We start from the raw sequence: 72,089 nt of genomic DNA, 5'->3' as shown, positions 1-72,089 counted from the left end.
TCTGGGAAGCAGGACATTCTCCATCTATTCCCCCTTTAGGAGGTTTTTAATTTACATGTTGATTATGTTTCTATTTTCATTTTAATGCTGTTTGCAGCATTAATGCTGTAAATATCAGATCTCTAAAATATTCAGCTGCTCATCGAGGACTGAGGTTCAGTTCAGTTTATATCATCCTGTCTGAGATTATAATTTAGAACAAAACTAGACTGAGTAACTTTATTTCATTGCTTCTCTACAAACACAGTGAGATAAGGAGGAGAAACTCATCATCTGTTCCTAGAAATATAAAAAAATGAATTCACTCATAATTTATTGATTCATCATTATTTCACTTTTGCACTTGAGTAAAATGTAAAACCTGTACTTTCTTTTTTTAATATAGTAGTTAAATCAGTAGTTTTAACAGCTCTGATTGCTGATCGAGCTCTGCACTGGAGGCAGCATGATGCTGCCATTACTGATCAAGCTCTGCACTGGAGGCAGCATGATGCTGCCATTATTGATCAAGCTCTGCACTGGAGGCAGCATGATGCTGCCATTACTGATCAAGCTCTGCACTGGAGGCAGCATGATGCTGCCATTATTGATCAAGCTCTGCACTGGAGGCAGCATGATGCTGCAGCTTCCCTCTCATCAGAGAACGTTCCTGGAGCTGGTTGGACATCCTGAAGCTTCTTTCCTGCAGCTGAACTTCTCAGGTTAAAGTTCAGTCTGACTTAGTTTCCATCTATCAGAGGTTAATGATGTTTAATCATGATTAAAGCAGCTAGTAACAGATGATTCACCCTGGATCTGCTGCTCCAGGATCTTTACTGAAGCCTCCAGGAAGATCTTTGGGACAGCTGGAGGATGGAGACTCTGCTCTGTTCTCCTCTGTGTTCATAACTATAACTGATGGTCTCTGCAGACATGAAGTCAATCTGAGAGGAAAGCAGAGACACTCAGTTAACATGTGGCTCAGTCCCAGTGTTCCCAGTTAGCTGCTTTCTGATCTGTCCTGTAGAGCAGGAAGCTAATTCTATTCTCAGTTTATATTCAATCTTCTGTAGAGACGAGATAAACAGGAGACACTGTGGATGCAGAGCAGGACTGAAGTGGAAAGAGAGAAGGAGGAAGGCAGCAGCATTCTGGATCAGCTGGATATACCAGCCAATAGGCAAGAAAATATTAATCAACATACTAAAGCCTTGATTGATCCTTCAATGTAGTATATAAAGTCTAAAATCTGTCCTATGAAATTTTGATGGATCCAAAATATCCATCCATCCATCCATTTTCTAGCACGCTTGTCCCGAGTGGGGTCGTGAGGGGTGCTGGTGCCTATCTCCAGCAGTCAATGGGCGACAGGTGGGGTACACCCTGGACAGGTCGCCAGTCCATCGCAGAAATCCAAAATATATAAACATTTCTCCCTGGTTATGATGTCAACGTCAACATAAAAGGATTCTGCTCCAATAAAAATATTAGTTTGAAGCCTCATCAAATGGAGCTCAGGTGTTGCCAGATCCTAGTAGCTCCATCATAGAGCTGAGAAATGGCTGCTTCTGGATGCTGCATTTCTAAGATTCAAGCGATATGAAAACAGTGAGGATGAACATCAGTCAAGCTTCTGAACGTTGATGACAACTTCAGGAAGCAAAGGAGGTAAGAGGCTTTGCAGAGGTTGCTGCTTTCCTTCCCAGCAGGTTAGTTAAGTGCTGCATTGTCAGACCTGGAAACCAGCTGGAAACCAGTACAGTTGAAGGTTGGAACGAGAGCGGGCGAGTGGGAGAGAACAACTAACTGGGCTGGAGGAGTTAAACATGTGGCTGTCTGCTTTAAGTTGGGAATCTAATAAAAATCTGATTCAAAGTTTTGGTGAAATCCTGCCTGAAAATGTAAATCTTTAAATAAATGGTTTGTCTTTCTGTACTGAAGCACAAATGAAAGAGCTTTAGAAATGTGCAGTTTAAGCCCAGCCTTCATGACTGCTACCTTCTGAGTTCTAGAGGAGGATGAAGGACCTAAAAGTTGTTCTCAATCAGAGCAGCGTCACTCAGACACAGTTTCACCCAAATCACAGGAAAAAGGAATAATCTAAGAAATGAATAAAGAGGAAAAAAGTGTTTGATCAGAAGTAACTAAGTGATCAGAACATTTGATTTAGTATTTGCTACATGAAATATTTAAATGTTCCTGTTATAAACAGTGGAATTTATCCAGCTGATTTCTTTAATATTTTAAATTCTGCAGTAGAATTTTTACAGATTTTTTTTGTTGTTTTTTATTTTTTTAGTTTAAAGTAAAATCATTCAAATACATATTTGCACTGATTAAAAATTCTGGGTTTTTAAAAAAGGTCTGATTCTAATGAGTCGTTTTCTCTTCCATACATGAAAGACTTCAGTATTTGCTACTATGTTTGTTCAGGAATGTTTCTGTCATGATTCCTTTAACCCTTTCCTAGAATCTACCGTTTAGCTTAAATATTCATTATTATGCTGATAGACATGCTTCTGCAAACAGATTTATTTTACCTGAAGTAGCAACTAACTACATGAAAATAACATCCATTTATAGTGGAATATATGAGTGGAATATATTTCCCACATTTGCCTTTTAGATTTAGAAAGGAAGAAGTTTATTCTTCAGAAAGGCCAGAGATTGGGTTCAGTTGATGGTTTTGAGCTGAAATATAATTTGCTGATCCAGAAAATTTGTCAGTAGATCACGTACCAATAAATGTGTTTTATTTTGCTCCTCTATGATGTGTGTTTATTTATGGTTAAATTAATAAGGATATATTGCTGAGAGTAGGGAATCCATTTACCATCTTGGTTTTTTAATTTGGAATTATCATACAGTGAATTGTGACTTAAAACGACCATCTTGGTCAGCTGTAAATTCATTATTCTATATTTTTATTATTTAATTTTATTCTTTTTATTGAATGTAACTTTATATGCATTACATTTTACAAGACTCTGGCATTGGCTGTGGATAATGGAGCTTCTAATGAATGAAATAAACAGAACCAGTGTTGATGGAAAAGATATGTCTTAAAAAGACGCTGCACATCCTCCGTGGGAGGTTGTGCAGCAATTCCAGTCCTGGTAAGTAAGCCAATAAATGTAAGTAAAACAAAGCAGATTTAAACTTTGACAATTGTACCGTATTTCCGAGGGAACAAACTGGAAGACGAGACCTTGACGAGCCTGGAGAGCTACCTTGACGAGTGTTTTGACAACATCGTAATGGGGAAGCCGAAGAATCCCACATCCACAAACACACCGTCTACCAAACAATGTCGGTCTAGTTCAGCCAGTGCTGCTTCTACATCTACTTTGTCTCCAGACAGGAGCTACGGCGACGTCCTGGAATCCATCGACAAAAAGCTAACTAGCTTGGACGCCCGCCTGGCCCTGGTAGAAGTCCTGCATAAGGAGTTTCAAGCTATGAGAGAGTCGCTGGAATTCAGCCAAGCTCTGCTGGCCTCCGTCAGCGCCGAGAATGAAGCGCTGAAGGGGGAAGTCACCAAACACGCCGAGGGGATGATCCAGCTGTCCGGCGAAAATAGAAAGATGAAGGAATCCATTCTGTAAATTCAGTCGAGGAGCATGAGAGACAATCTTGTCTTCGCTGGAATCGCTGAACAGCAGGACGAGGACCCTGAGACGACAGTACGTGAGTTCCTCCAGAAGAAGCTGAAAATCCCGGCGGACCAGGTAAAAAACATCACCTTCCATCGCGTTCACCGGCTCGGAGGTAAGAAGCCTGATAAATCCCGTCCTAGACCAATTGTAGCTAAGTTTGAGCATTACAAGCAGAAAGAGCAGGTCAGGAGTCAGGGCAGAGAGCTGAGAGGAACAGATTTCAGCGTTAATGACCAGTATCCAAAGGAAATACTAGATAGCAGGCGAGCGTTATTCCCAATCAGGAAGAAATACATCAGTGAAGGTGTCAGAGCTACAGTAGCAGTTGGCAAACTTTATATTAATGGTCAGTTGTTCAGGGATCAGAAGATCACTCCTTGGCTTTATTAGATGCACAACAGGCAGCTTTAAAAGCATGTGACACCTGATCAAAGTGTATAGAACATCTCACGGTGATAAATGAAATATATGCACAGCTCTAGAGCACGTTTGCACGGTATTACTGCTAGTTGAAGCTGGGTACAGAATGCATGGGCTGGGGTTCTTTTTCTTTCACCTTTTCTCACTCATTGCACTCTCTTAATTTTCTGTCTTCCTTTTCCTTATTCGTCTGCTTCCTCCCTGTGGTCCACACAATCACAAGCACACGGTTGGATGCTACCTGGGTCTAGGTATAACTATTTATTCAGAGGCATGTACTTTTCATCTTCTCACTCACACCTATGGTGAATGTAAGGTTTGTGACATGGAATGTGCATGGAGCTGGCACCAGAGAGAAACAGCTTAAGATTTTTAACCAGCTTAAAAGATTAAATGCAGATGTTGTCTTATTGCAGGAAACCCATAAATCAGCAGCAACTATAAGTGATCTTAACTCCCCTGAGTTCCCTGATGTGTTTGCAGCCTGCTATAACTCTAGACAGAGAGGGGTAGCAATTTTAATCCACAAAAACCTCAGTTTCACTTTATTAGACAAAATTATAGATCCTGAAGGCAGATTCATCATAATTAAAATATCTATTTATAACCAAAGGTTATGTATTGTCAGCATATATGGTCCAAATGTTGACGACCCCTCATTCTTCCACAAAGTTTTTCATGAACTTTCAAAGCACGGGGATTGTTCTCTAATTATTGGGGGTGACCTCAACTTTGGTCTAAATGGAGAAATGGACAGGTTGAATACAACAGGGACTCAGCGCAGTTGGCAATCATTAAACGTAGTCAAACAATACATGAGTGATTTTGGTCTTTGCGATGCATGGCGATCTCTTCATCCTAACAGTAAGGAATACACTTTCTTTTCCAATGTCCATCATTCCTACTCTCGTTTGGACTATTTCCTAATCAGCAGCTCGCTGCTGTCTGATGTCTCAGATGCTGTAATCCATCCTATTGCTGTCAGTGATCATGCTCCTGTTACTTTAACCCTAATAAATAAAAAAAATAGCCCCACAAAACAAGAGCTGGAGATTAAATATATCACTGCTTAAAGATGAAGAGTTTCTCAAATTTTTCAAGGAAGAGTGGGCATCATACTTGGTGTGTAAAGATTTACCTGGAACATCAGCATGTTCAATTGGTAATATATTACAGGATCCGGAGGATATTAATAAAGCCTTCCCAGATTTCAATAAACCTTTATACACATCACAGTTAAATCCATCAGAAAATGATATCAAGCGATTTCTGGATAAAACAACTCTTCCTAAAGTATCAGAGAGTCAAAGAGCGACCTTGGACTCACCGCTGTCTACAGCTGAAGTTCAGGAAGCATTAAAAAGCATGCCAAATAATAAAGCACCAGGTCCAAACGGGTTCCCTACTGAGTTCTATAAAGAGTTCTGGGACATTCTGGCCCCAACGTTCCACAGAATGCTGCAGGAAACTCTAGATAATGGCAAATTTCCAGTTAATATGAATTCTGCCACCATTAGTCTCCTGCTTAAACCAGGCAAAGATCCTATGTTTCCGACCAGCTATCGTCCCATATCCTTAATTAATGTGGATATTAAAATAATCTGTAAAGCTTTAGCAAAACGATTAGATAAAATCACTCCTCTCATAATCCACCCTGATCAAACTGGTTTCATTAAAGGAAGGCAGTCAGCTGCTAACACACGCAGACTGCTGAATTTAATAGATTATTCCTACAGCAAATATATTAAATGCTATATATTGGCTTTAGATGCAGAAAAAGCATTCGATAGACTAAACTTTTTTATTTGCTACTCTACATAAATTTGGTTTTGGCAATTCCTTTATAAATTGGTTTACTAGAATCTTTCTCAAAAGTCTCAGAATACTCTATAAATTGGTCTAAATCTATAATACTACCAATTAATTTCTCTCTACAGACAGTGGCGCAAAAAGCGGGTATGCAGCGCATGCAACGCATAGGGGCGCTGCACTCGAGGGGGCGTCAAAAAACCCCTCTAGAAAATACATTTTTCTAGTTGTAATTTTCTATATTTAACAGCATAAACCGATCAATAACAGAGAGACAGCACTGATTATGCGCCCCCTTCACCTCCCCTCCTGTCGCTCTCCCTTCCCACACAGGTGGCTTGCGCACGCGCCCCTAAGAGGCGCACTCAGGCGTGTTTTTATTTATTTATTTTTTTTATCTTTGACTACCATTTGTAGTGCGCACTTAACAGCAAGATGGAGCGCCAGAAAAAAAAAAATATATATATATATATATATATCCGGCGCGCAAAACAGAAAAAGAAAAAGGGAGAAGGATAAAGTTGTTGGCGGGATGGAAAAAAGCCTTTCAATGTGGTTGAAAGACAGTAGGTAAGTTCCGTCAGTGTATCGATAACAGGACAGGAGGGTTGTAAATATTCAGGTCAGATAAAGCTAGTCTGATACGGAGTCGCCCCATATTTGGCTGTTAAATGTTGCGCCCCCTATTGAAGCGATAAGGAACGCGATTTGTTCCGTATTTCTAGGAATATCTGATACATACGCCTGTAACACACACATATCCACACACTAAGTGTAAGAATGACCGAAATAAAACTTGTGAAATATTAACACAGGAAAGCTAAAATGTCGTGGCCAGTGCCCAGCTATGGTCCAACGCTTAGCCCTCTAGGCTGCCATTTATTCACTCATATGTACATTTCTAATTATTGATTTTTTTTAAATTAAAGATGAGTTGTACAAGTTTATGTGAGTATCAGACACAGTAATCCAGTGTCATTATAGCCCTTAGACTCGGTGACCCATGTTACCAACCTTTTTGGCAGGGGGACACTGCAGTTTAAATGTTTTATTCAGTATCACTACAGTGGTTTTGTGATGTATCTGATAAGTCAGATCAGATGCAGTGTCCAGTCAGTAGCTGTTTTCCAACAAGAAGATCATTCAAATTTAAAGATTAATTTTTATTGTAGTTTGACTGCTGTATTTTTTAACCCTACTTAACATAAAATTAATTTAATTCAGCTGTGAGGATGGACAGAAAGAAGAGAAGATGACAGAGGAAGAATCAGGACAGACAGGGGAAAGCAACAGGTTGGTCTAATATTAGGTGGAAGTGAGGGAACAGCTACTTAATCCCAATCCATAATGTTTAAACATTATTTTTAAAAACTGTATTGAGATCTGTAATTTTTACAGCTAATTTATAATGCTTTTTGACCATATGACTTAGTGGAGAACGCCACAGACAAGGGGTGAAGGAGACAGACATGAGGTCGGTGATAGAAGAGACAAGTGAGGACATCAGGTAGGAATAAATACATTAGGGAGGCAGCAAAAACATATATACCATAATGGTTTACATTTCTGATGACCATCTTTCATAGTGTTCTTTTGGTTACTGTATGGGGGGGCGCCGATCATATTATAAATATTTGGGAATTACTGTGTCATCTAAACTAGCTGAGTTACCAAAACTCAACAACATCCCTCTTTTAAAAAAAATAGAAGAGGACCTTGAAAGATGGAAATCGTTTCCGATCTCCCTTATGGGTCGGCTAGCCTCAATTAAAATGATGGTCTTACCCAGAATTAACTACCTATTTTCAATGATCCCAAATAAACCATCATCTGACTGGTTTAATTCTTCCATCTCTAAATTTCTTTGGAAGGACAAACCCCCTCGTATCAGCTTAAAGACACTACAGAAAACTAAAGACAGAGGGGGACTAGATTTACCTAACTTCCAACACTACTACTTAGCAAATAGATTACAATACATCTCTAAATGGATAAAACATAATCCCTTAGATGAGCCCTGGATAGACACAGAACAGGATATATGCAGTAATATAATATCATAATTTCAGATTTGCCGTTTATTAGCTCTAAGATCAAACGGCACCCATGTTTTAAAGATATTAACATCAGCTCTTCCACAACGGTTAACACTCAGGCATCCTCCTTGCTGTCTGAGTCCAGCTCTTATAGTCCTGCCGCACGCCGTTCAATTAGCCACAGGTGTAGGTGCCCCACCCCTCTGTCAAACAGTCACCTGCAGAGTGAGTGGATAAGGCCTAGCAGCAGAGCTGCCGAATCTTGACAACAGGATGGTGGGAATTTCTATCACATTTGCTAGATTAAATTTGCAATTTGGCATTAACAAAAATAAATTCTTGAGCAAATTAAAGCTATAATTAGAAATAAATTTAAGCATATTGATGGAGGTTTAATAATTCCAACTAATATATCACAGTTCCTAAAGTTAAACTGTCTGAATTATACAGGACACTGACTAAACTGGATGATCCAATATCTCTTCCTATTACTAAATGGGAGGAGGATTTATCAGTCAGCTTTGAACAATGCATCTGGGCTCAGATTGTCTAAGAACTTTTAACATGATTAGAAACCCCAATTTACAATTAATACAATACAAAATCCTCCACAGAGTGCACTATACAGGTCAAAGATTATTCAAGATGGGTTTGCGTAATCTAACATCTGTCCACAGTGCACAGGCAATCAACTTGATAATTATTTTCACGCGTTATGGTTATGCACGCCAGTCCAGAGGTTCTGGGTACAGGTATGTAAGGATCTATCACTGTGCCTGGGTTGTAAAATCCCAATTTCCCCTTCCGTTTGCTTGCTGGGTGACTTTGAGGGAAGTTCTATGAAAAAAAATCAGTTTGCATGGCTTTCACTGCATTATGTATCGCAAAGAAAACGATCCTCATGAATTGGAAAAGTAAAGATAAACTCAGCATCAATCAGTACAGAGATCTGTTGTTGGATCATATTAATCTTGAGACAGCATCTGCATCCCCATCAGACCGATCTCTCTGGGATCCCTTGATTGGCTCTATCACTTAGTGTAGTGGGGGGCTGTGGGGTGCGTCTTATGGGGCGCAGGGGCTAGTTTGGGGGTCCTGGGGGCTCGGGGGGGCGCTCAGTGCGGGGTACCTGTCGGGTCTATCCTGGGGGTCTGTTGCCCCCATCGGGCGGGGTCTGGGGCACCTCAGGGGGGTCCTACGGCAGCCGCGTGCGGACGTGGGCCACTGGCCTGGTAACTGTGCTGCTGCTGGGTGGGGCTGGGCGCCGGGCATCAGTTCTTTTGTGGTGCTGGCCGGGGTGCTTCTGTTCTGCGGGGCGTCGGGGAGTGCCTCGTCTTTCGGTGCCGTGTTTCGGCGGTTGGTCGTGGTGCTTGGCATGGTTGCGTCGTCCGGGGAGGTGCATGGGTGGTCGCGCCTATGGCCGGGGCTCATGTGTGTCTGTTGTGGGCTGGTTGCGGGCGTCGGGCGGTCCCTTTGGGATGCCCCCCGGGTCGGGGGTGTGGATTGGCTTTGTTGAAACGGGTGCCGGTGGTGCGCGGTGCCGTGCATCGTGCGCGGGGTCGGATTGGGAGTGGAAGGTTGCTTGGTGTTTGGCAGCAGGGGGGGCGGGCCGCGGCCGGCGCGGCTGTCCCCCTCTCAGCGGCCTGTCTCGCGTCTGCTGCTTTCTTTTTGCTGCTGGTGCCGGCTTCTGGCGCGCGGCTGGGGCAGCTTTGCTGTTCTGGCTCTCTGGCGCGCACCGGGCGGGGCTGCTCTATCCTTTGTTGTGCCTTGCGGCTGTGTTTGCTGTGATCGGTGTGTTTGCTGTGATCGGTGGGAGTGGACTGGTTTCGTTGTGTTTTTGGGTGGGGGAATCCGTCTGGGGGCTTGGTTGGTGCCGTCGGTTCGTCCATATCAGCCTTCCGGTGTTGTTTCTGTCGGGGCCGCTCGGGCCCCCGCGTGCCAGCGGTGCACTGTCGGTGGGGTTCCCGTTTGGCAGGCTTGGTTGTCTCCTGGGAGGGCAGGCATGTTGAGTTTTCTGGGGAGGAGCGTCTGGGTGGAGGGGTCCTCGCGGTGTGGCGGTGGGTGTTGGACACTGACTTGTTTGCGGCCGTTCTTCTTCAATGAGGGGGAAATTATTTTTTTTGTGTGGGAGGGGGGGTGTGAGCGGGGGAATCGGAGCTTGGAATGGGGCTCGGGATTTGTGCTTTGCTGTGTTGTGTGGCTTTCTAAAATAAAATAAAAAATAAATAAATAAAAAATTATATGGCCCTTATTGCATGGTAATGTAAAGTCAGTTAGAAATTGGAAACTGAGACATGGCAGACTGCAAGGAACGAAACAACCTTTTAATTTAAACACTTGCAAGAGGACATCACAGTTACACAGAATCTGTCAGTGAGCTCTGACCGGGGTGGCTCATTCTATTACATATGGATTCAGTAAAAGTAAAAAAAGAAAGAAAATCCACTGGACTTGGTTTCCAAGATCTCAAGACGTTTCGCCACCTCTCCAGGAAGCTTTCTCAATTCAAATGTCTGGATCCGCAGTGAGTTTGAGTCTTATATGGACAAGGCCTTGTATTGCTTGGAAACATACAAATGAAAACCGATGAATGGGTCGTTTGGTTCCATCGTTAGCCTGTAATATCTGAACTCTATGATTCTGAAGGTCGGTCGTTTAAGGGGGGGATTGTCTCCTGTAATACCTGAAACCTGTCTATGATTGTTAAGGGTCAGTCGTTAAGGAGGTATTGTTCACCTGCTAGAGTGGGTAGGTCCCTCGTTCCTCTGTGATGGGGTGGGGGGTTTGATGATATCTGGAAGGGATCATCTCTATAACTGAATTATAAGTTTTTGGAAGCAGGAATCTGAGTCCACCACCTCTGTTTAAAGTTGTTTTTTTTCTCTTAACATAGATGGTTTCCTTCCTCTCAAACCACCTATTTTCTTTATCCCGAATATGAACATTCTGTTCCTCAAAAGAATGTCCTTTGTCCATAAGGTGTCGATGTACTGCAGTGTCTTTTCTAGAGGAGGGCGCTCTTCTGTGTTGGGCCATGCGTCTGTGGAGAGGTTGTTTGGTTTCTCCAATATAAAGATCAGAGCATTCCTCGCTGCACTGAACAGCATATACCACTCCGCTCATATTCGGTCTGGGGGTTTTATCTTTAGGATGAACTAGCCTCTGTTTAAGGGTTTGGTTTGGCTTGAAATGTACTGGGATTGCAATACAAGGCCTTGTCTCTATAAAGACTCAAACTCACTGTGAATTCAGACATTTGAATTGAGAAAGCTTCCTGGAGAGGTGGCAAAACATCTTCAAATCTTGGAAATCAAGTCCAGTGGATATTTGTTGAACTTTTACGGAATGACTATGAACTGGATGACTGAGAATCTTCATCAGCATATTACATCTGGATCACTTTCGCGAGGCAAAGACAAAAACAAGGTTAGAACTCAGACAAACAAAGACTCAGTTAGACTCAGCTAAACTCTGCTTGGCTAGAGTACCTAAAATTGGCTAACACTCTGGCGTCGAGGTAGTGGCAGTGCACCACTTAAGAGTCCTCAGATAATGAGCCAACCAGCCGCAGGTGTGTGGAAGAGCCAACGAGAACAGGGCGCCACCTGATAGTGGAAGGAGAAAACACAAACAAAAACACAACCCACACAGAACTGGATTCCTAACAACCATTCCCTGTTCTGCACAGATGTTTATCTGATTAAGAAACTCAGAAGTTTCTGCAAGGTCATCTTACACCCTTGTGACCTTCAACAAATAGACTGCTTTTAAAAAAAGAAAGATATAAGTTGAACACACAATTTTAACTTCACAACTCATCTCTTTTGTTCCCTAACGGAACAATCAAACAAAGGTAAAACAAAGTGAAACTGTAAATAGAACAAAGTACATAAAAATATAAATGTGTAGTAAGAGTAGTAACATAATAGCACAAACATATAAAAAAAAATGAGGACGAACCTCAATGCTTCCATTCCTATCCATCACTATTCAGTAGTTTAAGACAGAAACTTCATTAAGACTCATCACTGTCTTTCAGTTATCCATAAGCAAAGAAAAAATGTGTTTCATTTAAAATTAAAATGTAAAAGTAAATAAAACTGTTATTTTAATGCAACACAAACAGGTTTGCAGCAAATGTATCCTCCAACAGGTTTAGTAGAATCAGATTGTTGATTGTACATTAGGGTGTGCAGATCTAGCTGCAATGGGGTTAGGGCTGCAATTATTAATCTTTGAACCAAAGCTCTTATGCAGGGAATTCAATAACAACCATAAGGGGTTAATATGGCAGCAAAAACAGTAATAGATAAAAGGACAGATGATAACAGATTTTTATACTTTCCAAACATAGACATCCAATCGTCCCACATCGAAGTGTCTACACCTGAATGTTCTTTCATTTTGTTGGACAATGCACAGGGGCCGTCAACTACCATCAGCACCTGTATTGTTGGGAATAAAAACACAACACTGTGAGCCAAAAATAGCACAAACACCTCCTTTTTCAGTGAGTAACATGTCTACTGCAATTCTATTTTGAAAAGTAGTAAGAGAAGTTGCAGACAGTTGTTCATGTACTGCAGCCAACCCTGAAGTAATATAATTTGACAATCTTTGAACATTGCAATGGATATAATTTATGCGGTCCACATTCTTATTAGAGGTAATCCAAAGGAATATTGACTTATATTCACCAGGAACTCCCTGTGGGACCTCTATGGCATCAATTTAAGTAGGATCAGGCCCCGGAATAAAATAATGTTTGCTTCTGTAGTTGATCCAGTCTGCAGGGACAACAGAATTCATAACATGATCACTATCTTGTATTGGGTACAAAAAGATAGGCAGAAGAATTTAACTTATAGCACACAAAACAGAAGAATTTTTAGGCAACCTGTCATAATTTCTCATCACCACACCACCACTAGATGTCACTCCTGGATAGTGGACTAAATCCCGCTGCTACCTTCACAGTTGTGGAACAGTTATGTGAAGACAATTTTCCCAACTTAACACGTCCAGTTAGCTCTATACATGTACAATTATTTGGCTACCTTACCAGAAATAAGAGGTTTCTGTAGATCTGCCTTGGTAAGAGGGTAAACAAAATCCCATTCTTTACATGGCCCTGTTAAAGATGATTCAGTCATTAGATTAATAGTACAGTTTTTAATAATGGAGCTGGATCAGTTGTTAGTATCAGTCTGGGTCCCTTACAAACTACACTACAGTTTTTGTGTTATTTGCTCCTCATTCTGCCAGGAGTAGCCATTTATTATTTTGTTGTGAAACTCCCGTAGTAACTTTAAACCATTCATCAGTGAAGAGATTTTCCCTCTGCGGCACAAACCCCAGAATGCGAGGGTACAATAGCAACTTTATCTTCTTCACACAAAACAAAGGGAAGACTTGAGTTCATCCCTGATGAGTAAGGCCAAAAGAAGAACCCCCAACAGGTGAAATTTTCTGAGTTTACATAAGTAGGTGAAATAACAGAACCTCTAGTAGTAATAATCAAAGGTTTCAGTCCTAATGAAGTTCTATTAAGATTAAACAATTGTTGATGGTTTCTAGCCCATTCATCAGTTCCCTATCTGGGGTACATTTTTTTCCTTCATCTGCTACATGAGTAGACTATTGTGTCTTTAGGATGTTATCTGTCATATACCAAGTATAATATTTGTAGTCATATCCAGTCACGCTATGTCCCGGACTCTTCAGTTTTGTCCATGGTATGAAAATGGTTGTTGACAAATTAAATAATACACACTTGGATAGCTGTTTTTGCAGTATGGCAATATGTACAAGAAGAGTTTGAAGGTCAAATTACTCACAGGAGGTTGTTCTTTAATCTGGGATGTACTAACATACCAGAAAAGCAGTGTGAGTAGCATGAACCTCAGGAGGAAAATCCAGCACATTATAGCAGTTTTTAGCCACTGTGGTATCTGCAGGTATTTTTCAGGAATGGTTCTTAATGCTGTCTCAGGTAGGATCGCTCCTACTTAGAAGGTCGATATAGGTGGCAGCTAAGGTGCGGAATGAAGGTTCCTAATGGAAGTGTTTGATGTAGCTCCTCTGTTGAGCTATGTTCATCTGCTTCGTTAGCCTGGTGTGTTCCGTAAACGTAAAAAAACCCCACTGGACTTGGTTTCCAAGATTTGAAGACATTTCGCCACCTCTCCAGGAAGCTTTCTCAATTAAAATGTCTGGTGTGTTACTCAGCCAGTGAACTTCTTGCAGTGGGAGGCATGGACCCAGGTGGCTATCTCGGGCAACCTTTACTACTGTGTGGGTGATCAGCAACACCTGGAATGGACCCATCCAACTGCAGGATTTCTAATCTCCCTCCTGAAATTTGTAATAAAGACAAAATCCATGGTTTTAAATCATGCAATGGTTTAGTAGCTGGTGCAGGGAGACCTCCCTGTGTCTGCTACCTCACAGCCTTCAGCTGGGCTGTAAGAGAAATGCAGTAATTAAAAATGTTATTATCACAAGAGAAGGTAGGGGAGGATGGTGCTGCTGGAGGCCCGGATCCCATATTTGGTGGACCTGCAAACAGCTTGAATGGACCTCTGCGGCCCCCATTTTCAGCCAAGGCCTCCAAAGCATTCACAGGAACTCCCACATAGGTGTAACTTGCCAGCCCCCGTCTCTGTGAGGACAGGACAAAACCACAGAGAAAACTTGATTCTTGCTCTTTGCCTTCTGCTCTCTTTGCCTCCTCTCCCTTTTCCATGAAGCTGGGCTCCATCTCTGGCAAGATGGAGATCCTGCCGAAGCAGAAAGACCCAGATCTCAGGAATCCTCAAGGATAAGTCAGAACCTTTCAGAACCAAACTGCTGCAAAGCAGACCTTTGCAACACATTTCTCTTGAGTTTCAGAACTTATAGAGCCAGACTGGATGAGAACCATGCCCTGGGTGTGAGCCTGAGACAAAGAGGACCCTTGCTGTGAGCCTGGAAACCCTTGCCTTGCTGCCCTGACTGATGAGGTGCAGCTGGATGAAACTCAAGCTTTCCAAATGGAAATTGAAAAAAAAAAGGCTTGCAGGTCTGGCATAATTAGGGATAGAACAAACAATATGTCTCTTAATGATGTTGATCTGATGCTATACAGAAACATGTTGAGCTGTGGCTGAAGCTTGGACAAGCTTTATGTCACTAAGAATTTAACACTGATATAACATTAGTGTTCATGTGTTCCTCAGATTCTCATTACATTTCCATTAGCAAGTCTGACCAAGAGTCATTTAGTGGAATCCTGATGTCTATTCGCTGCTAGCTATTTCAAAGAGGGTAAAGAATCATTTAACAAAAGGTTATTGGTTCTTGATTAAGCAAATCGTTCAATAAAACATTATTTGGTCAAATAATGTTTTATTCACCTCATGAATTTGCATTGTGAATTGGTCTGCAAACATTCCAGTTTTCTGTAATTTGATCTGATCCCAAATTCTTCCAGATAAACTTTGGTTTTCAAACTCAAATTCCATCTTATACTGTAATATAGTTTTCAACCATGTTTCCCTTCCTCTTTGTACATAAGAGTTTAGTTTAGTTTCACTAGTTTTAGTTGAGCGTTAAACTGAAATATGTTTGACTTGGAGCTGAATGATTTTTGTTAATAAACTCTAATATTTTGAACAGAAGTTGTGGTGAATTCATTCCATGTATGTGCAGAATGAACTGTTTGACCATTGATTAGTGCTTGAATCACTCTTTCATCTATTGTTCTAACACACAGTTAGTAGGACTGTGTGTCATAAACAGTATATAACAGCCGAAATAATATCTGATTAAATTAGATATTTTACCACCCCTACCGGGGAGGGCAATAAGCATCTTAAAGTATCAGAAATATAAACTCCCAGCTGGCTGGGAATAGCATAGAATATAAAATCCCAACATTAATGTGACATCCTACCTGGATGGGCATTGAATAGAACCTAATATCACCACATCAATTGGCGTCGAAGGTTGTTCAGCCCATTGAATACAACACCATCAGCAAATTACTTCTCAGAGGAGAAGTAGCCTGTAAAGGCTGTTGTATTCTTTACTAGAAAAGCTTCGATCCATTTTGAAAACATGTCAATTATCACCAAACAATATTTCTTTACTTCACATGAAGTTAGTTCAGTAAAATCTATCATAAGATTTTGAAATGGAGTCTCAACTGTTTTGTGGGCTCCCTGGCCCATGATTTTCTGTCCTCTAGAAATGTTGTGACTTGCACAAATTAGGCAATCTTCACAAAACGTTGTTGCTGTTTGAGAAAAATTAACATCCATCTTCCTCTTATCCGGAGTCGGGTCACGGGGGTAGCAGCTTCAGTAGGGAGGCCCAGACATCCTTCTCTAACCCTACTTGGGCCAGCTCTCCCAAGGTGCTCCCAGGCCAACCGAGAAACATAGTCCCTCCAGCGTGTCCTGGGTCTCCTCCTGGGCCTCCTACCTGTGGGATGTGCCTGGAACACCTCACCAGGGAGACTTCCAGGAGGCAAACGAACCAGATGCCCGAGCCACCTCAACTGGCTCCTCACGCAGCGGCTCTATTCTAGGTGCTCCCCGGATGACTGAGCTCCTCCCCCTATCTCTAAGAGCCCAGACACACTGCGGAGAAAACTCATTTCAGCCGCTTGTATCCAGGATCTCATTCTTTCGGTCATGACCCAAAGCTCATGACCCTAGATGAGGGTAGGAACGTAGATCGACTGGTAAATCGAGAGCTTTGCATTTTGGCTCAGCTCTCTCTTCACCACAACAGACTGGTACACTACACGCTTCACAGCAGACGCCGCACCAATCTCCCACTCCAAGAAAAGAGTGCTATTTTCAGAGGGCCCCAAAATCATGAACAATACCGAAAGCATAGCGAGAATCAGTGTAGATAGTAACCCTTTTCCTTTTGGACAGATGGCAGCCTTGTGAGGGCAATAAGTTCACAAGCCTGAGCGGATAACCCAGGAAGTGCGTCCGCTTCAAGGATAGCATTTGCAGTAACTACAGCATAACCACTAAGAATCTGTCCTGTAATCAGTGTTGGGCAAGCTACTTGTCCGTGTAGTGAGCTAAGCTATCAGTTACTCAACAATAAATTAAGCTTCACTACACCAAAGCTACCACCTAAAGAATTATAGCAAGCTAAGTTACACTAATGTGCTAACAGTAGCTTAAATACATCAGAAGCTACTTAACGTTGTACCAACCTAATATCAATTCAAAATGAGTCTGATATACTGGTTAAAATATTTATTAAAGATCAGCCAATGATATAACAGTGTTAACATTGCTTTATGATCAGCATAATAAAATGAAAACTGAAATAAATACTAGTAGACAAACTAGTAAACAATCTGTAAACAAGTAAACAACCAAACCCTACAAAAGGCATCTTATTTCTTTAGGGTCTGTCTTTGAGAAAACTTCTTCAGACCTCAAATAAACAAGTCGATTCAAATAACAAATGAAACTGCTTACAAAAAAATATAACTAACCTTACATTTAAGACAATGATTAATAAGCATGGCTCAGAGAGTGATCACTGGAACAAGAGTAAATGAACTAAACCGAATGACAGTCAAATTTCTGTGAAGTCCAATCAAAGTTTTAGTAAATAAGGAATAGAACGGGGTGGGGCTGGGGGGCTAACGGTGTATGAATCAGCCCTTATTGTTCTTACAAGAGGTGTTTGTTCACACGGCACAAAAGAAGCTTTTCAAAAGTTGCATCAGAAAGGCGGTTCCTCTTTGGTCTGGAAATGTCTTTCCCTACGCTAAAGAGTCTTTCACAGGCTGCACTTGCTGGGACTCCTCTATTGTACTTAAGAAAGAGTTTTTGCAGTGATGAAGCCGGCACTCCCTCTTCATCTCTTTCATCCTTTCAAGTAGAATTGAGATGGTTGGCACCAACACTCCCGAGAAGCCCATTCGGTCAGACTGTAAAACGTCAAGAGCCTTGGCCAAAGGCGTCATAACCTTGGAAAACAGTCATAGAAAAATATTAATTCACATAAATCACACATTGTTTAATTATTTAAGTAATAAAATTGAGTTGTTATTATTATGTCAATATTACCTCTGCCAAGGTGGTTATGTTTTTTATTTTTGTCTGTCTGCTTGTTAGCAAGATAATATTTTGGATGGAATTTTCAGAAAACATGGGTATTGGGACAAAAAACAGCTGATTTTTGGGGGTGATCCATAACACTGTGTAGAATTTGTGGGTCAGTCACCCATTTTGCCTTGGCGGAGGTCTGCGCTCTCCAAGTGCCTTCCTAGTTATTTACTTTATCACTACGGCTGGGTAAAAAAATCGATTTAATCGATTTTGAATCGATTCCTTTACATTTTTGCAAAATCGATGTCTAGGAAATGAGATCGATTGGTTTAATAGTGACGCACGTGACATTCAAATTCAAATGAGCAGGAAAAAAGCACTCAAAATTACTTCAGTCCAGACAGCTGCAAATTTAGCCAATAGGTTGACTGAAGACATGGAGGCTGACCAGCAAACACCCTGTAGTTACAGACAACACTGCAAATATGGTTTGTGCAGAGAAGATAATGCAGCTCATGAATGTCTGCTGTGTCACGTTTGGTCGTTCGAGTGAGGCTTCACTTTTTCACTTTTCACAAACAAGTTTGCACTTTTGAGACAGTTTTGTTCACATCTCAAGTTTAAACTGTCTGATTTACAAGCTTGCACTTTGTGTTTAATATGACCGGAAAAAATAAAATACATGAGTTTTTTGAAACACAGTTATAGCACTTTCATTATTGTAAAAACAGATCGAATCAAAAGGAATTGATTTAGAACTGCATGAATCAAAATCGAATCGATTCAGGACTTTGGCGAAATTACCCAGCCCTATTTATCACTTTTAAAATTCAGGCTATTGTGATTGTTGTCATTACAGTCACATACTAGTTGCACACTTGGCATATTTACCTTCATGTATTCCTGTATGAATGTGAATTCTGTTGACTTGAATCGTGCCACCTGCAGCTTCTCACAGACTTCATAGAATTCTTGTTCTTTTGTGAGGATACAAGTATTCAAGCGCTCCATGGCATGGTAAGTGGAGTTCCACCTGGTTAAAATGGGCACTATCAGCTGACATCCTAGCTTCTTTTGAATGGTGTCAGAGGCTTGAGTGCTCCTGTGTTGCTTGTTCCAGGGAGCCTGACATTTGGCAAGCGTTGATCTCGATAATCTCTTGAATGTCTCTGACTGGGTCAATGCGTGTTCAATGTCTCTGGTGGCAACAAGATTTAGAGAGTGGCAGGCACAGCGCTGGTGTGGAGGAAGGCTGTAATCTTCCTGTGTTTCCACCAGGATCTCTGTGAGATGAAGACGGTGATCTTCCTCATCCTCATCGTCTTCCTCCTCCTCTTCCTCAGCTCTGTATTCCTGGATACTTCTCTGAACTTCCGTGAATATACTAAAGGCCTTGATAAAGTTAGAACCGTTATTGGTAGTTGTCAGAGTAAGCTTGTCTTTAATGTTGAATTATCTGTGAACAGCTTCAAGCATCTCGGCCAAAACATCAAAAGTGAGTGTCTCTCCTCCTCCCTTGGTGGGGGTCCGATTTCCGGGGCTGGCCCCTCCTTGGTGCCTTCGCTCTTGGGGTCCCTTTGGGCGCCTGGGGCTTTGGGTCTCCCGGCGCTGGACTCAGTGCTCTGGGGGGGGCGCCCCTTCAGCTCTCCACAACCACTATTGAGCATTTTTTCTATGGTTAAACTTTACATGCACAAGTTCACCCTCACAAACAACTACAGGTGCTAGGCTTCAGGTACTCAGAGATTCACTTCCAAACAGAAACCCCACATCCATATCTTCAGGTAACACAGAGTACATGCCAGACTTAATAGTATTACTTTAGCGATAGTTTCAAGGTGTTGCTTTATTGTATATCTCGCACCATGTCTTTTGGTTGTTCTGTTCTTTTTTCATCTCGTTACAGGTGATGAAGCAGACTGAAAATGTTTTGTCATTGTCTCCTTTCTCTTCTTTCTTTCATCTTTTCTCTTTCTTTGTTCATTTTCTTCTTCTGTTTTTCTGCTCTATTTACATTGCAGTGTCCATATAAACTGTAAAACTCCATGCATAATTATAATAAAGCAATTTGCATGCAAGAATCAAGTGTAACAGTATGGCAATTGCCATACTGTTACACTTGTGAAAGTAAAATCTGTTGGGCTCTTTTTGGCATCAAGACAATTATTCTTATTGCCACATTGCCAGACAGGACACTGTAAAAAAAAAAAAAAAAAAACATCAAAAGTGTGCCTCCCAACAATTCTATGGCAGGCTAATGCTCCAGAGCGGATGTTCAAGGAGTCCTCATCTATCCAGTGGACACTGACACCAAAGAAGCTCCTATTACGTATTTGATGACCAGGCATCTGCGGTGGTGCACAGGTGACTCTGTTTGGACATTACATCAGCCAAAGCGTCTTCATGGAAGAGTATTCCTTGTCAAGAAGGCACCCTAATGTTCGCCTTGAAATCAAATGCCTTGAGGGCAGAATTTCACTAAATAATTGTCTATATTCAGGTCTGTCCACAGTGTGGAGGGGGTGCATTCCTTGAACTATGAAGTTAAGAATCAGCATATCGAAATGTTCCTGAGATATGATGGGTGTGCCCCCCCTGAAAAAATGTGACACGCTGGGTTGTAAGTCACGGTCTTCATCTTTTCCAGGTGGCCCGAGCACGCTCCTTGTCCAGCTATTCCAGTTTATTTGGGTGGACCCTCTAAAGAAGAAATGATTGATTCACAATTATTTTGTGGTCCCAAACCTCCCTCATATGGAGGACCAGCGCTGCCATATTTAAAAATAAATACAGAAATAAATAAATTCTCAATAAATAAATAAGCATGCAATTAATTGCCCCAAAAATACAATAAATAAATGTAGGTAAAAATTAAATTATACAGTGAGACATAAATGAATATATCCCTTTTAATTAGCTTCTTTATTTATTCGCCTTTGTAATAATTACCTTATTTATTTATTGTTCATTCTAATCTTTAACTTTATTTATTAATATTTTCTTAAGTATTTATTTATGTGCATGATATAATATTTTTGTCTGTTTTATTCTGCCTTTCTATTTTTTCACCCTATTTATTTCTGCCTGTGGTTTTTACATTTCTGCTTCATTATGCAAATCAGGAGGGACTGTGTCTTAGAGGGTCAACTTCTGCTCATTGGTTGGTTAGTATTTACTGCATTGGTTGAATCTACATCGCATTTGTTAAAGAAAAATGATTATTTTCTAGACTTTAATACAGTTAATCTTATGGCATTTGTAAACACTCTCACTTGAACATATTTCTTAATTTTGAACAAGGCTGTGTTAATGATTTAAAACTACTAATGGGTAAGTATTTAGAGCACCAGGCAATAGAATGAGTATCTCCTGGGGGGTGAATAACAGTTAAGCCTGCAGGAGAGATTTCTGCTTGGTTTACAGAAGGTCAAAAGTCTTCCAGAATAAACAACCAGGGATGGTGTGAAACTGAATCAGGAAAAAGGCCCCCGCATTCCACATCAATTCTGTGGAAGCTTATCTTGTGTTTTATGACCCTAAGAATTCTAGATGCCAGGACAAGCTTTCCGCCTTTTCTTGTTAAAACAAAGAAGCAAATGACCCCAGATGTTTGCAGTAAATAAGGGGAAGCTCTAGGCAGTGTCAGAGATGGCGTCTGGTTGGAGGACCGAGGGCCAGCCCTTTTTGAATGGATTAGATACAAGAGGATAAAGCTTTCTAAATAGAAGTTACAGATCAGATTTGCCCTTGCAACTCTCCAAAGATGTCTCTGTACTCTTTGCTTTCTTTCCTCCTATGTCAGGTAATGGAATGTATGTCTCTGTTGTTCTGCAGTTTTGTTGTTAATTCATAAGCTGTTTTTTGTTGGATTAAATTCTGTGATTCTGTGACGTTCGCATATCTTGCTGGTTTTCCTTGGGGGCCACACGCAGCTCGCTGAGCGCACCTGGGAGAGGAAGAGAAACACCCAACCTTTTTCCAAAGTTAACTATTTAGAATATTTTCTTCCTTAACACATTGAAGAAATAAATAGGGTAAAAAATTAAAAGGAAGAATAAAACAGATAAAATATTACATAAATAAATAAGAATGATTACAAAGGTGAAAAAATAGAGAAGTTAATATACATTTATGTCTCACTGTATAATTTAATTTCTACCTACATATATTTATTTATTGTATTTTCAGGGGTAATTAATTGAATTCTTATTTAATTATTGAGCATTTTTTTATTTTTTTATTTATTTTTACATATGGCATAGCTGTTCCTCCTTATATAAAACATCTCATCTGTGCAAATATGCCTTAAAACAGAATCATATAATCATCCTCTCTGGTAAACTAGGCCATGAAAATACAATATCTAAGTTTGGCTACTGCTCTCTAATGAGAATATCTTAGTGGCACTCAGATTTAACTATCTGGAAATTAAAGGTGCCAATAAAGTTAAAGCTGATATATTTTTCTCATTTTTATTTTTTTTAAATTGACTATAGTTGACCGTTTTAATGAGTGTTTAGCTATGTAAAACAAATGGCTAGTCTTGGCCACATGAGCTCTCTATGGCCAAGAACCTTGAAAATCACTCATGTTTGAATAAGTGAACATTATGAAACAACATGCTAATCGAATTTTACAATTCTAAAAACTGCATAAGCTTTTTTTTTAACACTTCTGCTTAGCCACTTGGCTAGTCCCTTTCCATCACACACTGCTTGCTGGTTAGCTAGGTAGCTTTTGTTTTGCTAATTTATATACAGCATTTGGCTAAAGTGAGTTGGGATTTACACTGATGCTAGACATTTTCACTTGCATACTGCAGGAGGGAAATGAGTGATTCACCTGAATGTGAGTTCTCAGGTTGGTGTTCGATGTCCAGGACGTTGACAACAGTTTCGTTTTGGGATTATAAAGCAGACATCTGAACACGTACTTTTTATCAGAAGTTTCAACAAGTTTCATAAATCTGTGAAAATAAGGCCACGGTGTGGTAGGGACAGTTGGCTGCTCCTCTCGCTCTGCTCCTGTCTCATCCTCCATGCTGTGTGGGTGTGTGGCTCTGTGTGTCGTTCCATGAGTTCCACTACCACGCGCATGTGCATGTTTCAGACAGGAGAGGCAGAATAGAGGCTCGTGCATGAATGTCCAACGAATAACTCCAATTGTTGTTTCAAAATAGAAAACCTGGTTTCATTTCTTAGTTATGCCCTGGATGTTGTAGCGTTTGTGGACGCTACGTCGCTACTTGATCAAAAAAATAACGTCACTACAGGAAAGTTACTTGATTTATAAAGCAGCGACGCTACGGTCAAGCTACTCGAAAATGTAGTTAAACTAATAGCTTCGCTACATGTAGCGGCGCTACTGCCCATCACTGCCTGTTATAGGATGTCTGGAAGCAGAACCATCAACAAAGAGTTCTAGGTCAGAATCTGAAAGTGGTTCATGTTTTAGATCAGGGTGGGGTGTACATAGGACCTCTAATTCAGCCACACAATTAAGAGGTTGGCCTTCCTCAGGTGTTCTCAGAAACAACTACAGGTGCTTGGTTCTAGGTACTTAGAGATTCACTTCCATACGGAAAAGCCCATATTCTTATCTTCAGGTAACACAGAATACATGTCAGATTAAATAATACTACTTATACTTCAGCGATAGTATCCAGGTGTTACTTTATTGTATGTCTCGCACCATGTCTGTTGGTTGTGGTGTTCCCTATTACATCTCTGATGAAGCAGACTGAAAATGTGTTATCGTTATATCCCTTTTATCTCCTCTTTCTTTCATCTTTTCTCCTTTTTATCTGTTATCCTTCCCTGTTCTACTTCCATTGCAGTGTCCATATAATCTGTAAAACTCCTTACATAATTATAATAAAGTTATTTATATGCATAAATCAAGCGGAACACTATGGCGATAGTGTTCCGCCATAGTAGTCAGGAAAGTAGTCAGGATCAAAATAAATTACACACTCTTTGGTTAAACTGTAATACTTTATAAATAAAGCTTGAGAAAGGTCCTGGCTTGTTATGGGAATAAGTATTTCTTGTCTACAAAAACTTTTATGCAATCGAGAAATAAAAAGGAAAAAATATTTGTAATGGTATCTACTAATTTGTATTAAGATCAGTTGTAAGAGGTTCTGATAAATTAGCAGGATTCAGGTGTGTCTGTACTGAGAATAAAATGATACATGGCATTAAATATTTTCATGGAAAAATTAGTGATAGCTAATATCTGTTGCCAAGAAGTAGAGCCCTGGAATTGCATTCCAGTTGGTCAAAATATGTTTAACTGTTTGATGATGTTTTCATTGTAAAAGATCTATTTGCTGAGAATTTAAATAGAATATTATTATTTTTAGCTGAGAATTTAGAAAGAACATCATTATTTTTAGCTCTGGTTTCCTGGACAGGGCCACCTTTTATAGTAGCTTTTTGCATCTCTGCTTCTATCTTCTTGAACCCCAGTGGGCCTCAGCAGATGGCCGCTCACACTGAGCCTGGTTCTGCTGGAGGTTTCTTCCTGTTCAAAGGGAGTTTTTCCTCTCCACTGTCGCTACAAGCATGCTTAGTATGAGGGATTGCTGAAGAGTCAATGAGTCGATGCAATCAGCTGGTTTTCCTTAGATAGAAAACTTTGAATCAATCTGACTGGATGATCTGGTTGAACTGTAAAGTGATTTGAATTGGAGCTATAGAAATAAACTGAATTGAATTGAAATTGAATTATCATTATCAGTTACTCTTGTTGTTTCCCTGGAAAGAAAAAAGGTCAAATCAGTCAGAAAATAGACTCCTTCATGTCTACAAAGTATAGGTTAAATGATTAACCTGAGCTCCTAAATGCAACAAATCTCATTTTGAGTTAAAAAAAAAAGATCAATAGCAATGCAAAAAGATGTTTCATACAGTTAAAAACTTCAGCTCTTCAGAATCAAGATCAGTCAAAGCACACATTTGACGAGGTGGGGGTTTAATATCAGTGCTCCCCTTCCCCAATGCTAGCTGAGATAACCTGATGATCAGAGCTCTTAAATATGGAATAGAACAATTCAGGCAGGCAACTAAAACAACTGCAAACGTAACCATGTAAACAGTGGCATTGGTCTGGTACATTCTGCATTCCCGAAATCTGATGCTACTAGCTACAGCTGAGAACAGCAGCACTGAATGGAGAGAGAGGAGTGGTGATCACTGAAAATGAAACTTTTCTTTGTAATCGTGACATCTTTTTTTCACTTAAAGTGGAATACAGAGAGAAAATATTAACAAAGGTAGTAATAAGGAATGCTCTGTAAGAGGTCTTTAAGTGGCTTTAAAGAAAGACCTTTTAATTTACTCCTTGAAGGACTGTTAATCGTCATGCTTTACCTCTATCACAGAGCCTAGTCTGTCACTTCCCACTGCCCAGCATCTTAACTTTCTGAGGGGGGAGATTTACAGGGGTAACAGCAAGTCCAAAGTTAAGGGTCTTGCAGGCTGGTGATTTTACTAAATATTAAACAATCATCCCAGCCACTAAATAAGGTAAAAATGCCCACTGTTAGATTCAATGCCAGCACAGAAATGACATGTCATCTTATGCAATAACTTTATACCAGGAAATGAGCACAGCAATAAAGTCTGCTGGAATGGTGATGTCATCTGATAAAACAAATCAACACAAATGACAGTTTTATCTGCAGAAATAAGGAAGCACTGAAAAAGCAGCCTTATTTCCACACATTACCATTTTAATTGCACAAACTTGCATTGAAGAAGCAATAATCATTATGTCTATTTGCTCAGTTTTTTCATGTGGTTGGGGTGTCTTTTCACACAGATGAAGCTCCTTCAATTTTAAGACGCCATTCAGGGTAGGAAAAACTGCATCTGAAATGCAAGGCTGTCAACTCCATGCAATTCTCACAGAAATCAACAGTGCCACCGCATCTGTTCTGAATGCACCATTAAGAGGTGGTTCGTGCTGCCATTTTGCATCTTTTTTAGTCTATCCCTACTAATTGTATTTAAGACTTGGAGTCAGAGGACATTTACAATCTAATTCTTCTCCAGTGTCAGCTGAGGATGAGCCCTCAAATGCTTTATGCCTTTGAATAAATTTACAAAGACAAATATTATTTTTTCTGTTTTTTTGAGCAGTGGCCTGTACTTATGCTAAATTGCCTGTACTTATATAGAGCTTTTTCAAGCAAGGAGACTTGACCAATGCCCTTTACACTATACCCAGCCAATCACCCATTCACACACACAATCACACACTGATGGTGGCAAAATACTTTGTAGCCACAGCTGTCCTGGGGCTCACTGACAGAAGCCAGGCTGCTGCACACTTGCGCCACTGGGCCCTCTGACTGCCACCACTAGACAATGAAGGTGAAGTGTCTTGCCCAAGGACAAAATGACACTGAAAGCCGGAGCTTGAACTGACAACCCTTCAAATGCAGGGCAAACTCCTGCACCTAACGCCACTGGTCTCTCCTTTGGCAAATGCAAAATTCCACAACAACCACAAGAATGGTATAATAGAAAACAACTATTTTGAGACCATGAGTTTTTCATACTGGGGTATACCATGTAACTGGTAACCGGCATATTCTGACTGTGTACCTATATAATAGTTTGGACACTTTTTTACCAGGAAAAATGCAAGAGATCAAGATGGTCCATCTGTCAAATGCTGGAGAAAGATTTATTATTAAAAGACGAGCAATACAAGGTAAATTAAATTATCTTTCTTTTTATAAAGCTCCCACAAAACAGATGTACAAGGTCTATTTGCAAGAAAACATCGTCAAAGCTCTGGAGGCCATTATTTAAATGCATTTCTCTGTGACTTATACTTTCAGAAATGAGAACAATCTAATCAGTCTTTACTGAAACTGTCAGTATAATAATGAGTATTCAGGATCAATTTTATTCAGTTAATATCAATAGCACTAATTAACAACACTGCATCTCAATGCACTTTACAGAGATAATCTGATCTTACAATCAGATTGGTAAATTGTTTCTAAGGAAAACCAACTTATTTTTTCATTGACTTGCAGGACAGCATCTACATGTTCATCCACTTTCTGATATTTAAAACAGATTATTAGAGTCCAAACTATCAAAGTCAGTATCTTTGCAGAAAGCTAAGAAAAGATCCTCCAAATAACACCAAAATGAATGGTGAATGAAACACCAAAAAAACTGATAAATTGAGAACCAGAGCAAAGCAAAGATTTGTAGCAAACATCTGAAATAAACATTCATCATGAATACATCAGAATTTAACTTGATCATACATTTCTAAAATAAATAAGAGGAGAAACTATACACTATATGCCTTGGTCAGATACTTATTTTAACAAATAACTATAGCTATTAAATGCAGATTAATTTCATTTTTCTAAGGAGCTACAATAAGATATACCAATTATACCAGACATGAAGAAATAGGATTAGACTTCATCATTATGATCCTGTCGAAATCTTCGTGAACTTAAACTGCTGCTGCTTAAGTTCTGTGAATCATCAGAACAGCTTAGCTTCTTGTCTCTAAAGAGACACCCACAACCTGCAGAGAAAAAGAACAGTGGTATCACTTTATTAGCTGATGTTAGTGATGCAGCACATCCAGAATAAAGAGCAGCACGAAATTCAGTCCTGTTCAGGGCAGCTGTGGGCTGGAGACAGTCTCCTTTCACCATGAACTTGCACACCTGTGCACACTTTGGGCAACAGGTTAGTTTCCTTCACAGATTTCACATCATTCTATAGTGGAAACCAACTGTGTTCCATCAGGAAGCCTGTCACCATTGCTGTCTAACTGAGAAGCTGCAGCTTTACAGGAAACTAAGGACCTTGGCTCTGAAACCAACTGGGTTCAGTACCTTACAGCAACTTCACTCACTTTCACCATCTACTTACAGAATCTCCAGTCTGTAGTCTGGACGTGTTACAAGATCCTCCAGCTGTTGAACATCTGCCTTGTTGAGGTTATTTCCTAGCAGGCCCAGTTCTGTCAGATGGGAGGGGTTGGACTTCAGAGCTGAGCTCAGATAAGCACAGCTGATCTTTGACAACCTACAGCTGCAAATTCTGAACAAAGGAATAACAGATGAGCAGAAGCCTGCACGATGCCAGTTAAAACAGTTCAACAAAACAAGATGAAGAGCTCTCATTAAAGGACTACTTATCCATAAATTAAGCCTTGTTTTGTTGATAAACTATATCAAGGGATATCTTATAGTGCTGTTTCCATATCCTGTGCATTATTTTGACAATTAACGGCACGTTTTTGAAAGCTACTTTTGTATCCAGAAGCATCTGATTTTTCCTATTGGCTTTGCAAGGACGTGACCTCACCATGGGAGAACTGAGGTCAAAAGCTTCACCCTGGGCAGCTGTTCTCTGTGGTCTTACTCTTCCCCACATGTTGGTTAATTAAAGATTAACAAATCATAGAATAAGTTTCTTATAATCAAAAATCTAATTAAATAATTATTTTCATTATAGAAATTGTACAATAATTGAATAAATATGTTATGTTTGGTCCTTTCTTATATAATGGTTTGACATTAGTACATTTCATCATTCTGCTTCATTCTATCTCTATTCTCCCACTCTGCAGAATCTGTTAGTTCAATCTCTAACGTTCTGCTCTCTCTGCTTTTTCTCATAGTAGCTTCATCTGGTCTGTTCCTGTTTGGCTGTGACTCCATCCTGGAGAGAAATATCAGCTGTGCTGCTGCCATCAACACCTTTGTTTCTAGATGTTGGAGCTCTGCCTCTTTTCCAGTGTAGTCCTGTTTCTCTGACTGTGACTAACTGGATGTGCTCTCTTCATCCTCTGACATGGGAGCTGGCTCGGAGCTCGTCTGCCTGGCTGTGTGTTTCCTGGACGGGGCCGCCTGTGGAGCTGGTTGACAGTTGCCTTTTGTATCTATGCTTCTTTTTCTATGTCTGCTTCATTCTCCTTGAACCCCAGTGGGCCTCAGCAGATGGCCGCTCACACACTGAAAAAAAAATAGAGGTTGACAGAACTTACATTTTCTAGGCAACGTGATGCATTTGGTTTTTTTAGTTTTCCTTACTTAAATTCACTGTGGTTGAGTTTACAAAGATTTTTGAGTTCTGCCAACTTAGGTTTTTGGAGTGTTACATAGAAATTTTGAGTTCTACCAACTTAGGTTTTTGAGTTTCACCTTTAAGTTCTGAGTTCTATCAACTTTGTTTTATGAGTTTGACATATAGATTTTGAGTTCTACAAACTCAGATTTTGTAGTGTTATCTGCAAGTTGAGTTCTATCAACTCAGTTTTTTTAGTCCTACCAATCGTCTTCACTACCAATCATTCAACACACAAAAAATTATGTTAATACAACATTTTTATTGCTTCAAGCCAAACATTGCATAGATACAGTATAAAACCATGTTCAACAACATAATCTTAACTGCACAGATCAAAGTAACATGACACTGGACCAGAATGTTCTAGATTCGTAAGAGTGATGATGAGGGAAAAAACAGTAAGACACCATTTTAGTAAGAGGAAAACACACAGGTAATTTTTTGTGAAGTAAGTGTATTAACATATATGAAAAAATAACAGTTTTACAAATTTGGACGGCCTTCAGTTTGTTTTTTTCAATTGTAGTCTCTTTAAATTGGGTGCACCCTTTTAAAAAAAATAAAATGAAATAAAATGTCTTGTTTCCCAACGGAAAAAGAAAAAGGTTTTCCCTTTTTATCTCTGAGTTTTTCTTTTTAGTCCTACCACTCCGACAGGACGATGAATGCAAAAAAAGAAAGTCCTCTTCAGTCCAAATCCTTCTCTTCAATCCAAATCCAGATGTTCACACGGTTGGCTCGCCATCTCCATTTAAGGAGAGAATCCAGAATCCAGGGTATCCAAAAAACCCAGCCTGCATAGCACAACAGGGCTTAGTTAAATCCATTCACTTCTTGTTCTTAACTGTACAGTTTATATCTCTCCAAGTATGATAAATTTCAGTGTGTAATGTAACTTTTCTAACTCATTACGAATTAACTGCTGCATTACAGGGTTAACATATAAAATGTTAATGTCACTGTTTTTCTTGTAAAGCAAATAAAATCATGAAAGCAAAAAATCCACATGTAAATAATGTAAATAACAGTAAATACCCACATCGGATTAAGAAAGTAAAATAATGTAGTCTTGTAATATTCTGTGCCTGAGTGCAACAACACTGCACTACATAAAACAATTTAGAAATTTAATAAGTTATTACACTCAACTTAATGTCTCTTTTCATTTGTACAATGAAAATAACAGGCACACTCTTTTCTCTATGCATAAACACTCACCCGCACATGCGCGGCATAAACACGCACGCGCACACGCGCATTATACACGTGCACGTGCGCTGCTTTTCCTTTCATCAGAACGTGAAAAACATGTGAACTCATGCTTCAACTCGGTGGCAATACACCACAAGGGAATGCTAACTCACGGAGCTAACCGCTAACTGTCTGTACTTTGCAGCACTCACCGGGAAAACTGGTAAGGTCCCAGGGTCGTTCCTGCGTGGTTCTCCAGATGCATAAAATCACAATGTCCGCCAATCTTCTCAAACACGAGGGAAAAAGGCTGTGCCCTTGAAGAAAGGGATAGGAAACCCCGTACCGTAGTGGGCGTGTCCATGAACATAAGCAGTGCGCATGCCCATGAGTTTACAGTTGAGGGAACTCAAAAAATCTTGTATAGGCGATTTAAAACTCCTTGTTAAACCAACTTCTGAGAATTTGAGTTGGGCAAACGTGTATTTATTTGTTAGATGTCAAATTTATATTTCTGAGTCGGATTACAATACAATTGTGTGTTAGAACAACAATTGCCATTTACTTTTTTAACAGTGCACAGCCTGGTTCTGCTGGAGGTTTCTTCCTGTTCAAAGGGAGTTTTTCCTCTCCACTGACGCTACAAGCATGGTTAGATTGACGTGGTCCAGTTTTCTTTTTGCAGAGATTCCTGCCTTATGTGCCCAAGCTCTTCATTGCATTTTAAATAAACACTTTTAGAGATATCATGCTGTCTGTCTGTCTGTATACTGGGTTCTCTGTTATGAGCTCTGATGCAAATCTTATGAAATTGATGTAAACCCCTAAAATAAATGAATCAATAATTTTCATTTGAAGATAACAAAAACCTTCAGGTAAAAAGTCAGTAAAATATTAACAGTTTAGTATGAAAACATCTTTTACATCAGAAATATCAGCACAAAACTAAAACAGTCTTGCCTCAATATCTGTAGTTTGCAGAGGGGGTTCTCTAGAAAAATACAGAGGTCCTTCACTCCATCATCTGTAAAGTTGGTGTTGGTTAGGTCCAGTTCTGTCAAATGGGGGGGGTTGGTTTTCAAACAAAGGAGCAAAACACTGTAGATCTCTGTCAACCTGAAGTTAACAAATCTAAAAAAAAGAATAAAATGTGTAAGTCAATGCCAACAGAATGCAGATTAAAAGTTTTTTGTGAAGGATGCCGTCAAAATAGAGATTTTACATCTCAAGGGCAAATTTCTATAAAGTAACATCAGAATCTTCTGTATCCAATTCACTGGAGTCTCAGTTTTACTTACTTTCCCAGCAACTTTGTCAGATAGGAAGCATACTGCTGCTGCCTGTCATTATTCAGAATAAGGTTTGCTCTCTTTGGAGCCAAATAGATGCACTCTGTAGCAACATGAAGTTATGTTTAAAATATTGTGAGGTAGCCTTGCTGGTATTTAGTGTTGTAAACTGTAAATGGCCTGTGCTTATGTAGCACCTTTTTTCCTCGTCAGGAGACTTGAAGAAAGCGCTTTACACTACATTCAGTCATTCACCCATTCACACACACACTGATGGTGGCAAGCTACATTGTAGCCACAGCTGCCCTGGGGCTCACTGACAGAAGCGGGGCTGCCGTACACTGGCGCCACCGGGCCCTCTGACCACCATCAGTAGACAATGCAGGTGAAGTGTCTTGCCCAAGGACACAACGACAATGAAAGTCGAAGCCGGGGCTTGAACCGTCCATCCTTCGATTTCAGGGCAAACTCCTACATCCGATGCCACTGTCGCCCTGCTGTCTCTCTTGTTTGTGGGACAGGAACTTTGGGGTATAATTTGAGGTGCTCAGAGCTCGGCAGGAAACATAGGCCTTAATTTTGATAGGTATTTATGAACAGTAGCAAAGAATAGGTCAGTCCCCCCCCCCCCCCCCCCTCCCGGCCTGAAACTGGTGGTGAAGTGGAGATAGATGGAGTTGGTCAGTCTATAGACTGCTGGTAAGAGAGACAGTCTGCTAAGCTTTATGGGGAGATCCACTGGACTGCGTGAGCTGATACTAGAGCTTCACTTCCTGAAAGATGGAAGTCCAGCTTGGATAAGACAGGTTGAGAGAACCTGTCCATGATGAGCAAGCATGAAGTGACAGTGGAGAGGAAAAACTCCCCATTGGGAAGAAATCTCTGGCAGAACCAGGCTCAACATGGATGTCTTCTGCCGGATCGGTTGAAATGAGACAGGGAACGCAGTAAGAGTCCAGGAGGAATGACGCTCTGATGAATTTTTATTCACGATGGTGGAGGAGGGGCTGGAGGGGGGTGGAAACGGGGTCATCAGAATGACGTCACAACGCATCCACTGCCTGCACACAGGAGCAGACGGAGCGGATGGGAGGCCTTTTAAGTTAAGATGAACTTTGGATGCTGATTGGCAGTTGCAGGTGGATGAAGGAGAGCAATCCGTTTCTTCAGTTGAACTTCTGCCTAGGCTCCATTTTGATAATAATTTGTTCATTGTACAGAACTAAACTATGAGTTTCATTCAGGCCTGAGCTTTAGTTCATGTACAGTGGGAGACTGTTTCCATAAATAATTGCCACACAGTCTGGGAGCCCTGGTATTTATTCTCACTGTTTATGAGATAGTGTTGGACAATTTTTTTCAGATTTTATTGTCTTTGCACTGTAACAAGTACAGAGCAATCAAATTAACTCTGCATTTAACCCATCACCTTGGGGAGCAGTGGGCTGCCATTGTACGGTACCACGGGTAGTGTGGGGTCTTTGCTCAGAGACCCAAAGTGGCAGTCAGTGGGAGCGGGGTTTGAACTCAGAACCAAAGGAAACCACTAGGCCGCCACTCCCTAATCCAAAATATCTGAATTGATGACTCATTTTCAGGATCCAATGCATCAGCACAGATACGCCTTTGAGTTGTGTAAGCTGTATTTTTTTGTAGACAATGCCATTCTTAGCCTGCTACACCACAATTCTGACCCATCATTTCATTTAACAGAGGTTATGAAATTTGTGGTGTGACCATTGCTATCAAAAAACCTAGGAGCAGAAGTTTATGCCCAGTTCAGAGGGGATCATATCCCAATGTCAATCCACAGGGAGATCAAAAAAGTAACTTCTTCTTCTAGCATGTAGATACTGGATGACCGTTTAAGCTCAGGTGGTCATGTCTACTCACATTACCAGCAAATTCTGTATCATTATTTTTTTTTTGTTCAGACTTAGGTTGTTTAATGTTATCAAAGCAATGATGAGCATCACCAGGTCTGGGATGAGGTGTAGTTTTAGAGTCCCTCCGCACAGCAGCAGCTGGAAGTATTAAGACTTTAAATTTCACCCTTTATCCCAAATGACATGGAAACTGGCACAGAGCATGTATGCTAGAACTGATTCAGTTCAAATTTAGTTTGTTTGGGAAAATTGTTCAGGATAAGCATCCAGTCATTGACTTGTAAAACAAGCTCCTGCTAGATGAGCCTACAGAGAGGATTTACTCTTGCATATTGTCAATGACTCTTCAGCAATCCCTTTCTATCTAAGGAAAACCAGCTGATTGCATCGACTCATTGACTCTCCAGCAATCCCTCACACTAAGCATGCTTGAAGTGACAGTGGAGAGGAAAACTCCCTTTTAACCTCCAGCAGAACCAGGCTCAGTGTGAGCGGCCATCTGCTGAGGCCGACTGGGGTTCAAGGAGACAGAAGCAGACATAGAAAAAGAAGCAGATAATCCATGGTAATTCAGAAATTGGAATCCTGTAGCCACTGAACAGATGCAATCAGCGGATACCCCTTATAAAAATGTATAACTAATCTTACTGGATCTATTAGATCTTTAAGTCAGAAATTCTGATCGCATTGTCTCATTAGTTCCTTGAGATCATATGCGTTTTGAATCTGCATAATATAAATGGACTGAAATTAACTGAAAGGAAATCAAATATTGATCAGAGCATACATGCATTAAGATATTTGAAAGTTGGATCTGTTGAACAGCAGACAGAGGTTCTCTGCCTTATTTGAATGTCTGTTCTGCATATACAAACAACTTTCAATGTTTGAAGATAAGCAAACCTTTCGAATGGTGATTTCATCACTGCAATGGATCGTAGCAGGCGGGCACAGCCCACCAACTGTGCAATTCAATATGGACAAACCAAATTATCCTTGTGCATCATATGCTGTGCACGTCTATTTCCCAGCTTTCAGCCAAAGTGGTGCACAGCTCTCTGTGCCCATGGGCTTAACCTCTTTCCGTCCTTCAGGAGCCCTCAAAGGCATAACCAGTTGGTCTGGGGAGCCCCGACATCACTTACCAGGGGCATATTGGGTGGGTTCCCTGAGCGGGTAGTAGGTGGCCCCCCTCAAAATATCTTTAGATTAACCTAACTTCCAAAACTACTACTTAGCAAATAGATTACAATACATCTCTAAATGGATAAAACACAAGCCCTTAGATGAACCCTGGATAGATACAGAACAGGGAATATGCAGTAATATAATAATCTCAGATTTGCCGTTTATTAGCTCTAATATGAAGCGGCACTCATGTTTTTAAAATATTATAATCAGCTCTTCCCTGACAGCATGGTGGGAATTTCTTGAAATAACGAAGTCATCACTTATCCCGTGCAGTCGTACACCCATCTGGAATAACCCTGACATTCTACAAAACAATAATGTGATAAACTTTCCGTACTGGAAAAATAAAGGTATTACATATCTGGATCATTTGTTTGAAGGTACGGAGTTTATCACATTCGCTAGATTAAATTTGCAATATGGCATTAACAAAAATAAATTCTTGAGCAAATTAAAGCTATAATTAGAAATAAATTTAAGCATATTGATGGAGGTTTACAAATTCCAACTAATATATCAGAGTTTCTAGAGTTAACCCCCCCCAAACTACTGTCTAAATTATACAGGACACTGACTAAACTGGATGATACAATATCTCTTCCTATTACTAAATGGGAGGAGGATTTATCAGTCAGCTTTGAACAAAACATCTGGGCTCAGATATGTCTAAGAACTTTTAAAATGACTAGAAACCCCAATTTACAACGAATACAATACAAAATCCTCCACAGAGTGCACTATACAGGTCAAAGATTATTCAAGATGGGTTTTTTTTCACAATCTAACATCTGTCCACAGTGCACAGGCAATCATGTTGATAATTATTTTCACGCATTCTGGTTCTGCACGCCAGTTCAGAGGTTTTGGGTTCAGGTATGTAAGGATCTATCACTGTGCCTGGGTTGTAAAATCTCACTTTCCCCTCCAGTTTGCTTGCCGGGTGACTTTTAGGAACGGTCTATGGAAAAAAAAAAACAGTTTGCATGGCATTCACTGCGTTATGTATCGCAAAGAAAACTATCCTCATGAATAGGAAAAGTAAGGATAAACTCAACATCAATCAGCACAGAGATCTGTTGTTGGATCATATTAATCTTGAGACAGCATCTGTATCCCCATCAGACTGATCTCTCTGGGCTCCTTTGATCAGGTCCATCACTTAGTGTATTGGGGGGCTGTGGGGCGCGTCCTGGGTGTGTATGAACTCCTGAGCACACCCTTATTTAATATTCATTTTTAAAAATGGAATGTTTGAGTAAAACGTTATGCCACAAATATTGTTTCCATAGGCATATTTTATACATGAAGCCCCTAGACTCACCGAGCTTTTCTGCAGTTCACTACTGCTGGTATTAGTCTATATTTTCCCTTATCTGTTGTGTTGTATTTCTGCATGTCCAACTCATCCAGAACCTCCTCTGACATCTGCAGCATGTAGGCCAGAGCTGTACACTGGATCTCTGAGAGCTTCTTTGATCTTTTCTTTGATTTCATGAACTGTTGAACCTCCTGATAAACTGAAAGGTCCTTTATTTCTATCAGGCAGAGGAAGATGTTAATAGATGCATCTGGACAACGTCCACCAGCTTTCATCTCCTTAAGATTGTTGCTGATTTTTTTAATGGTTTTCGGATTTTTCTCCATTTGACCCAGAAGGCCTCCTAAGAGTCTCTGATTAGACTCAACAGAGAGGCCATGAAGGAAGCGTGCAAACAGTTCCAGGTGGTTATTTCCTAGTTTGAGGGTTTCCTTCATAACTCTAATCAGAAAGTCATCCAGAGATGTTTCACTGTACTCTTTTCCCAGGAAGCTCCTCAGTACCTGTGTGTTCCTGCTGGTGAAACAGTGGAAAATGTAAACTGCAGCCAGAAACTCTTGGATGCTGAGATGAACAAAGCTGTAAATTGGTTTCTGGGAGATCAAGTTTTCTCTTTTAAAGATCTCTGTACAAACTCCTGAGTACACCAAGGCCTCTCTGACCCCCAGACCACACTGCTCCAGGTCCTCTTGATAGAAAATTGTGTTTTTTTCTTTCAGTTGTTCAAACGCAAGCCTTCCCAGGTTCAGGAGAACTTCCCTGTCAGCCTCCATTAGCTCCTGCATACTTCTATCATGCCCTTCATGGTACTTGTTCTTCTTCCTCCTGGTCTGGACCAGCAGGAAGTGTGAGTACATATCAGTCACAGTCTTGGGCAACTCTTCACTCTGCTCTGTGGTCAGCAGGTTCTCCAGAACCATAGCAGTGATCCAGCAAAAGACAGGGATCCCACATATGACATTGAGGCTTCTGCAGGTCTTGATGAGGGAGATGATCCTGCTGGCCTTCTCCTCTTCATCACTGAACCTCCTCCTGAAGTACTCCTCCTTCTGGAAGTTGTTGAAGCCTCGTACTTCTGTTACCCTGGCAACACATATAAAAAGAATTTGATCAACTGCTGCAGGTCTGGAAGTTATCCAGACCAGAGCCGAGGGAAGCAGGTTCCCCTTGATGAGGTTCATCAGCAGAACGTTGACTGATGTCTTCTGTGTGACGTCAGAAACAGTCAGACTGTTGTTGAAGTCCAGAGAAAGTCTGCTTTCATCCAGGCCATCAAAGATGAAGAGAAGCTTCCAGAGAGCCAGCTTCTCTGCTGGGAGCTTCTGGAGGGTTGGATGGAAAACATGGAGCAGCGTGAGAAGACTGTGCTGCTGATCTCTGATCAGGTTCAGCTCCCTGAAGGAAAGCAGAACCACCACACTGATATCTTGGTTCTCCAAGCCCTCTGCCCAGTCCAGAGTGAACTTCTGCACTGAGAAGGTTTTCCCAATACCAGCGACGCCGATGGTCAGAACCACTCTGATGGCTCCATCTTGGTCAGGGAAGGCTTTAAAGATGTCATGGCACCTGATGGGAGTATCATGGAGGTTCTGGTATTTTGAAGCTTTCTCCATCCACCTCACCTCATGTTGGGTATTAACCAGTTCACTCTGTTCCTCAGTGATGTAGAGATCAGTGTAGATCATGTTTAAGATGGTTCTACTTCCTGTTTCATCACCTCCTTCAGTCACATTTTCACATCTTCTTCTCAGGCTGCTCTTATGTTCTTCTAGAACCTCCTGCAGACCATCATCTGCTGAAACAACAAAGAAAAGGCAACTGAAGGAAAAAAATGATTTAGTCAAGACCCAAATCATCTGAAGGGTTAGGAGGTGTTCTCATTAGGACTTCTCCTTTTTCTCCTTTAAAACAAACAATTCAGCCTTTTCTCTAAATCAGAATATTTTCCCTTTTGTCATAGAGCATTTTTCTGCCTCTGTTCTGTGGCCATCATCTGGATCTTATTCTCCAAGCAGGGATGATGAATAAATGCTGAAAAAACAAGCAGCAGCTTTTAGCTACAGATTCTTAAATGTCACCATTGTCCTCATCTTTTCATTTTGATCTGATATTTTTTTTAAATAGCATCAGCTACAGAAGAAGCTGAGAGAGACAAGGGCTTTCTCAACATTTCCCAACCTTTAATGAAGGAAATCCAGATGAAATACTTTCACCTAATTGAGAAACAACTCACAATATCAGGTAGTATAGGAGCAATATTATTTTAGGCCACTTAGTGTTTCAGGAATAAGGCTTTTTCCATATATAGCAATATGCAGAGTATACAGAGGACATGATGTTTGGGCAGGAAACCCTTGCACACAGAAAACAATGGAGAGCGGAGGTTAAGGGAACAGTTTATGCTTCATAGAATCCTGGCAATATCATCTTTTTTGGTATCTAAAAACAAACTCAATTCAATTCAATTCAGTTTATTTATATAGCGCCAAATTCACAACACATTTCATCTCAAGGCACTTTACAGTTCAACCAGATCATACAGTCAAATTGATACAAAGTTTTCTATCTAAGGAAAACCAGTTGATTGCATTGACTCATTGACTCAAATACAATCCCCCACAATAAGCATGCTTGTAGCGACAGTGGAGAGGAAAAACTCCCTTTTAACAGGAAGAAACCTCCAGCAGAACCAGGCTCAGTGTGAGCGGCCATCTGCCGAGGCCGACTGGGGTTCAAGGAGACAGAAGCAGAGATACAAAAAGCAGCTGTAAAAGGCGGCCCGTCCAGGAAACACACAGCCAGGCAGACGAGCTCCAAGGCAGCTCCCATGCCAGAGGACGAAGAGAGCACATCCACTCAGTCACGGTCAGAGAAACAGGACCACACTGGAAAACAGGCCGATCTCCAACATCTATTAACAAGGGTGTTGATAGAAGCAGCACAGCTGATGTTTTTTTCCAGGATGACGTCACAGCCAAACAGGAACAGACGAGGCAAAGCTACTCTGAGGAAAAGCAGAGAGAGCAGAAGGTTAGAGATTGAACTAACAGATTCTGCAGAATAGGAGAACAGAGAGAGAATGAAGCAGAATGATGAAATGGGGGTCCCTATGTCCTCAGCATGCAGCACAGATTTCCACACAGTCCATGAGGCAACACGCTCTGTTGTATCACACATTTACACTAGGTTACAACAGTTATAAATAAAACTGAGATGGGTGCCATGTCTTTTGGGGGAAAACGCTTTGTGAGATATGAGTGAGCACTGTATTGTGCATTTTGGACCGGATTTGATTATTTTCACCTTGTGTAGTCTTACCCACTCATTGCTACATCATAATGGCCACACAGTTGGTAACTCCACAAAATTTTGGCAATATTGAAAGACATTAGTTCAAATTGTAGTGCGCACATTTGGTTAACATTCATATATTTTAATTTTGTCATATATTAAATATTTTTGTACTTCCTTTTTTGGTGTTTAGGGAAGTACCGTCTGTGGAAGAGATATCAATTGAATTGGCATAACAATAAATACCTATTTATTCCCCTGGTTCTGGAAGGGACATCAGAATAATAATTAAAGTCTCTAGATTTTGTCTTAAATAGAATTTTCGACTGGTTTACATATTTGGTGCATTTGCCGATGTTAAATGAATACAGACCTCCTGGAAAGATATCCAGCTAGCGGGTGCATTCTGTGGGGCGTCCCCATTTCACATCATCTAATAAGAGGAGAGTTGAGTTAAATCTGTGCTCTCCTATTCACTAAGGCTGGTTTTACAAGCAGAAAGCCTTTGCTGTCTAGAAACTGGCCACACTAAATTAATTTTAACAATTTCCTGTTTCTACCAGACAACCTGTGCAGGGTTTACCCCGCCTCTCGCCTGTAGACAGCTGGAGATAGGCACCAGCATCCCTCGCGATCCCAGTTGGGATAAAGCATGTCAGAAAATGAATGGATGGTTGGATGTTTGATACTGCAGCATTAATTTGCGTGTCCTGATTATGTGCTAAAGAGAATTTACCACTGAATTCCATACTATAACTGGCAAAGGATTCTGGCTGACACACTCAATCCAGATTGCCTGATTGACAGATAAGGTGGTATCATTTGGACTTCCACTATTACCGAAGCCCATTGAGTCCTCACTTTAATATTTTGCATAGTCTTTCTTTTACTTTTGTTATTTGCTAATTGTGTTAATTTTGTTTAGTTATTGTAATTTTAGGTTTTAACCTTAAGCTAACTGTTTAGTTGTTTTTGTCAAATTTGTGTAGATGTTCTCCTTCCCTCTTCCTCAGTGTGTCAGTGTGGTCTGATTTTCCAGAATTTAAGTCCTCTTCTGAGGTGTCAGGTCAGTTTGTTTGTTTGAGCGATGAGTTTCAGGTTTTGTTATGTTTAACTTTGATATTTTTTGCCTTGAGTTAGTTTTTTTTTTTAAATTGAACTCTTTTAAGGGGCCTTGTAATTATTGTTTGGGTTTTTGTTACTTTGGGGAAATAAAACCGTTTTTGGGGGGGGAAATTTTCACTGCGCCCTTACGGTTTGCCTGTTTGGTCCCTCACATCCACCCAGACAGACACACTGTCCGTGACAAAGATAAAATAAATTAGAAGAAAACACCTAAAGGAATAAATAATAGAATTAATTTAGACTTAATTAATTAATTAATTAATTCTCTTTCTTCAACATGCCTGCTAGTTCATGACTTGTTTTGTGATAATCACATTGATTTATGTTGCCTTACAGAAACTTGGCTGCAGCAAAATGATTAAAGGCCCTGTCACACCTTGACGATTTAGACAAAATCTGGCAAAAAGCTGGCATACATCGGGTAAATTATGGGAACTTTTTGAAGTTAGGAGCAGGCTGAAGTATGCTGAAACACCTTGACATATGGCGATTACATCAAGAGATTTTCAACATGCTCAAAATTTCCGGACAGTGTATGCCATCCGTTGGCCATCAGTTCCAGGTCAGTTATCTGATGGTTGACATACGTTCAGTGTCAGTTCCTCATCAGTCATGGCATCTAGCTTATCCTACACCTCTCAGTAACTTATCAAGAACTTCCCTCCAATGAGCTCTGAACGTGGTTCTAACTTCCAGCTACCGTTTAATGGCGTATTGGCAGCGTTTTGGTGTAAAGAGGGTTCACAGAAGGAAACCGTCAGTTCTCCTCCAGAATACATAACCATCATAGGGTGAGCCAGAAGGTGAGTGTGATGGATCCTCCCTGTGTTCACACCCACCACCAACAAACTTCCTAGCAGACATGACGCTCAATCTGCTGCCACCAAAAACATTCTTTCTTTATTTCTATTTATTTATTTTTTTGGCGGACGGTAAGAGCAGCTAGGTTAATGCCACGACCAACGAAATCTTTTTATGCTGGCTGGGCAGCCGGATCGCTGCCCCCCTCAAGAGAAGTTAGGTCGTTTACATAAGCATACGCTCTGGACTATGAATATGTCATGTATATGCCAAAAATTGAATAATATACATAGAAAGTTAAGGGTGCAAGGTGTGACTGGGCCTTAAGTAAACATAAATGAGGCATCTTCCTCCAGCTCTTTAAATTTGCACATACCCCAAAATTCTGGGCATGGAGGAGGAATACCAACAATCTTTCAGTTAGATATTTCCCAGAGAGAAATATCCTTTTGGTTAGCTCACTTACACTCCCAGTTGGCTGAGCAGCCTTTCTACCCAACTCCTTGCATTTACCCATCTCACCTCCCAAACTGCCCATACACCCAGCTCCATCCTGGGTTTCATTAGATGAAACCTGTTTTACCAATCCGTCCGTATGATCTGACTGAACTGAGAACTTATGCACTTGGTACAACATATGTATACAGTATAAACAGCATAAAAAATCAGTACCTTTAAGAATACATTTTAGTTCTGCATTAAACACCCCATTGTTCCTTTGAAAATTAGTTCAAATTAATTTCATTCATATAGTGCCAATTCATGACATATCATCTCAAGGCACTTTACAGAGACTATTTGAATACCTTTAGACAGTCAGATTGGTTTAAAGATTTCTTTTAAAATGAACCCGGCTGATTGACTTTATGGCATTTATTGAATATCATTTATTGTACTTTATTTTTCCACATTTTAATCCCACTATATAATTTTTCTTCCATCAAGGGAAGACACCGTCATCTTGTGTGGATGCAGCCACCGCAGATCACTTAGTTAGTGCAGACATTTTAAAAAAATTTATAACTAAGGTCCTCTCACAGTTACTTTTTAAAATATTATTCTTTTAAAGGGGGCATTCAAGCCATTTGTACTTAGGGAACGGCGGGAACTCAGATGGTTGTGGCTCTGATTCACCTTCCTGTCCCTCTTTTTCTGAAATCAGCAATGTAGATGGCTTTCTTTCATCTCTTTGTTTTTAATGGCTTAAAATTATAACCAGTTTTATGGAAATTTTCAGGTTCGACAAATTTAGCACAAAAGGTTGAAAACTGAAGCTTATCAAAGCAAATTCAACGGGTATTTAGGGTGGACACAGATGCTGGGATTAAACCAGCTTTAAAAACCAAAGTTCTGTGAAAAATGTGCATTACACCTTTTTAAATTAAAGATGTGAAAACATTTCAATACAGAACTGAAGGAAGCTTGGCTTGGAGATGTTCAGTCTTACCTGTGGCATAGATGAACTGATTGGCAGTCAGAGTTCCATCTCTGGTTTTGCATCTTCCTCCATCTTCAGGGCAAGAAGAGGGTTCTGATGGAGAAGAGTGGAACTGCTGCATCCATCTACAAAAAAGCAGAGCCAATATCCCCATGAAAAGAGATTATCAAAAAAAGGGATAATTGAACCAGCACGTCTTAAATGTTTCATGACACCCACATGCCCTATGTTAAAATTCCTCTTATCTTTGAGGGAGGGTAGAAGTGGTAGGGCCTATATGTGAACGCGTTGGTGGTGACCAGTGGGCAAAGATCTACAGGATTACTACATGCTTCCCTGATCTCAGTGACTCCAGCCTGTTAGCTATTGGGCCTTGTCTACTTCCTGGACGGTCAACGAGACTGTAACTCTCACACCCTGATCTCAAAACGTACAAAAATCACTACTTATTAAACATGGCCTCTTTAGCGATAATCTTAAACATAAGATTATTGCTAAAGAAGTAGCGATAAGCAGAAGAAGGCAGTAGTGATAGATGTGGCAATCCCAAGCGACAGCAACATCAAGAAGAAAGAACACGAGAAGCTTGAGAAATACCAAGGACTGAAGGAGGAGCTAGAAAAGATGTGGACAGTAAGAGCAGCAGTGGTGCCAGTGGTAATTGGAGCACTGGGGGCTGTGACCCCCAAACTGGGAGAGTGGCTACAGCAGATTCCAGGTAAAACATCAGAGGTCTCTGTCCAGAAGAGCGCAGTCCTAGGAACAGCTAAGATACTGCCCAGAACCCTCAAACTCCCAGGCCTCTGGTAGAGGACCCGAGGATGACACATACCACCCCACCAGGGGGGAGAAAATAGATTATACATATATATATATATATACCATATATATATATACCAGAGGCCTGGGAGTTTGAGGGTTCTGCGCAGTATCTTAGCTGTTCCTAGGACTGCGCTCTTCTGGACAGAGACCTCTGATGTTTTACCTGGAATCTGCTGTAGCCACTCTCCCAGTTTGGGGGTCACAGCCCCCAGTGCTCCAATTACCACTGGCACCACTGCTGCTCTCACTTTCCACATCTTTTCTAGCTCCTCCTTCAGTCCTTGGTATTTCTCAAGCTTCTCGTGTTCTTTCTTCTTGATGTTGCTGTCGCTTGGGATTGCCACATCTATCACTACTGCCTTCTTCTGCTGTTTGTCCATCAACACGATGTCTGGTTGGTTAGCCATCACCTGTTTGTCAGTCTGGATCTTGAAGTCCCATAGGATCTTAGCTCGGTCATTCTCAACTACCTTAGGAGGTGTCTTCCATTTTGACCTTGGGACTTCCAGCCCATACTCATGGCAGATGTTCCTGTACACTATGACAGCTACCTGGTTGTGGCGTTCCATGTATGCACTTCCTGCCTGCATTTTACACCCTGCTGTTATGTGCTGTATTGTTTCAGGGGCATCTTTGCACAGTCTGCATCGGGGGTCCTGCCTGGTGTGGTAGACCCCGGCCTCTATTGATCTTGTACTGAGTGCCTGTTCTTGTGCTGCCATGATTAGTGCCTCTGTGCTGTCCTTCAGTCCAGCCTTTTCCAGCCACTGGTAGGATTTTTTGATATCAGCCACTTCTTCTCTTTGTCTGTGGTATACGCCGTGCAGCGGCTTGTCCCTCCATGATGGTTCTCCTTCCTCTTTCTTGTCCTCACTTTCGGTTTTCTCCTGCCTGAGGTACTCACCGAGCCATTTGTCTTTGGGGGGTATCTTCCTGATGTACTCCTGGGTCTTAGTTGTTTCATCCTGGACAGTGGTCTTGACACTCACTAGCCCTCGGCCTCCTATATATATATATATATATATATATATATATATATATATATATATATATATATATATTTTTTTTTTTTTTTTACAGTGGCAATGTGGCAATAAGAATAATTGTCTTGATGCCAAAAAAGAGCCCAACACATTTTACTTTCACAAGTGGAGCAGTATGGCTATCGCCATAGTGTTCCGCTTGATTTATGCATGTAAATAGCATTATTATAATTCATGCAGGGAGTTTTACAAATTATATGGACACTGCAATGTAAGTAGAACAGAGGGGTAAAAAACAGAAAAGAAAGGAGAAAAGATTAAAGAAAGAGGAGATAATAGGGAGACAATGATAAAACATCCTCAGTCTGCTTCATCACCTGCAAAGAGATGTAAAAAGAACAGCTCAACCAACGGACATAATATAAGAGATACAATAAAGTGACACCTTGATACTATCTCTGAAGTATAAGTAGTATTATTTCATCTGACATGTATACTGTTGTAGCTGAAGATAAAGGCTTTCTGTATGGAAGTGAATCTCTGAAGAATAACTGAAGATCTGTCACAGAGAACAGGAGAGAGGAGAGGACGTTTAGAAAGAGTTGGAAAAAGAGTTGGGCAGACAACGAGAAAAGCCATAATAGTGCTAATCTAGATGTCACCCCAGAAATAACTACCTTGTGAACACAACAATGACAAGTGCCCAGTAGAAAAGGGCAGCAGTAGAAGATGTGTTTCAAAGTGCTTCTGCACAGTTACTGAGATGTATCACAGAAAAGAGCATTTAACTCAGACAGAGATAGCCTGAACAGACCCACAGAACAAAAACACATATCAATGATGTGATATGTCCCCACATAGAGGGTGATACTGGTAACGGTATGCTTGGGCGAGATCAATAGTATCAGAACCAACAATTTGATTCTAATTCTCTGCAAACTTAAAGGATGAATGTGTACAAGGCCTAACTAATACTGATACTAGTAATGTGAATATAATATAATTTATTATGATAATATTCTTAGGCTGTAAGTTGGAAAGAGGGAGAAGTTTATGTGCTATTTAATATGTACCATATTCTACATTGTTTAAATGAGGTCCCTTTCCAGTTCACCAGATCATCCAGTCAGATTGATTCAAAGTTTTCTATCTAAGGAAAACCAGCTGATTGCATCGACTCATTGACTCTTCAGCAATCCCTCACACTAAGCATGATTGTAGCGACAGTGGAGAGGAAAAACTCCCTTTGAACAGGAAGAAACCTCCAGCAGAACCAGGCTCAGTGTGAGCGGCCATCTGCTGAGGCCCACTGGGGTTTAAAGGAGACAGAAGCAGACATAGAAAAAGAAGCATAGATACAAAAGGCAACTGTCAACCAGGAAAATAAGGAACAATCAATTCAATTCAGTTTATTTCTATAGCGCCAATTCACAACACATATTATCTCAAGGCACTTTACAGTTCAACCAGATCATCCAGTCAAATTGATTCAAAATTTTCGATCTAAGGAAAACCAGTTGATTGCATCGACTCATTGACTAAATGCAATCCTTCACATCTAATATCAGATCTCAGATCAGATCTCCGATATCAGATGGAGTTTGGCCATTTAAGGCTTTATATGTGAGAAGGAGGATTTTAAATTATATTCTGGATTTAACTAACTTCTGTTTTGTCTGCTTTCAGAAGCAGAAAGTTAAGAGTCATCCAGGTTTTTATGTCATTAGACATGCCTGTAATCTATGTAATGGGTTAGCTTCATCTGGATTATAGCCAGATATAGCTGGGTATCATAAGCATAACAGTGGAAATGAATCCCATGCTGTCTAATAACTCTACCGACTGGGAGCATGTATAAAGTAAAGAGAATTGGTCCTAGCTCCGATCTCTGCGGTACTCCACAGGTAACCTTTGAGCATGAGGAAGATTTGTCAGATGCTGGTTTCTTACCTGGTGGCCGAGGGTCCAGGTTCTTCACTAAAGTTTACAGGGTATCCTTTGGACCTATCACTCCTCATAGATGGACAGCTGGATTCTGCAGATTCTGCTCTGTGTCTGTGGTTCAGAATGCTGAAATACAAGCATGTTATTGTACAAACCACATGAATCGATCAGGGAGAAAATGAAATAAAAGCACTGAAGAAGCTCTGAACACAAACATCTGCAGAGAACCAGCAGGTTCAAAGATCCACAGTGAAACCCTCAGACTGATCTGCTGGATCATACTGAAAAAATAATAACAACTGGGCTCTACTGGTTTGGACCACCAGTGTCAAACCAGTAACCTCATGAAAACAGGCTCATGTCCCACTGACTGTCACTGAGGGAATGATATTTTTCAAGTATTGTTCTACAAACTACTTTCATTGTATATACTACCCAGAAAGTTGTCGATGTTGTCAAATTAATCAGGTCTGGCCTGAGAAGGAGGAGAGCTGATGATCTGGTCCCTGAAATCAGAACTAAAGCTGTTAATCTTGTCTGAGGAGCTGATGTGGCCATGATGAACGAGCAGAACATATGAACCAAGCATAAAAGAGAACCATAAAACAAGTGGGACGTCCTCTGCTGCTGCTTTAACCTGTGTAGTTTTTGTTTAGAGTTGCTGGAATCAGTGGACGTGGCCAAGTATCAGCCCAATGGATCCCTTGGACCATGTTCCCACTGGAGTTTAGTTTATTTAGCAAACACATTTATCTAAAGTGACTTACAAAGTATACATTAATGTTCTAGTTATCATGACAGTAAGTTCTCTATAGGAAAATCCCCAGTCAGAATCCATGCTGTCAGCAGAACGACAGAGGGAAGTACAGAGAGAGTCACAGAGGGGTATAGAGCTATGGGTATGAGTTAGGATAGGAGATGCTGTTTGAAGAGGTTGGTCTTTAGGAGTTTGATGAAAGAAAGGGACGCTGCTGTTCTTGTAGTGCTTGGTAGGTCTTGGAATGTCTTCAGCAAAGTGTAGACACTGCTAGATGCCAATCCATTGCCGACTGAAGTGACTGAGTTGTGACATAAGCCTTTGCTAGAAGGTTAAAGCAGATGGGAGCCGTACCCTTAATCACTCTGTAGGCTAGCATCAGGAACTTGATGCAGGCAGCCAGGGCTAACCAGTGAAGCTCAATAAACAGAGTGGTGACCAAAGACTTTTTGAGCTGACTGGAGACCAGACACGCTGTGTTCTGGATTGGTTGTAACGGTTTTATCATACAGGCTTGGAGACCAGTCAGGAGTGTGTTACAAAAATCATAGTAGGAGATAACCATAGACTGCACCAGGAGCTGGGTAGCATGCTGGGTTATTTATGATCTTTCCGATATTTAATATTGTGAAGTGACAAGATCGAGAAACAGAGGAAACATGATCTTTAAAGGTCAGCTGTTCATCAATCGTGACACCTAAGTTTCTATAGGAGTCAGAGCCAGGGATTCAGTCTGGATTTCTGATCTGGGCCCAGTTTTCCCAGAATAGAACCTCCTGTGCCCCACTCTTTCAGTGAGTGAAGAGACAATTTCAAAGTCTTGTTTATTCTCATAGTCTTAGTTAACTTGTTTTCATGCAACATTTTCGTTCATCGTTAATTCACTCAGGTCTTCATTAACACTATCGGTTCAATCCTTCATGATTATTAAGCTGTAAAGGAGCCTTTTCACAGACCAGGGCATAGACAATTTCTATGCCATCTGCTCACTCTGGTTCTATGCAAAGTCTTCCTGTCATGATTCTGCCCTTTGTGAACCTACTGGTTCTGTTTAAGTTTCTTTTTGAGTTTTCATTTGCATATTCCTGCTGCTCCTGTTCCTCCCTGATCTGTCCCTGCTTCTCTCTGTCTTGTATTTTCTGAGCCCTCTCTTTATATCTTCAGAATTAAACAATGGATCTGGTCAGCTGGTCTCTCAATGCAATTGATTAGATTTTCTCAACTGGAAGAAAGGGAAAAGGGGACTCATCCTGTCCTGCCGGGACATACTTTGTGGGATACACCATGGACTCCTGGAAGACTTTGAGGATGGTGTGTTTTACAATGTTGTCAATCTAGGACATGGAAGACATATAGATGTTTGGATTTATGACACTCTGATTTATTCTCTTTGGATTTGAAGGATACCTGATGTATCTACAATCATTCCCCAGGTGCCCTCTGGATTATCCTGCCTTCCTTTCTCTGCCTTGATTTAGTCTCCTGCTGGTTCTCTGTCCTCCATGACTGTCGCACCTGGGACTCTGAGCAGCTTTCCATCTTGTTGGTACCCCAAAGACTGGAATCTACCTGTTCGTCTGGGCACGGACTGAACTTTAGGACCAATGAGGAGAAGCCAGGATAGGAGAGATATGATCTCTCTTTTTCATTTTCATCAGAACTCTGGCTGCAGCATTTTGGATCAGCTGAAGGCTTTTAACTACAGTTTGTGGACTTCCTGATAGTAAAGAATTACAATAGTCCAGCCTTGAAGTAACAAATGCATGGACTAGTTTCTCAGCATCACCCCTGGACAGGAGATTGCTCATTTTTGCAATGTTTCTCAGATGAAAGAAGGAAATTCTAGAAACCTCTTTGATATGGGATTTAAATGACAGGTCCTGATCAAAAATAACACCAAGATTTTTTACTTTATTATCTGAAATCAGTTTAATCTCATCCAAATGAAGTGACTGACTAATCAGCTTCTTTTTCAGAGACTCTGGTCCAAAGACTATAACTTGTGTTTTGTCTGCATTCAGAAGCAGAAAGTTAAGAGTCATCCAGGTTTTTATGTCTTCAGACATGCCTGTAATCTTTGTAATGGGTTAGCTTCATCTGGATTATAGACAGATATAGCTGGGTATCATCAGCATAACAGTGGAAATGAATCCCATGCTGTCTAATAACTCTACCGACTGGGAGCATGTATAAAGTAAAGAGAATTGGTCCTAGCACCGATCTCTGCGGTACTCCACAGGTAACCTTTGAGCATGAGGAAGATTTGTCAGATGCTGGTTTCTTACCTGGTGGCCGAGGGTCCAGGTTCTTCACTAAAGTTTACAGGGTATCCTTTGGACCTATCACTCCTCATAGATGGACAGCTGGATTCTGCAGATTCTGCTCTGTGTCTGTGGTTCAGACTGCTGAAATACAAGCATGTTATTGTTCAAACCACATGAATCGATCAGGGAGAAAATGAAATAAAAGCACTGAAGAAGCTCTGAACACAAACATCTGCAGAGAACCAGAAGGTTCAAAGATTCACAGTGAAACCCTCAGACTGATCTGCTGGACCATACTGAAAAAATAATGTCAACAACTGGGCTCTACTGGTTTGGACCACCAGTGTCAAACCAGTAACCTCATGAAAACAGGCTCATGTCCCACTGACTGTCACTGAGGGAATGATATTTTTCAAGTATTGTTCTACAAACTACTTTCATTGTATATACTACCCAGAAAGTTGTCGATGTTGTCAAATTAATCAGGTCTGGCCTGAGAAGGAGGAGAGCTGATGATCTGGTCCCTGAAATCAGAACTAAAGCTGTTAATCTTGTCTGAGGAGCTGATGTGGCCATGATGAACGAGCAGAACATATGAACCAAGCATAAAAGAGAACCATAAAACAAGTGGGACGTCCTCTGCTGCTGCTTTAACCTGTGTAGTTTTTGTTTAGAGTTGCTGGAATCAGTGGACGTGGCCAAGTATCAGCCCAATGGATCCCTTGGACCATGTTCCCACTGGAGTTTAGTTTATTTAGCAAACACATTTATCTAAAGTGACTTACAAAGTATACATTAATGTTCTAGTTATCATGACAGTAAGTTCTCTATAGGAAAATCCCCAGTCAGAATCCATGCTGTCAGCAGAACGACAGAGGGAAGTACAGAGAGAGTCACAGAGGGGTATAGAGCTATGGGTATGAGTTAGGATAGGAGATGCTGTTTGAAGAGGTTGGTCTTTAGGAGTTTGATGATAGAAAGGGATGCTGCTGTTCTTGTAGTGCTTGGTAGGTCTTGGAATGTCTTCAGCAAAGTGTAGACACTGCTAGATGCCAATCCATTGCCGACTGAAGTGACTGAGTTGTGACATAAGCCTTTGCTAGAAGGTTAAAGCAGATGGGAGCCGTACCCTTAATCACTCTGTAGGCTAGCATCAGGAACTTGATGCAGGCAGCCAGGGCTAACCAGTGAAGCTCAATAAACAGAGTGGTGACCAAAGACTTTTTGAGCTGACTGGAGACCAGACACGCTGTGTTCTGGATTGGTTGTAACGGTTTTATCATACAGGCTTGGAGACCAGTCAGGAGTGTGTTACAAAAATCATAGTAGGAGATAACCATAGACTGCACCAGGAGCTGGGTAGCATGCTGGGTTAGTTATGATCTTTCCGATATTTAATATTGTGAAGTGACAAGATCGAGAAACAGAGGAAACATGATCTTTAAAGGTCAGCTGTTCATCAATCGTGACACCTAAGTTTCTATTGGAGTCAGAGCCAGGGATTCAGTCTGGATTTCTGATCTGGGCCCAGTTTTCCCAGAATAGAACCTCCTGTGCCCCACTCTTTCAGTGAGTGAAGAGACAATTTCAAAGTCTTGTTGATTCTCATAGTCTTAGTTAACTTGTTTTCATGCAACATTTTCGTTCATCGTTAATTCACTCAGGTCTTCATTAACACTATCGGTTCAATCCTTCATGATTATTAAGCTGTAAAGGAGCCTTTTCACAGACCAGGGCATAGACAATTTCTATGCCATCTGCTCACTCTGGTTCTATGCAAAGTCTTCCTGTCATGATTCTGCCCTTTGTGAACCTACTGGTTCTGTTTAAGTTTCTTTTTGAGTTTTCATTTGCATGTTCCTGCTGCTCCTGTTCCTCCCTGATCTGTCCCTGCTTAGTTGTGTCTTGTATTTTCTGAGCCCTCTCTTTATATCTTCAGAATCAAACAATGGATCTGGTCAGCTGGTCTCTCAATGCAATTGATTAGATTTTCTCAACTGGAAGAAAGGGAAAAGGGGACTCATCCTGTCCTGCCGGGACATACTTCGTGGGATACACAATGGACTCCTGGAAGACTTTGAGGATGGTGTGTTTTACAATGTTGTCAATCTAGGACATGGAAGACATATAGATGTTTGGATTTATGACACTCTGATTTATTCTCTTTGGATTTGAAGGATACCTGATGTATCTACAATCATTCCCCAGGCGCCCTCTGGATTATCCTGCCTTCCTTTGTCTGCCTTGATTTAGTCTCCTGCTGGTTCTCTGTCCTCCATGACTGTCGCACCTGGGACTCTGAGCAGCTTTCCATCCTGTTGGTACCCCAAAGACTGGAATCTACCTGTTCGTCTGGGCACGGACTGAACTTTAGGACCAATGAAGAGAAGCCGGGATAGGAGAGATATGATCTCTCTTTTTCATTTTCATCAGAACTCTGGCTGCAGCATTTTGGATCAGCTGAAGGCTTTTAACTACAGTTTGTGGACTTCCTGATAGTAAAGACTTACAATAGTCCAGCCTTGAAGTAACAAATGCATGGACTAGTTTCTCAGTATCACCCCTGGAAAGGAGATTTCTAATTTTTGCAATGTTCCTCAGATGAAAGAAGGAAATTCTAGAAACCTCTTTGATCTGGGATTTAAATGACAGGTCCTGATCAAAAATAACACCAAGATTTTTTACTTTATTATCTGAAATCAGTTTAATCTCATCCAAATGAAGTGACTGACTAATCAGCTTTTTTTTCAGAGACTCTGGTCCAAAGACTATAACTTCTGTTTTGTCTGCATTCAGAAGCAGAAAGTTGCAAAGAGTAATCCAGGTTTTTATGTCTTCAGACATGCCTGTAATCTATGTAATGGGTTAGCTTCATCTGGATTATAGCCAGATATAGCTGGGTATCATAAGCAAAACAGTGGAAATGAATCCCATGCTGTCTAATAACTCTACCGACTGGGAGCATGTATAAAGTAAAGAGAATTGGTCCTAGCACCGATCTCTGCGGTACTCCACAGGTAACCTTTGAGCATGAGGAAGATTTGTCAGATGCTGGTTTCTTACCTGGTGGCCGAGGGTCCAGGTTCTTCACTAAAGTTTACAGGGTATCCTTTGGACCTATCACTCCTCATAGATGGACAGCTGGATTCTGCAGATTCTGCTCTGTGTCTGTGGTTCAGACTGCTGAAATACAAGCATGTTATTGTTCAAACCACATGAATCGATCAGGGAGAAAATGAAATAAAAGCACTGAAGAAGCTCTGAACACAAACATCTGCAGAGAACCAGCAGGTTCAAAGATCCACAGTGAAACCCTCAGACTGATCTGCTGGATCATACTGAAAAAATAATGTCAACAACTGGGCTCTACTGGTTTGGACCACCAGTGTCAAACCAGTAACCTCATGAAAACAGGCTCATGTTCCACTGACTGTCGCTGAGGGAATGATATTTTTCAAGTATTGTTCTACAAACTACTTTCATTGTATATACTACCCAGAAAGTTGTCGATGTTGTCAAATTAATCAGGTCTGGCCGGAGAAGGAGGAGAGCTGATGATCTGGTCCCTGAAATCAGAACTAAAGCTGTTAATCTTGTCTGAGGAGCTGATGTGGCCATGATGAACGAGCAGAACATATGAACCAAGCATAAAAGAGAACCATAAAACAAGTGGGACGTCCTCTGCTGCTGCTTTAACCTGTGTAGTTTTTATTTAGAGTTGCTGGAATCAGTGGACGTGGCCAAGTATCAGCCAATGTCCCCCAAAAAAACATAAAAAATACCCTTTATAATGAGGTTCTGATGTGCTTAAAATATTGTGTTGAAACTCAATCAGAATCAGCAGGTTGGGATCATCTCCCCTAGAAACATTGATCTGCAGCTCAATAACAAAGGTTGTAAAATTATTCCAGGGTCTCATGCCGCCATCTATTGGACAAACATAGGAGGTACAATTTTATTGAAATTACATGTGAAAGTGCCACATATTAAACAGAGAACAAGGTTAAGACCTCAGAAAAGAGCTATATGAAGATGGGTAGGGGCTTAATGGATTTTTTGGTTGGGGGTGAATAAGGTTTAGAAGGAATAGTGAAGTTTAGCAAAGAGAGAGAGGGAAGTACAGACAGAGCCGTAGAGAGGTATAGAGCTATGGGTATGAGTTAGGATAGGAGATGCTCTTTGAAGAGGTTGGTCTTTAGCAGTTTCCTGATTATAGAAAGGGCCACTGCTGTTCTTGTAGTGCTTGGTAGGTCTTGGATTGTCTTCAGGCGAAGTGTAGGCACTGCTAGACGCCAATCCATTGCAGACTGAAGTGACCGAGTTGTGACATAAGCCTTTGCTAGAAGGTTAAAGCAGATGGGAGCCGAGCCCTTAAGCACTCTTTTTTTATTAGGAAGATCAAACATACCCAGTAGCAGACAGTTACTGCATTTGCGGTGATGATATTTTGGTAAACACCTAACCCCTTAAGTGGGTAACCCATTACCATAGTGTATGAAGGAGTTAAGGATTTAATTGGGTTAGAAGGTAATGAAACAAGATCTTGTAGAAGCATACAGAATTATGGACTCAATGAAGAGGTTTATCTGGATTTAACTGGACAGCCTAGATGTATCCCAACTGAATTTAAAGCACGACATGAGGTCCTTGCAGGACTAAAATCCATTGTACCTTGGGTTGCAATTAATAAAAACCTTGAATGGATAAACTATGTTTACTATAATCAACAGAGAATGGTTAACTTTACAATAGAGGGAGTTGTGGCATTAGGTGACCAATTATATGAGACCAGTAGAATGGCAATTCAAAATAGACAAGCTTTAGATTATATCTTAGCCAAAATGGGAGGAGTTTGTCATCTTATTGGTACCGAATGCTGTACATACATACCTTTGAACACTGCACCAACAGGAACCTTTCACACAGTATTAACTAAAGTAAACAAGGTGAAATGAAGATGAGCGGCTGAGATCTCGCGAGAGCTGTGGGCGTGTGCGTAAGTAAAAATGGCGACATACAGGTAATTCAAAACAAACAATTCCAGTCCTGGTAAGTAAGCCAATAAATGTAAATAAAACAAGCAGATTTAAACTTTGACAATTGTACCGTATTTCCGAGGGAACAAACTGGAAGACGAGACCTTGACGAGCCTGGAGAGCTACCTGGACGAGTGTTTTGACAACATCGTAATGGGGAAACCGAAGAATCCCACATCCACAAACACACCGTCTACCAAACAATGTCGGTCTAGTTCAGCCAGTGCTGCTTCTACATCTACTTTGTCTCCAGACAGGAGCTACGGCGACGTCCTGGAATCCATCGACAAAAAGCTAACTAGCTTGGACGCCCGCCTTGCCCTGGTAGAAGTCCTGCATAAGGAGTTTCAAGCTTTGAGAGAGTCGCTGGAATTCAGCCAAGCTCAGCTGGCCTCCGTCACCGCCGAGAATGAAGCGCTGAAGGGGGAAGTCACCAAACTCGCCGAGGGGATGATCCAGCTGTCCGGCGAAAATAGAAAGATGAAGGAATCCATTCTGGACATTCAGTCGTGGAGCATGAGAGACAATCTCGTCTTCGCTGGAATCGCTGAACAGCAGGACGAGGACCCTGAGACGATAGTACGTGAGTTCCTCCAGAAGAAGCTGAAAATCCCGGCGGACCAGGTAAAAAACATCACCTTCCATCGCGTTCACCGGCTCGGAGGTAAGAAGCCTGATAAATCCCGTCCTAGACCAATTGTAGCTAAGTTTGAGCATTACAAGCAGAAAGAGCAGGTCAGGAGTCAGGGCAGAGAGCTGAGAGGAACAGATTTCAGCGTTAATGACCAGTATCCAAAGGAAATACTAGATAGCAGGCGAGCGTTATTCCCAATCAGGAAGAAATACATCAGTGAAGGTGTCAGAGCTACAGTAGCAGTTGGCAAACTTTATATTAATGGTCAGTTGTTCAGGGATCAGAAGATCACTCCTTGGCTTTATTAGATGCACAACAGGCAGGTTTAAAAGCATGTGACACCTGATCAAAGTGTATAGAACATCTCACGGTGATAAATGAAATATATGCACAGCTCTAGAGCACGTTTGCACGGTATGACTGCTAGTTACAGCTGGGTACAGAATGCATGGGCTGGGGTTCTTCTTCTTTCACCTTTTCTTACTCATTGCACTCTCTTAATTTTCTGTCTTCCTTTTCCTTATTCGTCTGCTTCTTCCCTGTGGTCCACACAATCACAAGCACACGGTTGGATGCTACCTGGGTCTAGGTATAACTATTTATTCAGAGGCATGTACTTTTCATCTTCTCACTCACACCTATGGTGAATGTAAGGTTTGTGACATGGAATGTGCATGGAGCTGGCACCAGAGAGAAAAAGCTTAAGATTTTTAACCAGCTTAAAAGATTAAATGCAGATGTTGTCTTATTGCAAGAAACCCATAAATCAGCGGCATCTATAAGTGATCTTAACTCCCCTGAGTTCCCTGATGTGTTTGCAGCCTGCTATAACTCCAGACAGAGAGGGGTAGCAATTTTAGTCCACAAAAACCTCAGTTTTACTTTATTAGACAAAATTATAGATCCTGAAGGCAGATTCATCATAATTAAAATATCTATTTATAACCAAAAGTTGTGTATTGTCAGCATATATGGTCCAAATGTTGACGACCCCTCATTCTTCCACAAAGTTTTTCATGCACTTTCAAAGCACGGGGATTGTTCTCTAATTATTGGGGGTGACCTCAACTTTGGTCTAAATGGAGAAATGGACAGGTTGAATACAACAGGGACTCAGCGCAGTTGGCAATCATTAAACGTAGTCAAACAATACATGAGTGATTTTGGTCTTTGCGATGCATGGCGATCTCTTCATCCTAACAGTAAGGAATACACTTTCTTTTCCAATGTCCATCATTCCTACTCTCGTCTGGACTATTTCCTAATCAGCAGCTCGCTGCTGTCTGATGTCTCAGATGCTGTAATCCATCCTATTGCTGTCAGTGATCATGCTCCTGTTACTTTAACCCTATTAAATAAAAAAATAGCCCCACAAAACAAGAGCTGGAGATTAAATATATCACTGCTTAAAGATGAAGAGTTTCTCAAATTTTTCAAGGAAGAGTGGGCATCATACTTGGTGTGCAATGATTTACCAGGAACATCAGCATCTATACTATGGGAAGCAGGGAAAGCAGTGATGAGAGGTAAAATTATTTATTTCTCATCTCATAAAAAAAAGTTAGAACAAAAAAAGATCCAGGAATTAGAGGGAAAAATAAAGTTACTAGAAAGCTCGCTAGATGAGGAAAAGTTAGGGGAAATCCGTAAAATAAAACTAGAACTAAACGAATTTATTGAAAAACAAAATACATTTTTAATTCAGAGACTTCGAATTGACTTTGAACATAGCAATAAGTCAGGAAGCTTCTTAGCTAACCAGCTAAAAATAAACAAAGAAAAAACAACTATATTTGCAGTTACAGATTCAATTGGTAATACATTACAGGATCCGGAGGATATTAACAATGCCTTCCGAGATTTCTATAAATCTTTATACACATCACAGTTAAATCCATCAGATAATGATATCAAGCGATTTCTGGATAAAATAACTCTTCCTAAATTATCAGAGAGTCAAAGAGCGACCTTGGACTCACCGCTGTCTACAGCTGAAGTTCAGGAAGCATTAAAAAACATGCCAAATAATAAAGCGCCAGGTCCAGACGGGTTCCCTACTGAGTTCTATAAAGAGTTCTGGAACATTCTGGCCCCAACGTTCCACAGAATGCTGCAGGAAACTCTAGATAATGGCAAATTTCCAGTTAATATGAATTCTGCCACCATTAGTCTCCTGCTTAAGCCAGGCAAAGATCCTATGTTTCCGACCAGCTATCGTCCCATATCCTTAATTAATGTGGATATTAAAATAATCTGTAAAGCTTTAGCAAAACGGTTAGATAAAGTCACTCCTCTCATAATCCACCCAGATCAAACTGGTTTCATTAAAGGGAGGCAGTCAGCTGCTAACACACGCAGACTGCTGAATTTAATAGATTATTCCTACAGCAAAAATCTTAAATCCTATATATTGTCCTTAGATGCAGAAAAGGCATTCGATAGAGTAAACTGGAAATTTTTATTTGCTACTCTACATAAATTTGGCTTTGGCAATTCCTTTATAAATTGGTTAAAAATATTATATAGCTTCCCAACAGCCTGTGTCAGGACAAATAATCAAACATCTTCCAGTTTTTGTCTCCAGAGGGGCACCAGACAGGGATGCCCACTCTCCCCCTCACTTTTTGCTATTTTTATTGAGCCTCTGGCTGCTACAATCAGACAAACATATATGATTAAAGGTATAAAAGGCATGAAAATGGAGCATAAAATTAGTCTTTACGCAGATGATGTATTACTTTATCTCCAGCACTCAAACACTTGCCTCTCTCAAGTGATTAGTTTACTAGAATCTTTCTCAAAAGTCTCAGAATACTCTATAAATTGGTCTAAATCTGTAATACTACCAATTAATTGCTCTCTACAGAATCCCTCAGGTCTACAATTGCAATCAGGAAATATCAAATATTTGGGAATTACTGTGTCATCTAAACTAGCTGAGTTACCAAAACTCAACCACATCCCTCTTTTAATGAAAATAGAAGAGGACCTAGAAAGATGGAAATCGCTTCCGATCTCCCTTTTGGGTCGGGTAGCCTCAATTAAAATGATGGTCTTACCCAGAATTAACTACCTATTTTCAATGATCCCAAATAAACCATCAACCGAATGGTTTAAATCTCTAGATTCTTCCATCTCTAAATTTCTTTGGAAGGACAAACCCCCTCGTATCAGCTTAAAAAGACTACAGAAAACTAAAGACAGAGGGGGACTAGATTTACCTAACTTCCAACACTACTATTTAGCAAATAGATTACAATACATCTCTAAATGGATAAAACATAATCCCTTAGATGAGCCCTGGATAGACACAGAACAGGATATATGCAGTAATATAACAATCTCAGATTTGCCGTTTATTAGCTCTAAGATCAAACGGCACCCATGTTTCAAAAATATTAACATCAGCTCTTCCCTGACAGCATGGTGGGAATTTCTAAAAATAACGAAGTCATTACTTATCCCGGGCAGTCGTACACCCATCTGGAATAACCCTGACATTTTACAAAACAATAATGTGATAAACTTTCCGTACTGGAAGAATAAAGGTATTAACTATCTGGATCATTTGTTTGAAGGTACGGAGTTTATCACATTCGCTAGATTAAACTTGCAATATGGCATTAACAAAAATAAATTCTTAGAATATGAGCAAATCAAAGCTATAATTAGAAATAAATTTAAGCATATTGATGGAGGTTTAATAATTCCAACTAAAATATCAGAGTTTCTAGAGTTAACCCCCCCCCAAACTACTGTCTAAGTTATACAGGACACTGACTAAACTGGATGATACAATATCTCTTCCTATTACTAAATGGGAGGAGGATTTATCAGTCAGCTTTGAACAAAACATCTGGGCTCAGATATGTCTAAGAACTTTTAACATGACTAGAAACCCCAATTTACAATTAATACAATACAAAATCCTCCACAGAGTGCACTATACAGGTCAAAGATTATTCAAGATGGGTTTTGCGCAATCTAAGATCTGTCCACAGTGCACAGGCAATCAACTTGATAATTATTTTCACGCGTTATGGTTATGCACGCCGGTTCAGAGATTCTGGGTACAGGTATGTAAGGATCTATCACTGTGCCTGGGTTGTAAAATCCCAATTTCCCCTTCAGTTTGCTTGCTGGGTGACTTTGAGGGAAGCTCTATGGGAAAAAAATCGGTTTGCTTGGCATTCACTGCATTATGTATCGCAAAGAAAACTATCCTCATGAATTGGAAAAGTAAGGATAAACTCAACATCAATCAGTACAGAGATCTGTTTTTGGATCATATTAATCTTGAGACAGCATCTGCATCCCCGTCAGACCGATCTCTCTGGGCTCCCTTGATCGGCTCCATCACTTAGTGTAGTGGGGGGCTATGGGGTGCGTCTTGTGGGGCGCGGGGGCTAGTTCGGGGGTCCTTGGGTCCTGGGGGCTCGGGGGGGTGCTCGGAGCGGGGTGCCTGGCGGGTCTGGCCTGGGGGACTGTTGCCCCCGTCGGGGCGGGGTCTGGGGCGCCGCGGGTGGGTCCTGCGGCGGCCGCGTGCGGTGCTCTTGGGGGGTTCCGTGGTGGCGGACGTGGGCTACTGGCCTGGTGGCTGTGCTGCTGCTGGGTGGGGCTGAGCACTGGGCATCGGTTCTTTTGTGGTGCTGGCCGGGGTGCTTCTGCTCTGCGGGGCGTCGGGGCGTGCCTCGTCTTCCGGTGCCGGGTTTCGGTGGTTGGCCGTGGCGCGTGCCGTGGTTGCGTCATCCGGGGGGGGGCGTGGGTGGTCGCGCCTGTGGCCGGGGTTCGTGTGTGTCTGTTGTGGGCTGGTTGCGGGCGTCGGGGGTCCCTTTGGAGTGCCCCCGGGTCGGGATGTGGCTTCGCTCTGTTGGGGCGGGTGCCGGTGGCGCGTGGTGCGGTGCATCGTGCGCGGTTTGGGAGTGGAGGGTTGCTCGGTGTCTGGCGGCGGGGGGGGGAACGGGCCGTGGCCGGCGTGGCCGTCCTCCTCTCAGCTGCCTGTGGGCGGTGCGGGGCCGGAGCGGGGTGGGTCGTGCTGCTTTCGCGCCGGGCGCGGCGGGAGTGGTGAGGTCGCGTCTGCTGCCTTTTTTTTTTTTGTTGCTTGTGCCGGCTTCTGGCGGCTGGGGCGGCCTTGCTGCTCTGGCTCTCAGGCGTGCGCCGGGTGGGGCTGCTCTGTCCTTTGCTTTGCCTTGCGGCTGTGTTTGCTGTGGTCGGTGGGGGCGGGGTGGTTTCGTTGTGTTTTTGGGTGGGGGAGTCCGCCTGGGGGCTTGGTTGGTGCCGTCGGTTCGTCCATGTCGGCCTTCCGGTGTTGTTTCTGTTGGGGCTGCTCGGGCCCCCGCATGCCGGCGGTGCGCTGCCAGGGGGATTCCTGTTCGGCGGGCTTGCCTGTCTCATGGGAGGGCAGGCATGTTGACTTTTCTGGGGAGGAGCATCTGGGTGGAGGGGTCCTCGTGGTGTGGCGGTGGGTGTTGGGCACTGGCTTGTTTGCGGCCGTTCTTCTCCAGTGAGGGGGAGATCATTATAATTTTTTATTTATTTTTTATTTTTTTTTGTGTGGGAGGGGGGGTGTGGGCGGGGGGATCGGGGCTTGGAGTGGGGCTCGGGATTTGCGCTTTGCTGTGTTGTGTGGCTTTCTTCTTCTTCGGATTGGTGCTGTGGGACCGGTGTTGGGGGGGAGTCGTTCGGGGGCCAGGGTCGGGGTGGGGGCGCTGGCGCCGGCGCCGGGGGTTTTTGGGCATTGCCCGGCCCTACTCCGGGGTGGGTCTGGGGTGGATCCTGGGGTCTGGGATCCCTGGGGCGCATTGCCCTTGGGCGGGGGCCCCGGTGGGGGTTCGGGGGTTCGGGTTCTGTGGGGAGTGCTGCTTGGGTTCTGGGCCGGTGTGCGCCCGGCTGTCTGCCCCTGCTGCCACGGCCTCTGGTGTGCCGGGGTGCCTCGGGGCCTGCTGGGCTGGGGGGGCATGGACATTAACACCTATGGCAAGTGCTAACCCCCTCACGGGTTTGCACTCTGTAAGTGGGGGAAGGGGAGGGAGGGGGAGTAGGTATGATCTCGGCCTGGATGTCTTCTGTCGCTTGTGTGGTGAGTAGCTTGATTGTTATTGTAGGGGAGGGATTACATCTCCGGAGGGGGGGTGGGGGGTGGTGATAGAGGGAAGAAGATCTTGGAAGGGCTTCGGGTCTGGCTCCCTGTCTTGGTCCTGGTCCGTGCTGCCCCCTGGTGGGGCTTCGTCCGGGGTGGGGGCTCTGCGTGTTGCGCGTGGGCTGGCCGGCTGGGGTTGTCCCCCCCTTATTCATTTATTTATTTGTTTCTTTTTTTTTTTTTTTTTCTCCCTTTTATATATATATTTTTTTTTATTTATTAAATTTATTTATTTTTTATTTATTTATATATATATTTTTTTCTTCTCTTATTTATTTTTATTTTTATTTTTTTATTTTTTTTTATTTATTTATTTATTTATTTATTTTTTTCTCTTTTTTTTTGGATGGACAGGACGGGGGGAGGGTGGTGGTGTCGGCTCCGTGCCCGGCTGGCTGGTGGGTCCTGCTGCCGGTCCCGTGCCCCCGGGCTATGGTGGTGAAACTGGTGGGGCCCCCTTCTCTGGGGGGGCTCTCGGGGAACGGGGGTGCCTATTGGAGTCAGCGGGGGAGCTGGCTCCCTGGGAGTGCAGCAAGCACCCCAGTCTTTTGCTCCCCATCCCTGAAATCCTCCCTCTGCCTGCTCCATCACTATGCCACACATGTAGGTTTTTGGGGAGGGGGTCGTTACTGGAGGGCCACACCTTCTGATGACGTCCCCCACACCAATTTTATTTTGCATTTTAGACACTTCCATCTACATCATTTTCACAACACACATCTATGTAGGGCATTTTCGGGGGGTGGGGGTCAGGGCCACCGGGGGGGGGCTTATTTTATGGGCCTCACCACGGTCGGCCTCCTCCTTCCCCTCTCGCATCTAGACATTGAGGGTTGAGGGTTGTCGAAGGGGGGGGTGTGCTGGCGCCGTCTATCTCCTGGAGGGGGGGTGGAGTGTGCCGGACACCCCCTCTTGGTACTCCCAGTTTTAATTGCATCTGAGAGCAACACGCAACAACACCACATTCGAGCGGGCGCAGTGAGGATCGGGGTCTTCTCACACCCCTGTTCTCCGGCTGCTGCCTGGAGTCTGGGGCCTGGAGGAAGAGCAGGCCACCTGGTCCGTGGTTTTGGCTGGGGCTGGCTGCGGGGCCTAGGTGGCCTGCCGGTGGCGGGGCTGTCACCTCTGCTCTCCCCAAAGAAGGTTGGATGGAGGGGCATGAAGTGCCTGGTTGAAGTTTTATTTATTTATTTTTTTTTTTCTTTCCTTGGGGGGGCGGTTCTGGTTGGGTGGCCGGCGCGGGATGGGTGGGCCCCGGTCCCGGGGGGGGCTCTTGCTGGGGGCGGTCCGGTCCGTGGGGGGTGGGGGGCCGGGCTTGAAGCAGGAAAGAGATGGGTTGGTGTGGCGGTGTCGCCGCTCCCCTCCCCTCACATCCGGATTTTAGGTTCACTTATGGGATCATCCGATAGTCCCGGGACCGACCACCGGTGTCGCCGGCATTTTTGGATGTGAGTGTTATGTGTGAATGTGTGTCCGCGTTGTGATTTTCTTTATTTATTATTATTATTATTTTATTCAATTTTTATTTATTTATTTATTTATTTTTTTTTTATTTATTTATTTTTTTTTTCCTTGTGGTACGAGTGGGGGCACTAGGGAGGGAAGGCATGATTGAGATGGTGTGTTTTTTTTTGTTTTTTGTTTTTTTTTTCTTTTTTTTTTCCCAGGTTGGGGTCTCAACCGCACCCTCTCCAAATACATCTCAAGTCTCCGCTAAGTGCGGAGCCCATTCCCCCCGTCCTGCTCTCCCTCCGCTGGCTGGCGTCGGGGCTCACCGGTGCACTGGTGGAGCTGGGGGTGGATGCCCGGGGGACTGCTGGCTCATTCCTGGCGGCCTCTCCGCTGGCCCCGGCCGGCCGGGGCTTTGCTGGGGCTCCCGTCTGGGGATCGGGTGCCCTTGGGGCCTCGGATCCCTGGGGCCTGGGACTGGATCCACTTCGGGGTGGGGCTGGGTGTTGTTCGGGGATTTTCGGGGTCGGTGCCGGTGCCTTCGCTACGATGCCGGTTCCTGGGCGGTGTTTCTTTCCTGTGCCGGTTCTGTGGTACCGGTTCGGGGGGGGGGGGAGCTGCACGGCATGGTGGGGTGCGGGTCTTGGGTCCTGTTTTGGGCTCCGGTTTTTCCGCTCGCACTTCTCCTCTTGCCTATTTATTTTAATTGTAATTATTAATTTATCAATTAATTTATGTATTTACCTATGTTTTTTTTTTTTTTTTTTCTCTTCCTCGGTGGGGGGGAGCGGTTGCGGGTCGGTGTCTGGTGTCCGCTTTTTTTTTTATTTATTTATTTATTTTTGTTTTTTTTATTTTTTTTTTTTTTTTTTGGGGGGGTTTGGCATGTCTGTTTTCTCGGGGGGCGGGCGGGCCTGCTGGGTGGGGGTCCTGCTGGTGGCGCACCGCTGGTATGTGGGGGTCCGGCCGGCTCCGGCGGGGGTGGTGTTGGGGGGCCGGTCTGGGCGGGCTGGCTGCGCTGGCTGGGTATTCGGGTGAGTTTTCCCTCCTGGAGGCATGGCGGGGCTGCTCTGTTCCCGCTGATCGCGGCGGGTGGGGGCCTGGAGTGGCTATGGCCGGCGCGTGTTGGGGGGCCGGGGCGGCGGAGCTGCTCTGGCCGTGTGTCAGGGCCTGGTGCGGGCGGCGGGGGGGGGGCGGCAGACGTGGCTGAGCTGCTTTGGCTTCGTCCGGTGGGGGGGTGGCGCGGTTCGCTCCGCTCTGGCTTTGTGCTGCCCCTCGGGCTTCTGGGGGGGGTGGTTGCGCCGGCTGCGGTCTGCTCTTCTTGCGGTTTTGCGCCGGGCGGCCTTTCTGCTCTCGGGCTGATTCTGTGCGCGGTGTGTTTCGTTGCGGGCTGTTGGCATCGGCCTCGGTGGGGTGGGGCTTCGCTTTTGGCCAGGGGGGGCGTTTTGGAGGGTTCCCGCGGCGCTCGCGGCCGGTTCGCGGCGGATGCGCGTGGGCCCCGGCCGGGGGCGGGGCCGCCTGAGTGTTTTTCCTGGGTGGTGCGGTCGCGGTGGGTGTTGCGGCCGGTCGCCGGGGCTTGGTGCCGGGGGGCGAGGCATGTTTCGGTGCTCTCTGGGGCTGGGGCGCTTCGGTCGGCGCCGTGGGGGGGGCTGGTGTTCGGTGCCCGGCCCTACTTCGGGGTGGCCGGCAGCCGGCGGGGCCCGTGGACTCGTCCCCGCGGCTCCCCGGGGCGCCGGCATGGCGGTGGCTGGGGGGCTTCTTCGTGGCTGTCTCTCCTCCTTCCTTGGTGGGGGTCTGATTTCCGGGGCTGGCCCCGCCTTGGTGCCTTCGCTTCTGGGGTCCCCTTGGGCGCCTGGGGCTTTGGGTCTCCCGGCGCTGGACTCAGTGCTCTGGGGGGTGTGCCTCTCCGGCTCTCCACAACCACTATTGAGCATTTTTTCTATGGTTAAACTTTACATGCACAAGTTCACCCTCACAAACAACTACAGGTGCTAGGCTTCAGGTACTTGGAGATTCACTTCCAAACAGAAACCCCACATTCATATCTTCTGGTAACACAGAGTACATGTCAGACTTAATAATATTACTTTAGTGATAGTTTCAAGGTGTTTGCTTTATTGTATATCTCGTACCATGTCTTTTGGTTGTGCTGTTCTTTTTTTTTTTTTTTTTTTTTTTTTTTTTTCCATCTCATTACAGGTGTTGAAGCAGACTGAAAATGTTTTGTCATTGTCTCCTTCCTATCTCCTCTTTCTTTCATCTTTTGTCCTGTTTTCTTTTCTTTTTCTTTTTCCTTCTTCTTCTTCTGTTTTTCTGCTCTACTTACATTGCAGTGTCCATATGAACTGTAAAACTCCCTGCATAATTATAATAAAGCAATTTATATACATGAAACAAGTGGAGCAGTATGGCAATTGCGATACCGCTACACTTGTGAAAGTAAAATCTGTTGGGCTCCTTTTGGCATCAAGACAATTATTCTTATTGCCACCTTGCCAGACAGGACACTGTTAAAAAAAAAAAAAAAAAAAAAAAAAGTAAACAAGCTAAAAATAGAAATGCAACAAAAAGCTGGCCATAGTGGTTTGTCTTTAAAGAGCCTGGAGCAAATTTTAGGTGAATGGGGAGCACTTGCAGTAAAGATTGGGGTAATTGTGACAGTTACACTGATTGTGTTTTTTCTGCTTGGATGGATAATGATGACGGTTTACAAATGGATGACGACGACCCAGGAACAGGGACTGCCCAACTATGAACCATCTAACAGCCACTGCAAGAATGTTGAAGGCGTGAACACATGCTACTGTGTTCACGCTTTGAAGGCCAGGGACAAGCCCCTGAGCGTAAAATAACTATATTTTTGATTTTTTTAGCAGAAAAGAAGAAAACACCAGCATTAATCATTCCTGTATTCAGTAAATATAATCCTGATGACAACATGGATGTAACGTTCCATTATCCTGCATTATAATCTGCATTACTGTCTTATTATTTTACATGGTAGACTATACATGGCCGGCTGTTAAGAGGACTTGGGACTCAGACTACTAACTGACTGACTTACTTTTTCTTTTTTTCCTTTTCATTTACCTAGCCTTATACACTGACAACTAAGTAAAATTAATTTGAAATGTTTTTAGATAGTTATCCTTCACATATTATGTAATATTAAGATTGGGTTGAAGGGTTCAAGCAGTGTTGGTTTACAGATCATCGTGAGTAGCATGGTCAAGAAGCGATTTGTGCTACGGCTGACGCCGGAGGGAAGGCTGGATGTCCGGGGGAAGCATGGGTTGATGGGATAGTTTCCTCTTGAAAGAGTATGACATGAAAGGGTAAGACGCCCACAGGACGAAGAAGGGGTATTCGATCTCATACTAATCATATCTTGGCCATGTGGAAAATTATGATCTTTCTTTGAGGGTTCAGTAATATTAATTTTGTTTTAATATTCACTTGGGTTTTATTATTAATCCTGGCACTCATTTAAAGGTTTATATCTCCCAACTTACACCCATATCAGGGTGTGTCGGTGTTCGTTTTACACTTAATCTTCACATACACGTTAGTGCACTTAGTTGCGTAGTATTGACATCACTATGTAACGTCACAAAATATTTCATCTGCAATGAACTACAGGGGGGAATTCTGAAGCAATTGTATATATTATATAGCGTCCTTTGTGGCCTTATACTTACTTAGCAAAAAAAACAGTACATGCTGAAGGTCAAGTAAGTCTTATCAATAACAAGGTCCCTAATGGCTGATTCGTACACAATTAGAAGATATATTAAGAGGTTTTCGAATAAACAGAGAATGTCTGTATAAACATTCTTTCCAGTGTCAGAGCAACCTCTGGCTTTGACCAGCACACGTTCATTCCAGTAAGATTTCGCGATATAAAACAGCCTGAGATGGAATCAGGATTGGGAAATAGCTGAGATTGTCTGTTGTGATGTGAAGCACTGTAATGGTCTACTGAAGACAGCATCTGAATCTGACCTGTAGAATAAACGCTTTTCCCGCGTCCTGTGGGCAGATGAGATAATCGACAGAAGACATCTTGATTTTTGAGAATCTACCATTTAACCTCCAACAGCATCAGGGAGTTGATGCAGGCAGTGAAGCTCAATATAAAGAGGGGTGACCTGAGACTTTTTGAGCTGACTCCCAAGAAACACTGTGTTCTGGATTGAAGAGACAATTTCAAAGTCTTTTTGATTCTCATAGTCTTGGTTAACTTGTTTTCATGCAACATTTTTCGTTCATTGTTAATTCACTCAGGTCTTCATTAACACTATCGTTTCAATCCTTCATGATTGTTAAGCTGTAAAGGAGCCTTTTCACAGACCAGGGCCTAGCCAATTTCTATGCCATCTGCTCACTCTGGTTCTATATGCAAAGTCTTCCTGTCATGATTCTGCCCTTTGTGAACTTTCTGGTTCTGTTTAAGTTTCTTTTTGAGTTTTCATTTGCATGTTCCTGCTGCTCCTGTTCCTCGCTGATCTGTCCCTGCTTCTCTCTGTCTTGTATTTTCAAACAATGGATCTGGTCAGCTGGTCTCTCAATACAATAGATTACATTTTCTCAACTGGAAGACAGGGAAAAGGGGACCCGTCCTGTCCTGCCGGGAAGACTTGGAGGATGGTGTGTTTTACAATGTTGTCAATCTAGGACATGGAAGACATATAGATGTTTGGATTTATGACACTCTTATTTCTTCTCTTTGGATTTGGAAGATACCTGATGTATTTACAATTATTCCCTAGGCGCCCTCTGGATTATCCTGCCTTCCTTTCTATGCCTTGATTTCGTCTCCTGCTGGTTCTCTGTCCTCCGTGGCTGTGGCACTTGGGACTCTGAGCAGCTCCTCATCTTCTCGCTAGCCCAATTACTGGAATCTACCTGTTCGTCTGGGCACGAACTGAACTTTAGGACCAGGTTAGTGACTCAAACATTCACAGTCATCCTCCGTCAGATTAGCCTGGTCACTTACCTGAGTTTTCATCCTGCCTTAGACATCCTTGCTGCTTCTGCAGATCCGCAGTTTTTAAAATAAACACTTTGAATAATCCAACTGTCTGTTTGTAATACTGGGTCCTCTGTTCTGAGCCATGACACATCAGACACATTTCTGCCTCTTGGCCACTACCTTTTGTCCATTTCCCTGATCTGTAAGCCTCACTCTACCTGTTGTTTAGGATCTGACCTTGTTTACTTCCCCGGTGCAATGAGCTCCGTCTCTGCCTTGGAAATCCAAACTGGAGAATCTTCCTCTGAGTAGGTTTCTGCATTACTCTGTTCTCCTATCTCAATTGAGTGCAATTAAATTTGCTTTGGAGTGACTAAAGCCAGCAGTGATGCCACCATTGCTCTAAATACTGTTCTGGGATGAGAAGTGACAAGGCCCCTCTAAGTAAAAATAAGAATGAAATGACTTTTTATTCAGAAGCTGATGATAAGCAGTTAATATTTTATTACATCTCTATGGAGTCGCATTAATTAGTCTGATGCTGGTTTCTTACCTTGTAGCAGAGGGTCGAGGTTCTTTACTGACTTTGAACCCATCAATACTCCTAGAGGGATGTCCTTCTCCATCCTCCTTAGGATGAATATATTCCATCTTCTGGGCTTCAATCAGTCTGAAAAAGAACCAATGCTTCAGGTCCAGTCTGTAGAGAACCACAGAAACATATTTTCTACTACAACCTGCGTTGACTTGTCATTTCATTTTTTACATCAGACACATTCCTAATTTGGGAGTAATTGCCTAATGGTTAGAGTGTTTGCATTGCTGTAACTGCTTTGAGCCTTGACCAAGACTCTTATGGTATTAACATCGGGCACAATCTGGGCGTCAAAGCATCTGATTTATATGCAATGTCTATGGGGGGCAGCGTCAAGAGGTCCACCGGTGCATCTGATTTTTTGGAGGGGTGCATCAGAGTGTTCTGGCATTAAGGTATTCATTTGTCAGAGCTTCCCAGCATTCGATGCTGGAGTTCAGAAATGTGGACTTTTGCCGCTGGACACCGGAGCATCAACCAATCAGAAAAGCTGATCCAGGAGTTTATTTGGGGAGAGACAGACACTATCTGCAAGCTGTTATCACATTCTGCATATGAAAAATAGATAAATAGCAAGGGATTTAAACTGAAAAGTTTCAAAAAAACTATGGAGAAACAGTTTATGAATACCAAAATTAACTAGAAATGTAAAACCTGCCAATAAAAAATATTCTATTGTATTTTCTGGTACCTGCAGTTTTTACTGTGAGACTCTAGAACCACCACTGTTCCCAAAAACCTCAATCAGTACTTCCACACATGCTGATTTTGCACAGTTTCTGCCTTAGACTTAGACCTCTTTATTTGTCATTTTGTATGCACAGAGTGCATACAGAACGAAATTGCTTTACATACAGCTTATGAACATTGCATTGATATTTCAAATGGCACGAGTTATACAAAAAGTGCAGCAGTGGTCAAAGTGTAAACAGTGCAGAGGATAAAGACAGTGTGCAAATTGCAATGGTTCAGTGCAGATAGGCATTTGTGCAAAAAATGCGTTATTGAGAATAGAAATGAGATGAACTTAAAGGAATAGTACACCCAAAACATGATTAGCCTTCATTTTCTACTCACCCCCATGCTGAACAACACCCTGGAGTACTTTTTTGATATCTCAAATGCATCTGGAGATCTGGGAGGCTTCTTGCTGTCTGCTGACATTCAAATAATGGAGGTCTATGGCGCCCGAGACAGAAAGGTCCATAAAAGTCCACAAAACGTGTCAATATTCCTCCATACTGCTCGTCCAATGTATTCCAAGTGTCCTGAGTGGGTAGCGTCCATAATTTACTCGAAACAAAGTCATTTAGAATGTTTTTAGAGCATAAACAGTAGTGTATAGGATTTCCTAAAAGCGCGTTCACGAGTCTACGGAAACCGCGGCAGACCAAGCCAGATGAAAGTGCGCATTCAGCGTCTGCTCTGCCGATAATGCAAGCGTAGAAGAAGAAATGTGCTGTTTACCTGTGCAAAGAAAGAAACAACGAAAGAAAAATGTCTGAGGACTTCAGTGTTGAGGAAGAGCATGAGTTCTTTAACGTAGCTGAATGCGCACTTTCATCTGGTTTGGTCTGCCGTGGTTTCCGTAGACTCGTGAACGCGCTTTTAGGAAATCCTATACACTACTGTTTATGCTCTAAAAACATTCTAAATGACTTCGTTTCGAGTAAATTATGGACGCTACCCACTCAGGACACTTGGAATACATTGGACGGGCAGTATGGAGGAATATTGACACGTTTTTGTGGACTTTTATGGACCTTTCTGCCTCGGGCGCCATAGACCTCCATTATTTGAATGTCTGCAGACAGCAGGAAGCCTCCCAGATCTCCAGATGCATTTGAGATATAAAAAAGTACTCCAGAGTGTTGTTCAGCATGGGGGGGGAGTAGAAAATAAAGGCTAATCATGTTTTGGGTGTACTATTCCTTTAAAGGGCTAAAAGTTAAACGTTCAGCAGCATTGATGCCTGATAATGTGCAATAGGTGCAGAGTTCGGTTTGTGGATCAAAGGTTCAACAGTCTGACGGCAGTGGGGAAGAAGCTGTTGCAGAACCTGGTGGATCTGCAGCGGATGCTGCGGAACCTCTTCCCAGAGGGCAGCAGGGACAACAGTCCATGGTGGGGGGGTGAGGGGTCTTTGATGATATTACGGGCTCAGGACACACAGCGTTGTGATGAAATGTCCTTAATGGAGGGAAGAGGAGCCCCAATGATTCCTTCTGCTGTCCTCACCACCCTCCTCACATTCTTCCAGTCAGAGGCTCTGCAGCCTCCACACCACAAAGAGAGACAGCTGGTCAGAACGCTCTCTATGGTGCTTCTGTAGAAGGTGGTGAGGATGGGGGGGGCAGGCGGGCCCTCCTCATCCTCCGCAGGAAGTACAAGCGCTTCTGTGCCCTCTTCACTAGAGATGAAGTGTTTACAGTCCAGGTGAGGTTGTCTGTGATGTGCACCCCCAGGAACTTTGTGCTGCTGACCTCCTCTACAGCTGAGCTGTTGATGAGCAGTGGAACGTGGTGGGGCCGGTTCTTCCTGAAGTCGACGATGATCTCCTTCGTCTTCTCCACGTTCAGGATCAGACTGTTTTCACTGCACCAGCCCACCAGGTGCTCCACCTCCTCTCTGTAGTCCTGGTCGTTGTCGTCTCTGATGAGGCCCACCACCATTGTGTCGTCCGCAAACTTCACGATGTGATTGGTGGTGAACCTGGGGACGCAGTCATGTGTTATCAGGGTGAACAGCAGGGGGCTCAGGACGCAGCCCTGAGGGGAGCCCGTGCTGAGGGTGATGACGTCAGAGGTGTTCTGACCGACCCGGACCGACTGAGGTCTGTTGGTGAGGAAGTCCAGCAGCCAGTTTGGAAGGGGTGTGTTGAAGCCCAGATGTTCCAGCTTTTCCGCCAGGTGCTGTGGGATGATGGTGCTGAACGCTGAACTGAAGTCCAGGAACAGCATCCGCACGTGGGTGTTCTTCTCCTCCAGGTGGGCCAGGCTCAGGTGAAGAGCAGAGGAGATGGCGTCCTCCGTGGAGCGGTTTCGCCGGTAGGCAAACTGGAACGGGTCAAGTGTTGGGGGGAGACTGGAGATGATGTGTTCCTTTACCAGCCTTTGGAAGCACTTCATCATGATGGGAGTCAGTGCGACGGGCCGGTAGTCGTTGTAGCAGGTGACTTGAGGTTTCTTTGGCACTGGAATGATGGAGGCAGACTTGAAGCATGCTGGCACTATGGCTTGCTCCAGCGAGGTGTTAAAAATGTCTGTGAGGACACCAGCCAGCTGACCTGCACACTCCTTGAGCACCCGCCCAGGTATGTTGTCGGGACCTGGGGCCTTCCGCGGGTTGACCCTCCTCAGAGTCTTCCACACATCGGCTGTGTCAAGGCAGAGCACCTCCTCTTCCTGATGTGGGACAGCCTTCACTGCTGGAGTGCGATTTAGTGCCTCAAACCTCCCAAAGAAGTTATTTAGTCCGTTTAGGAAGTCAGCATCAAATTCATCCACCGGGGCAGAGGGCGTGTTGTAGTCTGTGATCGCCCGTATGCCTTGCCACATGCTCCTGGTGTTGTTGGCGTCGTGGAACAGATGCTGGATTTTCTGGTTATGGTTCCGCTTTGCTAACCTGATGGCACGGTTCAGGGTGGCTCTAGCTGTCCTCAGTGCCTCCTTGTCACCAGACCTGAAGGCTGAGTTCCGTGCTTTTAGCGCGTGGCGGACCTCCTCAGTCATCCAGGGCCGTTGGTTGGCTCGGGTGGTGATGTTCTTTGTTGTGCTGACGTCCTCGATGCAGTGGTTGATGTAGGCTCAAACAGTCATGGCGTACTCATCAACGTTGATCTTGTTGTCATATGTTGCTGCTGATTTGAACATGTCCC

The 72,089-nt window shown here is 42.5% G+C and overlaps 1 protein-coding gene and 1 long non-coding RNA gene across 4 annotated transcripts in view; both read right to left on the bottom strand.

Moving 5' to 3' along the window:
* The window catches only part of LOC119778516, a 2,734-nt gene extending 1,789 nt beyond the window's left edge, over positions 1–945 (bottom strand). The window contains exon 1 of the long non-coding RNA XR_005280075.1: positions 789–945. This is a non-coding gene — a long non-coding RNA (uncharacterized LOC119778516). The remainder of the gene's footprint in view (positions 1–788) is intronic.
* A 26,214-nt stretch (positions 946–27,159) lies between these two features.
* Positions 27,160–68,285, bottom strand: LOC119778515 (NACHT, LRR and PYD domains-containing protein 12-like). 3 transcript variants are annotated; one of them, XM_038277777.1, is made up of 9 exons: positions 68,171–68,285; positions 52,451–52,570; positions 49,409–49,528; positions 46,373–46,492; positions 42,627–42,742; positions 35,966–37,757; positions 31,239–31,409; positions 27,885–28,055; positions 27,160–27,531 (listed from the first exon to the last, which is right to left on the bottom strand). In XM_038277777.1, exons 1-9 carry the CDS (start codon positions 68,266–68,268, stop codon positions 27,513–27,515), a joined length of 2,727 nt encoding a protein of 908 aa, XP_038133705.1. In that variant the 5' UTR covers positions 68,269–68,285; the 3' UTR covers positions 27,160–27,512. The 3 variants fall into 3 exon arrangements, with proteins under 3 accessions (XP_038133705.1, XP_038133706.1, XP_038133707.1); XM_038277778.1 differs by having other exon boundaries at positions 35,966–37,754; XM_038277779.1 differs by having other exon boundaries at positions 52,451–52,567.
* Positions 68,286–72,089: the final 3,804 nt, after the last annotated feature.

Source organism: Cyprinodon tularosa, unplaced genomic scaffold (genome assembly GCF_016077235.1).
Source record: "Cyprinodon tularosa strain WSP-4 unplaced genomic scaffold, ASM1607723v1 ctg1342, whole genome shotgun sequence".
In the NCBI taxonomy this organism is placed as follows: domain Eukaryota; kingdom Metazoa; phylum Chordata; class Actinopteri; order Cyprinodontiformes; family Cyprinodontidae; genus Cyprinodon; species Cyprinodon tularosa.
This window is presented reverse-complemented; position numbering and strand designations above follow the sequence as displayed.

What these genes read in the sequence shown, in the direction of transcription:
- LOC119778515 (XM_038277777.1), bottom strand. Translation starts at nt 68,268, where the DNA reads ATGGAATATATTCATCCTAAGGAGGATGGAGAAGGACATCCCTCTAGG. An exon ending in CCTGGACCCTCGGCCACCAG is followed by an intron (nt 46,493 to 49,408) that starts GTAAGAAACCAG and finishes CTTGTATTTCAG; the next exon opens with CATTCTGAACCACAGACACA. An exon ending in CCTGGACCCTCGGCCACCAG is followed by an intron (nt 42,743 to 46,372) that starts GTAAGAAACCAG and finishes GCTTTTTTGTAG; the next exon opens with ATGGATGCAGCAGTTCCACT.